Here is a 69,767-nt window from a genome sequence, read left to right as displayed (position 1 = left end):
TTGGCCAGAACTTAGTTACAAAGGAGAGACGACCCCATTTTTAAATGCAGAGACATCAGATTTCCATTCCCAAACCATAAAACAATAAAACTGGATTTTTCTAAATAAATGTATCTAATAAAACCGGATTTATCTAAAGTTTACCCTACTTACAGATAATGAAGAGTCTTTTCTTGGAGAGAGAGACATGTCTGTCTCCCGCAGTATCTGGAGAGAAACTCCCCAGGATATGTCTACACTGCCACCCTAGTTAGAACAAGGGTGGCTAATGTAGGCATTCGAACTTGTAAATGAAGCCCGGGTTTTAAATATCCCAGGCTTTATTTGCATGTTCCCGGGTGCTGCCATTTTTAAATGCCCCATAGTTTGAACTACCTGCCCGCGGCTACATGCGTCATGGACTAGGTAGTTCGAATTAAAGCTCCTAATTCGAACTACTGTTATTCCTCCTGCAAGGTGGATGGGGAAACGGAGCTCAGCTGGGCTGTGAGAGTGAAGAGGTGCGGGGTGCTGGGCTGAGCTGGGCTGGGCTGCGGCGGGGAGGTGTGGAGCTCAGAGCTCAGTTTGGCTGCAGGAGGAGGGAGGTGCCGGGAACCCGGGGCTAGACTCAAGGGGAGGAGGGGCAGGAAATCAGAGCTGGGCACAGCAGTTCTGTGGGGCTTTGGGGGGAGGTGCAGGGAAACGGGGCTCAGCTGTGCTGTGGGGAGGCATGCAGGGAACCAGTGCGGGGCTCAGCTGGGTGGAGGTGGATGGGGGAAGGCAGAGGGAGCAGATGGGCAGCTCAGCTGGGCTGTGAGGGGCTGCAGGGAACTGGTGCTGCACTGCCTTGGATTGTGGGGGATGGTTTTGGGGGAGGTGCAGGGAACCAGCAGGGGGTGGGCAGCTCAGTTGGGTTGCAGGGGAGGGAGGTTCAAAGAAGCCTAATGGGGAGGGGAGGAGCCAGGAGCCCTGAAATGACCTCCCCTGGTCCAAAAAATCCCTCATCTGGGACCAGTCAGGTCCAGAGGGTGCCAGACCAGGGAGGTCCAACTCCTACCCAAGTCCCTTCCTTGCACCCTCCCTCCTAGTCAGACACCCTACCCCCAGTCTGCTCCTGCTCCCTCCCCCTGGCCAGACACCCTACATCCAGCCTGCTTCTGCAGCCTACCTACCACCTAGACTTTGCCCCCTTCCGCCCCCCACCTCCCTCCCAGATCCTGCACCTCATCCCTATCCCGTTCATTGGCAGCCCTCTCACACACACTGAACCCCTTATTTTTGTCCCCACTTTAGAATCTAAGGGGTCCATAAAATTAATCAGAAAAGCAAATCCACAAGGAGTAACGGTAGTTCGGAATAGGAAGCCTAATCTGAACTACCTACTCCGTGCCGCGTGTAGCTGCGGGCACGGAGTCCGAACTAGCGGACATTTAAAAATGGTGGCGCCCGGCAATATGCAAATGAAGCCCGGGAAATTCAAATCCTGGGCTTCATTTGCAACTCCGGTTGCCTACATTAACCACCCTAGTTCGAACTAGAGTGTTAGTGTAGACATACCCCAAGAGACTGCTGCAGGGTCCCTGCTGTTCCACAAAAACCCACAGAGAGATCAGGTCTGTTACCATGGTGGTAAATCACCATGTTGCTCCAGTGTGGATGATGGACAGACTCTTTGTGAGTCTTCTTCATCCAAGCAGTCGGTTTAAACAGCATGGTAAGACGCCACATGAAAACATTTGGTGCGTCCATAGAGAGGCAGGACGTTTTGTCTCTCTCCAGAGAGAGTTGTCATGACTTGTGCCTCTGGGTGAACAAGACCCTTTGTGAGCTCTGTGAAGAGGTGAGATATTTTGACTTCCAGCTTCAAGGGATTTGTTCTTCTGTCTTTGGGCTGCACGTTGCTTTGACCTGAATGGAGTTAGCTGTGACAACGCATTTCTGTGTTATTCTGGCACATAAAGTGAAACCTGTGCCGAAGACCCCACATTCAGCTGCTGTCAGAAAAAGTACATTCAAAGTCTCTCCAATTTTCTTCAAAGATCACTTCTACCAGGCAGTGGGGCTTTTACTGATTGGTCCCTTATATGTTTGAAGGGTGACAATGTTATCTGGATCTTTTTGGGTCATATCAACAGATAAGAATATAAGAACATGAGAACGGCCGTACTGGGTCAGACCAAAGGTCCATCTAGCCCAGTAGCCTGTCTGCCGACAGTGGCTAGCACCAGGTGCCCCAGAGAGGGTGGTCCGAAGACAACGATCAAGCGATTTGTCTCTTGCCATCCTTCTCCAGCCTCTGACAAACAGAGGCCTGGGACACCATTTTGGGCTCAATCCTAGATTAAAATTTTAATTTTAATTAGGCCCTTTGTAAGCAGGTTAGGAAGTGGTCTCGTCTGGCAATTATTATTCGGTATTATTTACATAATATACACATTGCCATTCTGGTATTGACATATACAATTCTCAGTACTTTTACATATAAAATAGCCCAGCCCCATTGACCTGCATGGGCAGTGTACCTTGTAAGGAGTGATGGGGATACGATGAAGCTGTTTAAACAATTATGTTGCAATTGTAGAGAAAATGTTATGGGTCTGAAAACTGTAGGTACAGGGGGTACGTATACATTTTTTAAAAGGGATACTTTATTATAAAAAGGTTGAGAAACACTGCTCTAAGCCAATCCTTTTGGCCTCCCTGTTTCCTTTCTCCTTTGGCAAGTTGGGCAGGTAGCAGTTTTGGTAAAAATATATCAGACATGTGCACGCAGTGCCCGCTCTACCTCAGCTGGTGCTGGATAATCAGAGCCTCCATTCTAAAGGAGCTGTCACTACTGAAGTGATCGATCCCCCCACGTTTTGTTGTGGATTTTCCAAAGAAAATGCTGGTGTTTTCTACAGGTCACCCACATCTCCTAGTCATAGCAGAGACTTGGGATTAAACATGGCTTTCTCAACTAAAAGTCTTATACATGTTTGGACGTTGTGATTGTGAACACCGCGCGAGGCAGTCTGCCAAGGGCAAGGCTGGCCTTGAATCTTGATATCTATGGCTTCAGTTGAGTGGCTTGTGTGAAATTTGGAAGAGCAGCTCAGAGAGACCTTTCCCCTTTACTTAACGATGGAATCTCACAGCAGCCTGAAGGAAAAAGTCCTCGGGGCAGACTGAAAGCCTCACTTGCAGTGTATCCTCAGCCTTAGGCTACTTATAGCTTCAAGAAAGTGAGGGTGATTCTCATATTGTGTGTTAGTTTTATTTAAAAGTTTTTTCTGAGTGTTATTTTACCAGGTAAGTTAATCTGATGTAGCAAAGGAGGTGTGGGGGGTATTTGCCGTTCTGCTCTCCCTCTCATACCTCCACTCGCCTGCTCCTCCTCCATCCACCACCGCCTGCTGAAGCCACCTCCCTGCCTCTGCACCCCCAGCTCAACCTTCCTCCCTCTTCAACAGTGGGATAGTGCCCGCCCCAAACTGGAGGGGGTGGGGGAAGATGCAGGACTAGCGGCCCCACCTCCATTGGGCTCAGCTGTGCACCAGGTTCGGGGCCCTGTCACGTGGTGGCGGGGGATGGGGGGGGGGGGGAAATTTTGCTTTTGCACCCTCGCTATGCCTGTGCGGTGAGGTCTAGGTTGGACATTAGGAAAAACTATTTCCCTAGCAGGGTGGGAAGCACTAGAATAGGGTTCTCTAGGGAGGGGGTAGAATCTCCATCCCAAGAGGTTTCCCGGCTTGAGGAAGCCCTGGCTGGGTTGATCTTGTTGGGATTGGTCCCATTTTTACCAGGGGGTTGGACTTGATGATGTTCTGAGATCTCTGCCAACCCTAGATTTCAGTCCGGGTGCTATGGCCCACAAATGTCTAATCCAGCTCTGGCCACGAGTGGTCAGCCACGCATCTGCCTGACGTTGTCCCGTCAGTGTTGCAGTGGGTGGTCCAACTTCCTCAAGGCTTCAGACTCTGTCAATGGCAGGGTTGCCATGGCGTCAAGGGCCTTTTTTTTTTTTTTTTTGGCCACAGATGGCTCCAGAGTGCTTGGCCAAAGATGGGCGTATTTCAGTAGGAGTGTCACTCCAGCACCCGCTACCCACTCCTGGTCTTTCCTTCTCCATGGCTGGGCCACGAGCAAGCAAGCTACTACAGGTTGTAGCTGGAAGTGGGGAAGCAAACGGGGTTTTTGGAGGGAGGGCAAACAGGCTGGGCTGGACCTCTCTGGTTTTGGAGGCACCTTTTAGCAGGTGATAAAACAAGGACCAGAATCTTTGAGGGACCCCAAGTTTAACCTTGTTGAGCTACAGGGAGACCCTCCTCTTTGGCCTCTAGTATTAGCACGTTGGCCTTTGTGGAAATGTAGTTCCCACTTCAGTGGGTTTGGAACACAAGAGCCTGCAGCCCAGAACACTTCCGCTTGAGCTGGGAGCAGCGCTGGCAGCAGTAGTAAGGCTGCTATCTGTCACGTGGATGGGAAGGATTTGGACTGTGGACCTTCCCCATCAACATAGGACACTGTACACAAGCGGAATGGCTGCCACCACTTGGTGGCAGTGGTGGACAGGCTGTTACTGAGCAGGCTTTGAATGCAGGACGTCAGCACCACAGGGAAGGGCTGGTGGATCCGAAGGCAGCGTGCCCTTTGCAGCAGCAGTAGGGCTGTTATCCTCTAGGCGGGTGGGGAATGGGAATTTAGGAGGCATGACAGACTTTAGTCCCTGTGGGTCTGTTCCAGGTCTGGTCATAGAGCAGAGATCTCCTTCATGCAGCACCTTGCATCTCCTCCCTTCGCTGGTGGGTCTGGTGCCGCCCCGGAGCCGTGGCTTTAGCTACCTATAAGAACATAACATAAGAACATAAGAATGGTCATATTGGGTCAGGCCAACGGTCCATGTAGCCCAGTGTCCTGTCTGCCGATAGTGGCAAATACCAGCTGCCCCAGAGGGAGGGAACACAACAGGTAAAACTCACATGATCCCTCCCCTGTCACCCATTTCCAGACAAACAGAGGCTAAGGGACACCACCCCTCCCCATCCTGGCTAGTAGCCATCGATGGACCTAACCTCCAAGAATCTATCTAGCTCTTTTTTGAACCCTGTTAACGTCCTAGCCTGTTAAAATAAATTATTTGTTGTCCAACCAAGATTCGGTTTTATTATTCTTTTTATTCTTCACGGCTGGAGTGAGATTTAGTGGATTAGAATTGGGAGTTTGGGGTTGGGGAGCCAGGAATCCTGCCTTGTATCCCCGGCTCTGGGAGGGGAGTGGGACATTCAGGGATTGCCGGGAGCCAGCCAGATTCGGGGATGCTGGTAGCCAGTACACCTGGGTTCTATCCATGGGAGGGGAGCATGGCGAGGATGTGGGACACATGGATATTGTCACTGGTGACTTTTAATGAACTGCAGAACATGAGTGAGCAAATAGTATCACTGTGGGGGGCGGGGTATTAACCAGGGGCAGGGCCAGGGGATCTCCCATGGGTACATGGAGGCACCACCTGGTCGCAGGCCTTGAGATGTTGCCAGGGTCCTAACCTCCTCCCTCACCCCAGGGAGCTTCCTCAGAGCAGAAGCCCACCCCGCTAGGGCGGCCCACACTGTGCCTGTGAGAACAAGGAGCCCGGTGGCCTGTGAACACAAGCACATTCATCGGGGTATTGGGGAGTCAGCTGTCGTGAGCTCCCACTCATGGAAGCTTGTGCCCTAATGTCCCTAAGACACTTGTTAAGAGCCACCGGACGCCTTGTGGGTTTTGCTGAAAACACTAACACGGCGACTCCTCTGACATTGAATTGTGCAAAACCAAACACCCTGCCCTGCCTTTCCCCGCCCCTTCCTCAAGGCCCCGCCCCTTCCCAAGGCTCTGCCCTGCCCTTCTCCCAGGCCCCGCCCCCACTCACCATATCTCCTCTCCCTCCATCACCCACTCTCCCCCCATCACTCACTCACTCAGGCTGGGGTAGGGGACAGGGGTGCTGGAGGGGCTGAAGGCTCCAACAGGGTTTGTAGACTCTGGGGTGGGTCCAGAGAGGATGGGTCCAGGGTCCAGGAGGTGGTTTTGGGCTGGGGCTCAGGGCTTCAGTGTGTAGGTGGGACCCACGGTTGGGGTGCAGGTTGGGTTGCCGGTTTCTGGGGAGGTGGGTGGGTGCAGGATGGCTCCTGCTCCGAATGGGGCTGAGACCCAGCAAAGCTCAGTGCACAGCGAGCTCCCCACTGCAGCTGAAGGAGGTAAATAAACTCACAGAGTGAGGCGCAGACACGCACAGTGAGGGTCCCTTCCCGACACTGCGATGCAAGCAGATGAGAATATTGCTGAAACAGGGGCAGCGAATGAAGCCTCCTCACTCCCTTCCTCCCTCTCTCCCTGGGCTGTATCAGAGCCACGTGGAAGTAAGCTCCGCCCAGCCAGAGCCTGCCTCTGGCATCCCACCCCCTCTTTCCTCCCAACTACCTGCCCCGGACCACCTCCCAAATCCTCTGTATCCTCTCTCCCCACCTCCTCCAGGTCACAACTCCCTCTCAGACCCAGCACCCCCTCCTACAGCCCTCCCTCAGGCCAGAATCTTTTCCTGCACACCTACCCCGCCCTGACCCTGCACGCCACTCTCCTGCCCCAGATCATAACCCCCTCCTTCACTCAAACTCCCTCTCAGATCCAATATTCCCTCCTGCACCCCAGTCCTCTATCCCAAGCTCCTTCCTACTCCCCACTCACCATCCCAGCGACCCCCTCCACAGAAGTTCGGCCCTTGACCACCTACCAAAATCTTGGAGTGGTCCCCATTAAAAATTATTGCCCATCCCTGATTTAGGAGTTCCTCTCCATCCATCCAACACAGAACTGTCTTGAGCCCTCACCCACTTCTTCACCAGCACACACAGAGGTTGAGCATAGAGAACACACTTTTTAGAAAAGGGAGGGAAGTAACGTGGCATTAATTTGGGAGAGCCCACCGACTGGACTCATAAAATAAACCACGAGTCAGAGTCCCAGCCCAAGTAGGTCAGGCAATGTCCTTTTCTTTTCAGGTCCTTACGTCCAGCAATCTAAATGTCCCTTCACATGCCCAGCCCTTCTCTGCACCCCACTCCCAGCTACTGCCTTGGGCCAGGGCAGACCCAGAGTTCAGAGGTGCAGCCATTGAGATAACCTCCCAGCCTGAGTGGGGGCAGGTAAAGAGGCATCTCACTCCGCTGGTCACTCGCCACCTGCTCCGTTTTCTCTGGCGCCGCCCTGCAGGCCACTGATCACATCTCTCTGGCGCCGCCCTGCTGGCCACTGATCACATCTCTCTGGCGCCGCCCTGCTGGCCACTGATCACATCTCTCTGGCGCCGCCCTGCTGGCTGCTCATCACATCTCTCTGGTGCCGCCCTGCTGGCCGCTCATCACATCTCTCTGGCGCCGCCCTGCTGGCCACTGATCACATCTCTCTGGCGCCGCCCTGCTGGCTGCTCATCACATCTCTCTGGCGCCGCCCTGCTGGCTGCTCATTGCATCTCTCTGGTGCCGCCCTGCTGGCCACTCATCACATCTCTCTGGCGCCGCCCTGCTGGCTGCTCATTGCATCTCTCTGTTGCTGCCCTGCTGGCCACTGATCACATCTCTCTGGCGCCGCCCTGCTGGCCACTGATCACATCTCTCTGGTGCCGCCCTGCTGGCTGCTCATTGCATCTCTCTGGCGCCGCCCTGCTGGCCGCTCATCACATCTCTCTGGCGCCACCCTGCTGGCCGCTCATCACACCTCCTCTCTGCTGCTCTGCTGTCGCCATCTTCTGCTATTCTTTTGGCTGTGTTCTCTGCCCATCAGCTTCCAGTGGTTACAACTCTCAGCAGGCAGGGTAGAAAAAACACAGCTCCACCACAATCGCCATGAGAAAGAAGCTCCCGATGAAGGCTGTTTAGCTCTATTCTTTGACAGCCCCATGTGTGTGTGTGTGTGTGTGTGTGCGCGCGCGTGCACCGGGACAGAGGGTCTGGGTTACAAACATAGCCAGGGCTGGCTCACAAATTAAGTTGACTACAAAGAGCAACACAGCGCTCATCCTCTGAGTATCTAGCAAATCTAAGCAAAGCAGGAGCAAACCGTATTTGCATAGACACACCCAGGGTGTCTCCCCCTTCCTGCCAGCCGGGAGGGGACATTTTCCTTCAGATCCTGCTTGCACACAGAAGAACTAGGTAACTCCAGGCTTGTGGGGGGAGGGGCAGGAGGCGGGGAGTGAAAAGGGGAGGGAGAGGGTTCAAAAATGACCAGGGCTCCCACTGCTACTATGGCAGTGGCCGGACTGCTGGGCCCTTTAAATTGCTGCTGGAGCCCGGAAGCGGCGCGCTTTGGGCTGGCTCAGTGTGGGGGTAAGAGGGAGGGTGGAGGAGGGGGAGGGCCATGTGCACTGCTGAGGGCTGGCTGCCCAGGCCCGCCTTTTCTGTCTATGGCCCCACCCATTCCAGGACTGTGGAACTGGCCCCCCAGCTTGCCAGGGGCCCAGAAATTCTGTCAGCCCCCCTGGATAGCACAACCCCAGATATTTAACCCACTAGATCCCACTCTCCTCCCAGAGCTAGGGAGAGGCCCAGGAGCTCTGCCTGCCCCACTAAATCCCGTTGCCCCCCAGAGTTATAAAGAGAACCCAGGAGTTCTGGCTCCCCCTCTCACGAATGAGTCATCCTTGAGACTGAAGAGCAGCTGCTAGGTTTTCCAGGGCCAGACCATCCCAGTGGGGGACAATGGGCCACCACTCCCCTGGGGCTGTAGCCAGGAGCTAGAGGTCCCCAGGTCCATGGTTCTGTGGGGAAGGGACACTGGCATAGATGGGCCAGTAGTGGGGAACCAATGAGACATCCCAGGGCTTTGGGAGCTACTCAAAGCATTCTGGCTGGGTGGTGGGGGAGAGATTTGGGGTGGAGTATGAGAGGGGGTAGGAACTCGGCCTAATCCCCCCCCGTGAATTATTTTGGGAGGGAGGAATGAGCCCCCAGAATCCAGACCTCCTCCTGGTCTCTTACTGGACTCTGAGTTCCGTGGTGACTCCCCCTCTCCTGGTAGCTGCATCAAATCCTATTTGCATTGGCCTGATAGCATTGGTGCTGTGAAACAAACTGAAGTGCTGAGCACCTGCCATTGGAGTGTGGGCAGGGATGGATGGATGGACATTAATCCGGGCCTGCCAGGGGCTGACTCACCCGTCCTTCCAGAGGGGAGGTGGGTTTCAGACCGGGGCGTGTATCACTGCAGGGTACGCGCTTGGTATCTATGGGTCCCCCCTGAGCTCTTTGGCCAGTCCAGCCCATAGCCCAGCAATCCTGCTCCCAGGCCCTAACATACTGAGCTGTGGCTACTGGGCCGGTCTCCGGGCTCTGGGCAGGGATTTGATGGGTTACAGAGGAATACTGAGTTGGATTTGCTGGTTGATTTAATATCGCACTTTGGAGAGATGCTGCAGCCTGGGAGACCTAAGAAGCTGCCCTAAACCCAGTGCAGCATCTGCCCCAGCACCCTGGGATTGCACCACTAGGCTCCCTGCCCCTCCCAGAACAGGGGCTCCAGGCAGGTAGTGGTCCCTGTAAACTGGGTGCTTGTGCGGCCATTTAGGACAGATTCCGATGCCACCCAACTGAGTAGCAGAGCCCAGAGCTCTGTTTCTGTTTCTCCTGGTGGTGCACATCCGCATATGCCATGGCGCACATGGAGGGAAAGGATTAGTGGGAGCACTGGAGGCAGAGGTTCCAGCCCTAACCACTAGGCCCTCCCCTGCCCGACATGGGGATAGAAACTAGGAATCTGGGCTCTTAGCTTCCCTGCTCTAACCACTAGACCTCACTCCTCTCCCACAGCTGGGGAGACAACAAGAGTCCCCCACAGCAGTAACCAGGAGTGTCGGTGGGGAACACCAGACCTCATGAGGACATGCCAGCTGTCACCTTGCCATGAGTCACAAGGAAGTGTAGATTGTATCTCTCAGTCATTCTGGGTGGATCTGCAAGGAAAGGGGCCAGCAGGTTTTCCTGGGGCGCAGCCCCTGCCATAGCTTCACCAGCCAGCCGGGCTGCTGAAAGCTCCCTGCCCAGCCAGGGCATCGGAGACTAGCCCCTAGTTCCGCCCTGACACATCTCCTGAGGCTCCCACCTGAACTCCTGGGTTCCAGCCCCTCTGCAGGCTCTCAGTGCACTGGCTGCTGGGGGGAAGGTGAGGATGGACTCCAGCTGCCTGGCTCATGGGAGGCACGTGGTTAAGTAGATGGATGGTGAGCACCCAAGACTGGGCATGCAAATGCTTGTGTTCTAAGCCCAGCACTGGGAGGGGAGTGGGGATCAGTGGTTAGAGCAGGGATGGTGTCATGAATAGAAGCTGCCAAGGAGAGTCTAACTTACCTGAAGCATGAGAAAAGGGTTAAGCAACTCTGGAAATTCACCTGAGGGAGGGGGCTTCTGGCATTCAGCCAATGAAATGCAGATAGGAATTTCAAATGGCGAGAGAGGTTTTTTTCTCTCTTCTTTTGTTTGGAGATAACAGCAGTTCCCCCCCCTCCCCTCCCAGGTATCAAGGGAATCCAGCTCTCCCAGGAATGGGCTCCTTGAAATGTATAAGTAGGGAAAAGTTTAGATAGTCTGTCAAGTTTTCCTTGTTTGGGGGTTTGGAAATCATGTCTGAGCTGGTTAATTGTTTTTCTCTTTTATAACTAAGGATTATAGCCAAGGGATTTCCCGAGTCTATTTCACTCCGTGGCTTTTAACACCCAGTCATTTATTATGTTTGCAACCGTAGGTTTTTTTTTATAATAAAGGATTTTCCTTTTTGTTTTGATTAACCAGTATTGGTTGATTTTTGTGTCCTTAAGCCTATGTGCCTAACCCCGGAGGAGCAGGGCTGTATTTTTCTCTGTGGATTCCCTCTGTTTGTTTTCCCAACTCCAAGCAAAACAGAGGTTGGGACACACAGGAGAACTTTGTCTTAGAGAGGGGATTCCCAAATGATCTCTTCCCTGGAAAAGAGTTTATTTTATATATATTTTTTATTTCACTTGGGTGGTGGCAGTGAATTTCTTTTTTCAGATCTAGAGAAACTGAAACCAGACAAATTTGTCTCTGGGAGGTACATGATCTCCTGCATCCCAGGCCTCCCCCATCTCTCTGCTGCTGGTGCCCCCACACTTCACAGCATGGACTGCTGGCTAAACAGGAAACCAAACTAACTAAACACGGGAGCCGGCTACATAAATTCCAGCCATGTGTGTAGTGTCAGCCAGTGCACTGGGAACAGCTGTGGCTAAGGAGGGCTGGGAGCCAGGGCTCCTGGGTTCGATGCGCAGGGCTGGCAGGGTGTGACAGGGTCTCCAGGGTGTAACCTGGAACTCAGACACCACTGAGCCCTCTGTCCCACCTGTCTGAGCTCCCACTCACCCTGAGATGCTTTGACAAGCAATAGCCTGTGGCAGGTGCTGTAGCCAAGCATAGGCAGGGACACAGCCAGCTGTTCTTACAGAGTTTATTCTGCTAGCCGGCCCCCATATCTACACTCCAAGTGCCAGGCTGGGGAATTGAGCCGTGACAGATGGGCACCGGGATCCAGGACTTCTGGGTTGTAGCACTGGCCTGAGAAAGGGACTGCATTAAAGCAGGACTCCTTGGTTCTCTAATGCTTAGAGCTAGAGTCTTTCCCCAGCATGGCCAAATCCTTTCTCCATTGTGGCCCTTTGTTTTTCCTCCTGTGAAATGGGGGTGTAGGAAGGTCTGTGACCCACGGCTGAGAAGTGCTTGCCCAGCACCGAGCGATCAGAGCTGAGCCAGGCTGGCTGGGACTGGGGGTGGGGGGGATGGAAATGTGAGGGGAGCCAGTGGGGTGTATACAGGAGCACCCAGCACTGGGTCGGGGAGAAGACAGGTGGGATGTGGAGTGCCGTCATTACATGCCCCATGGAAAGAAATTACATCCCCCACTCAGAGAAAGAGACTGGAGGGGATGAGTCTCCTCGTTCCCCTAGGGGCACCTCCATTCCCAGGGGCCCAGCAATGATGGGCTGGGAAGGAAAGCGAGTTCCCTCTGTCGGGGGCAGCAGCAGGACGGACGGTTTCTCGCTGCAGGAGGCAGGACAAGGAGAGATGTGCTGGCAGGCATGTCCACCCTGCCCTGTCTTAGAGCCCAGGGGTCCTGGCTCCCAGCCCCCTGCTCTAACCCACTAGCCCCCCTCCCATCGAGATTGGTAGGGGAGCCACAGGCTGGCTGTGCCCAGTGAGGCTTATGAATTTCCCTTAAAGAGGCTATTTAACAATCGATCCCCAGCGCTGGGAGGCGGGAGATGAGCTGCCTGCACCCCAGGGAAGGAGGGGCCCATCACAGCTTGGGGTGAGGGCCCCCCAGCCTGTCCAGGGTGTGGGTGCCGGGTGCCCTGGCCCTGGGAATACTGGCGGGCTGCTCTTCAGAGTCACTGGGTTGGCTCAGTGCCTGGGGGAGGCAGGACTCCTGGGTTCTCACTGGCCTCTGGTAGGAAGTGTGGTCTAGTGGTTAGAGTGGGAGGGGGGGCACTGAGAGACAGGATTCCTGGGTTCTATTGCCAGGTCTGGGAGGGGAGTGTGGGCTAGCAGCTAGAGCAGTCAGAGTCAGGAAACCAGGACTCCTGTGTTCTCTCTCCAGCTGAGGGAGGGGGGTGGGGTCTAGTGCCTCAAATGGCGCTGAAATGTCGATTCCTGGGTTGCTTTACCTAGTTCTCCTGGGCACTGACTCCCCAGTCCCTATTTTAGCCCCTAAATCACCCTTCAAATCCAGGGAGAGAACCCAGGTGTCCTGCTCCCAACTCTCCCCCCCCCCCCCCCCGCCACTTAACCCCACTTCCTGCTGGCTTGGATGATAAGTATGAAAAATTTCTTTCTGAATAAAAATCACTTCCCTGTTGTCCAAGCTGCATGCTGAGCCCTCCCCTGAGCATGATCTCCTGCATCCCAGGCCTCCCCCATCTCTCTGCTGCTGGTGCCCCCACACTTCGCAGCATGGACTGCTGGCTAAACAGGAAACCGAACTAACTAAACACGGGAGCCGGCTACATAAATTCCAGCCATGTGTGTAGTGTCAGCCAGTGCACTGGGAACAGCTGTTGCTAAGGAGGGCTGGGAGCCAGGGCTCCTGGGTTCGATGCGCAGGGCTGGCAGGGTGTGACAGGGTCTCCAGGGTGTAACCTGGAACTCAGACACCACTGAGCCCTCTGTCCCACCTGTCTGAGCTAGCCAATTAGCCCGACATAAGATGGGATTTTCAGGTCTTCTCTCCTGAGCGCTCTCGCTCCGTGTCTCTCTCTCTCTCTCTCCTCCTACTGCCTACCCCCCTCTCTCTCAGCTCTCCTCTGCCTCCTGCCTCTCTCTCCATCTCTTTCTTTCTCTTCTCCCCCTCCTGCCTCTCACTCTCCCTTTCTCTTCTCCCCCTCCTGCCTCTCACTCTCCCTTTCTCTTCTCCTCCTCCTCCTGCCTCTCTCTCCCCTCCGTCTCTGCCCTTCCCCTTCCCCTTCCCCTTCCCTCCCACCGTGGGGCTTGGCTGAGTGCTGCCTGCTCAGCCAGGCTGCCACGAGGGAGGGGGGCGGGGCAGTGACATACACGGCCAGGGGGCGGGGCCGTGTACATCACCACCCTCCCTTCCCCTCCCACCCCGGGGGAGCCCAAACGGCCCCTTGTGCTGCTGGCTCCCCCGGCGGCCCGGCTGAGGGGCGCACCACTCAGCTGAATGCCGCAGCGGGAGGGGAAGGGGGGCGGGGTCGTGTACGTCACCACCCAGCCCCTTCCCCTCCCTCGGTGGAGGCTCGGCTGAGTGTTGCGCGCTCAGCCGGGCCGCCATGTGAGAGGAGGGGCGGGGTGGTGACGTACACGGCAAGGGGGCGGGGCTGTCTACGTCACCACCCCCCTTCCCCTCTCCCACGGTGGCCCGGCTGAGGGGCGCACCACTCAGTGCCACAGCGGGAGGAGGAAGGGGGGGCGGTGACATACACGGCCCCGCCCCCTGTCCATGTATGTCAGTACCCCACCCCCTCTTCCCGTCCCACTGGGGCTCAGCTGAGCAGCTCCCGCCGGGGCCCAGCTGAGTGGTGCAGCGTACAACGGAGGGAGGAGAAGGGGGGCAGAGCGCTGACATACACAGCCAGGGAGTGTGGTCACGTATGTCAGCGTTACAAATGCACAGACAACGGGCTACTGTTTTATCATTGAATTGTGAATCCTTTGGTTGCTACTAAGTCCCAGTGGGGCCGACAGACTTGCTGGGCCCCTGGCCAGTCTGGGAGGGACTGTCTCTGAGCTCCCAGAAGGAGCAACCCCTTGGGCGGAAGGGATGGAGCTGAAAGAGCCAGAGCGAGCTGTGTGGCACTCTGGCAGTGATTAAAAGAGCCTGGGACTCCGCGTCTCCCACCCCCACTGGTGGCTTTGCTAACTACCTAGCTGATGGCTGACCAGTGCATGCCCAAGGGACAGGAAGTGTCACAGGTGACCCAGAGGGCTGACACGGCCACCGCCACTCGACTTCTCACTCTCTGGGGCTTCTCACCACTTGGTCCTGTTGGGACAGCTCCTCTGATCTCCTCCAACCAAGGCACCGATCTGAGGTCACAGTACCCCCTCCTTCCCCCCAAGGAGCAGCACAGACACTGAACCTCTTCAGGTCCAAGGAGAGTGCAGTTTTGGGCCCAGCTTCCTGGGATACCCCTCCCCAAATGGGATCAAAACCCCCAATGAATTATGTGGGCAAGCCCCCTTTAGCAATGAAAGGGGGAATGTGCACACTGGTTGCTCCCCCAGGTAACAATTATTTATACAAGGCTTGGCAGTAAGAAAAAGTGATTTTATTTAGTACAAGCAGTAGGATTTAAGTGATTAGAAGTGAGAACAGGCCGCGCAAAGTAGATTCCAAATTAAAAATAACAGAAAATGTTTCGCTAACGCTACGACTAAATCCTCAGTAGGAACTTGTTACAAACCCACCCTAAAAGTGTTTCTGTTCCAGCTGTACTTTCAAACCAGGGACATCTCCCTTCCCCTGCAGTCTCTGGTTCACTCTCCTGGGTGTGCCAGCCAAAGACAAAAGACTCCTACTTTTCCATTGTTTTTAAAACAAAAAACAGGACTATGTAGCACTTTAAAGACTAACAAGATGGTTTATTAGATGATGAGCTTTCATAATGGGTAAGATAATTAGAATCTTTATTCAAACTTAAGTGTAAAGTGTCAAATTTACCTGCACCATGCTTCAAAGGCCTTTTAAGACTACACTTGAAAGAGAATCCTCTGAACTGTCATGCATGCTTAAATTTGACACTTTACACTTAAGTTTGAATAAAGACTCTAATTATCTTACCCATTACAAAGATAGCTTCCCCAGTTATCACCTCTAATATCATTAGCTCGCAGACATTTACCTCCCCCACCCATTCCCCTTCTGTTCTGAAATGTGATTTGTCCTTTTCATATGTGTTCATTTTTTTAATTGTATCCTTTGGTATATATGGTTGTGACAATTTTCTTCCACTATTTGATCTGAGGAAGTGGGTCTGGCCCACGAAAGCTCATCATCTAATAAACCATCTTGTTAGTCTTTAAAGTGCTACATAGTCCTGCATTTTGCTTCAACTACCCCAGACTAACACGGCTACATTTCTATCACTATTGTTTTTAAAGATTCCCTTATTTCATGGGGAGTCACCTGGCCTATCCCTATTAACCCCTGCTAAGACTTAAAGACAAAAGGCTATTTGCATACAATTGCACAGACACTGAGGCCTCCCTTGATGACTTTCAGTCACAGATTTAAAACCCATGAAGTATTCCCTGCTCCATAGGTCTCATGTTACACACTAGAAAGAGAAATGGATTCAGTGGATTATGACATGAGGGTTGATACGTTACATGAAGTAATTTGCTCAAAGCAACTTTGAGTTATGTACATTTAGGTCCATAAGTCCATTTCGTAAAGCATGGGGGGCGGTGAACTGTCACAGGCACCAACTTTGCAGGAAGTACTCTCAAACTTACAGCATATTCCAGAGACTACTGCACAGCAACATCTTATCACCTCATGCCCACTAATGATGCATGGACAGGCTGTTGGGTTTCCAAAGATCCCCTTCCATAGGTTCTCTTGCCTGGCAGGTTTTCCTCTGAAACATACAACAGTGATCTGACATTGGTGAAGATGGGGTTTGTGGGTGTTGCTTTGGGGGTACTGATGGCAACAGAGGGGAGAGGGATGAAGTGGTTTGTAGTATGGGGGATTGGAGACAGGACTCCTGAGTCCCTGCTGCAGCTGACAAGCCCATTGCTTTTCTAGGAGCCAAGAAAATGTGCATGGACATTTCCATCCCGCTGGTTCTCACCGTCTACATCTTCACCTTCGTGATCGGCCTCCCGTCCAACCTCCTGGCCTTCTACACCTTCCTGGTGAAGGTCCGCCAGAAACCCACCCCTGTCGACATCCTTCTGCTCAACCTCACCGTCTCCGACATCTTGCTCCTCATCTTCCTCCCTTTCAAGATGGTGGAGGCCGCCTCCGGCATGGAGTGGCACTTGCCCAAGTTCCTCTGCCCACTCAGTGGCTTCATCTACTACAGCAGCATCTACATCAGCTCCCTCTTCCTCATGGCCGTCAGCGTTGAGCGCTACATGGGGGTGGCCTTTCCCATCAAGTACAAGCTCCGGCGCCGGCCAGCCTATGCCATCGCCGCCTCTGTGTTTTTTTGGGTTGTGGCCTGCAGCCACTGCAGCATCGTCTACATTGTCCAGTACAAAGACAACTCAAGCTCCTCCAACGGGACGACATCCCCCTTTGAGAAGTCCCACTGCTATGAAAATTTCACCCCTATGCAGCTCCAAATCCTCCTTCCTGTCCGTCTGGAGCTCTTCATCGTCCTCTTCTGCCTCCCCTTCACTATCACTGTCTTCTGCTACGTCAACTTTGTCCGCATCCTCCTGGCCTTGCCCCAAATCCGGGCCCAGCGGAAGCATCGAGCTCTAGGCCTGGCTGTGGCCACCTTGGTCAACTTCATAGTCAGTTTTGCCCCCTACAATGTGTCCCATGTGGTGGGCTTTGTCCAGAACGAGAGCCCCTGCTGGAGGGTTTACGCTCTTCTCCTCACCACCCTCAATGCCTCCTTGGACCCCGTCGTCTTCTACTTCTCCTCCACTGCTGTCCAGCAGGCCTTTGCCAAATGCCTGGCCAGCCTGAGGCACAAACTCAGCGCCCTCACGGCCCGGTGCCATCTCCCCTGGTTGACTCGCTTTGAGGAAGGGATCAGCGAGGTGGAGGTGGCCAGTGGGGACAAGGCTGAGGAATCGATGGTGTGAGCAGACCACCCCTCTGCTTCCTCTCCAGAGCATTGCTTGTCCCAGGCTCTGCAGCGGCAAGCGATCCTGCACTTGTGCTAGGGTCGCATCTTCCCTTCTTCCTTGTGCCTCACGAGAGGGCCGTGGGCTTTGCTGAGACACTAGCATGCAGCGGGGCTTGGAGCTGGTACCCAGCTGCCACTGGGCGTTGGCCTACACGAGCTTCAGGGTCACTGGCTGGGAGTTTGACCAATGTGAAGTTGGTGATGTCAAGGGCCTTCCTTTGCTGCTGCCAAGGCACCAGGCACCCAACACCAGGCACATGGCTCCGGCCCATCTGCTCCATTCCCCGCCCCCCTCAATCTCTTATCTGCTAACCCCATGTAATCCTCAGTGTCCTCCCATATTCTCCCCCATGTTTCTCTCTTTCCCCCATCCACCCTTGCTCAAACCTCTCTTCCCCTTCCAGCCCACTTATGACACTAAACAAGGGGAAGAGGTAGATACGTTGGAGGGCAGGGTTAGGGTCCAGAGTCACCCAGAGAAATTGAACGTTTGGGCCGAAAGAAATCTGAGGAGGTTCAACAAGGTCAAGTGCAGAGACTTGCCCTTGGGACAGAAGAATGCCAAGCGCTGGTACAGGCCGGGGACCTACTTGGCTGAGCTGCAAGTCTGCAGGAAAAGACCTGGGGGTTACGGTGGACAAGAATCTGGATATGAGCCAACAGGGTGACCTTGTAGCCAAGAAGACTAACAGCATATTGGCGTGCACTAGAAGGAGTATTGCCAGCAGATCTAGGGAAGAATTGTTCCCATTTATGTTGCATTGGTGAGGCAACATATGGAATATTGTGTCCAATTCTGGGCCCTCTATTTCAGAAAGGATGTGGGCACGCTGGAGAGAGTCCAGTGGAGGGCAACAAGAATGATTTAGGCAGCAGGAGCACGTGACTTATGAGGAGCAGCTGAGGGATTTGGGCTTGTTTAGTCTGCAGACTGAGGGGGGATTTGAGAGCAGCCATTAACTCACTAAACGGGGGTTCCAAAGAGGCTGGAGAGAGGCTGTTCTCAGTGGTGACAGGTGACAGAATGAGGAGCAATGGTCTCAGGTTGCAGTGGGGGAGGTCTAGGTTGGATATTAGGAAAAACTATTTCCCTAGGAGAGTGGGGAAGCGCTGGGCTGGGTTCCCTAGGGAGGTGGTGGAATCTCCATCCCTAGACACTCTTTAGTTTTGGCTTGACAAAGCCCTGAATGGGATGATTTAGTTGGGATTAGGGTTGCCAGATATCCACATTTTGCCTGGACAGTCCGGCATTTGCATCTTCTGTCAGGTAAAAAACCCCAGAAAATACCAGACAAGGTTGTGGCGGGAGTGGGGGAAGCGAGGAGCGCGTGAATTTAAAGGCACAGCGACCTTTTTTTTTTTGCTCAACAAATTTGGTATCCTTTTGTTTTTTCTTTTTTTTTTGCTCAACCAATTCCCCCCCTCCCCCCCCCCCATGTTCAGGATTTTTTGTGAAGGGATCTGGCAACCCTAGTTGGGATTGGTCCAGCTTTTAGCAGTGGGATGAACTAGATGAAGACCTGAGGTCTTGTCCAATCCTAGGATTCAGTTGGGGTGCTGTGGCCCACAAAAATTAATCCAGCTCCAGCCATGAGTAGTCAGCCAAGCACCCACCAGACTTTGTCCGCATTCAGCGTTGCAGTGGGTGGCCCAACTTCCTCGATGATACAGCCTCTGTCAGTGGCAGGGTTGCCATGGTGTCACAGCTGGTTCCCGAATGACCAATGAAACATCAGCCTATTTCTGTAGGAATGTCCCTTCAGCACGCTCCAACCACTCCTGGACTTTCTTCCTCCATGTCTGGGCCCACGAGCAAGCTGGAAGGGGGAACAAAGAGGAGTTTTTGGAGGGAGGGCAAACAGGCTGGGCTGGGCCTCTCTGGTTTTGGAGGCGCCTTTTAGTGGGAGATAAAACAAGGGCCAGAATCTTTGAGGGGCCCCAAATTTAATCTCATTGAGCTACGGAGAACCCCTCCTCAGCCGCTAGTATTAGCACGTGTTGGCCTCTGTGGAAATGTAGTTCCCACCTCGGTGGGATTGGAACGCAAGAGCCTGCAGCCCAGAACACTTCCGCTTGAGCTGGGAGCAGCGCTGGCAGCAGTAGTAAGGCTGCTATCTGTCGTGTGGATGGGAAGGATTTGAACTGTGGACCTTCCCCATCAACATAGGACACTGTACACAAGCAGAATTGCTGGCACCACTTGGTGGCAGTAGTGGGCAGACTGTTACTGAGCAGGCTTTGAATGCAGGACTTCAGCACCACAGGGAAGGGCTGGTGGGATCCAAAGGCAGCATGCCCTTTCCAGCGTCAGTAGGGCTGTTATCCTGCAGGAGGGTGGATTTAGCAGCCTCACCTACAACAGACAGTGGTCCCTGTGGGTCTGTTCCAGGTCTGTTCCAGGCTCTCATGACCTCCTGTGTTTTTTGGGCCATTCAACACCTAATGTCTGCAAACAAAAGTCTGAAGCCTGAGCTGCTTCCACTAAGGCCCCTCGGTGGCACAGTGGCGATGCCAAAGGGACGCTGGATCATCATGTGGTGGGGGGGTGCACGGTGCATGGGTGTGCGTCTCCAGAGCTGAGATCTCCGTGCAACATGCTGCACCTCCTGACGTCACTAGTGGGTCTGGTGCCCCCCAGGGGCAGTGACTGTTGCTACATGTTAAATACAGAAATTATTTCTTGTCCAATCAAGATTTTTTTTCCTTTGGGGCTGGAGTGAGATCTAGTGGGTTAGAGTCGGGTTGGGTTGGAAGGGTTGGGAGAAAGGAGTCCTGACTTGTGTCCCCAGCTCTGGGAAGGGAGTTGGGATTCAGGAAGGGGTGAAGGCTCCGGCTGGGGGTGTGGGCTCCAGGTAGAAGCTCCGGGATAGAGCAAAGGGGTACGGAGGCTGGGAGGGGACTCAGGGCTGGGGCAGGGAATTGGGGCATGAGGAGCTCCAACTGGGGGTGTGGACTTAGGTGTGGGGCTGAAAATGAGGGGAGCAGAGTGCAGGACGAGGATCAGGCATGGAGCAGGGGTTGGGTCAGGAATGGCCTGGCTCCATGCACCTTTTCCCTACCAGCCCGGGTTCTGGTTTTCATAACCCCGGGGAGATCTCCGTGTTGTGGTTTCTCAGAGAACTCAGAAGCTTGCATTTCTCAATCCACATGAGTAGCAGTTGTTGGCTCTGTGGTCACACAGTGGCATCCGTCTGCACTTGTCTGGTTCTCACCACTAGGCCCCACTGCCCCAGGGACACGTCACTAGACACACACAGAGAGCTGGGTGCCTCTGCACGTTGCTCTTTGTCTGAAAGGGACATTACTTGGGAACAGGTGCAGATACTCCCAGATCCCCTCCTGTTTTAACTACTAGATGCCACTGCCCTCACAGACCTGGGAATAGCAGGTAACCAGAAGCCCCTAGAGGCAACATATGTGAGGGGGAACTCCTGGCGCGCCTGCCAGACCGTGGTGGGGAGAGGCACCAGGATGCAGGGCTGGGTGGATTTATAGCGGCTCAAAACACTAACAGTTTTGCTCTAGGTTGGGAACTACATAAACACTGTTGAGTGCTGGAGCGGAGCTGGAAGGTGGGGTCACGATGGATTGAGGCGCCGTGGGGTGCTGGGCCCAGGGGCCGGCTGCCTCAGCTAAAGAGTGATCCATGAACAACGGGCCGGACCCAAGCAGGGGCTCCTGCCTCAAGCCTGCTCAGTGTGGGACTAGATGACCATAACAGTCCCTTGGAATCTGTGGGTCCCCTCCCCCACATGCGATAAAAGCCTCGGGGGGCAGAGAAAGTGTTTTATTTCCCCACTTTCCCTCCCTGTTTTAATTTAGTTCTGTGAGTCTATAAAGTGCTCCCAGACCAATGTTTGTTTTTTAAGATTATCCTCTACAGACTAACTCGGCTACCCCCTGAAGCATCTGTTTTCCTTTTCACACCCTCTTTTTTGGGGGATGCGACCGCGTCGCGGGGTGCGATCACCCCCTTCCTCCCGGAGGGGGGGCTTAGCGGACCCCATCGTCGTATTCTGGGCTGTTGGTCCCGGAGTCTAATCCGGATTCGCGTCTTTGGGTGCGATCACCCCACTCAGCCGAGTCTGGGGGATCTGCGAACCCGGGCCGCCAGCCCCTTTGTGCGGGTTTTCCCCCCCGCAGTCTTTGCTGGAGGTTTCTGCCCACCGGCGCTGGAGCACCTCTCAACTCCCTACAGTGGCAGGAGGGAAGGGGGACCTGGGCCCACCCTCTCCCCCGGGTCCCAGCCCGGGGCCCTAAGCACAGGGGTCTGCTTGCTCCCTGTGCGGTAGACGTGGGGTATCCCCCCGAAACACGTCCATCCACGGCTGCCAGAGGGGCTCCGCCCCGGGCTGCTTCCTCCCCCCCGCGTATCCTTCTACCTATCCTGTGAGGTCCCCGCCGCTTACCGTGCCTCGGTCGTTCGGCGTAGGATGCGCCTGCTCTCTGCATCGGTATCCAGGGCTGTCGGTAGCCCATGGCTGTGGAGGTCCTCAGCCTCCCATCTCCGGCGGTCTGTGTCGGGCCTCCAGGCTTCCTGGGGGTGCCGTTGCCCCGAATTCGGCCCCAAGCCCTTTGGGATTCGGCCTCAGCGACTGCCCCCTTCCTCGCTGCCGGCGGGCCCTTTTCAAATGGCCCACCAGAGATGCCGCGTTGCTGGCGCGCCGGCCCTCCGCTGTCCGCGTGTGCGCTCCCACCTCGTCCGGCCCGCCAACCCCCGTGACTGCCCTCGGTGGGCACACGCTGGGCGCCGGGCTGTCCACGGCTCGGCTTCTCAGCTGCAGGGGAAGTTCCCGCGGCCGGTATCTGCCGCGCGCCGGCTTTCCACCGCCAGACGCCATGGCCGGGGGTGCTGTCTCTCCCAGCCCCCCCCCCCCCCGCGCTCCTCTGTGCGGGCCACCTCCAGCCCGTCACAGGGGAGGATGAGTGAGAGAATAAAAAGCAGGAGGGAGGAAACTGAGATAAAATGTGGAGGTTTTTGGATTTTGTAACACCTCTCCTGCACCCCCCCCTCCCGGGGCAATTCTTGGGAAAAACTTTCAAAACTGTGCTTCAGAGAACAAAGTCTCAAGGGCGAGGAGGGGGGTGAGTGCTCTGAAACCTTTCCTACCACGTGGAATTATTAGTAATATTCTTATCTGTCCTGTGGTAGGTTCAAGGGGCCCCAGGCCTGCCCACACCCCTTGGGCTAGGCACTGTTTGTTATTAGTGCCATTCATCGTGTACATTATGGGGGTGCCCAGGATCCCTAATTGTGGACCCAGACCCCATTGTGTCAGGTGCTGCATGCTCTTACTGCTGTGCATTATGGGAGCACCCTGGCATCCCAGCCCTGGCTAGGGTTGCCAGGTGTCCGGTTTTCTACTGGACAATCCGGTATTTGTGCTCTCAATCCGGTAGAAAAATTCAGAAAATACTGGATATGTGCCATGTCCGGTATTTTCTGAATTTCCCGAGGCTCCCGCCGCCAATCGCGGCCCCGCCTCCCACCTGGGAGCCTCTGTTTGCGTGCAGAAGCCGGACGTGGAGAGTGGTCCCAACCACACCCCCCGCCCCCGCCCGGCTTCTACTAGCAACTAGAGGGAGTGCCTGCCGGGGGCGCGGACTGTTGGACTCCTGCTGCGGCCAGTGGCTGCACCCCCCCCGCCAGCTCTGCTTCCTGCCCCCCTTCCTCTGGCCCCCCCCCTCCCGTCCAGCCCCCCGGCCCCCGATCGCTCTAAGCTCTACTTCCCATCTTCTCTTTCCTCCCGGCCAGTCCTACGGCCCCTGAATCCCCCCCGCCCCGCCAGCCCCGCCCTCCTCCCGGCCGGTCCCCTTCCCCTCACCCCCAATCAAGCATGTCCAGTTTTTTGTGGGGGGTCTACCTGGTAACCCAGCCCTGGCCCAGGGCCCCTTGTGCTAGGCTCTGTACCCCATTATTGCTATATAGTGGGTGTGTCACGCTATCACCCAGAGCCCCAGTTCTGACCCAGGACTCCAGGGTGCCAGGCGCTGTACGTTATTAGTGCTACGTAAAGGGGTTACAGTCTCACCCAGCTGCCCCCAGGCCCCGCTGTGCGAAGAGCTGCACAGACAAAGGGCTGCCCCGGTCACAGGGAGTTTGTCTACAGACTGATCTTGAAGGAGACTCATTAACGCCCCCGTCTCTCTCTTTACAGTGAATGACCGTGGCTGGGACCCCGTCTCTAGCCCCACCCCATGGCCTAGTAGGTTCCTGGTGGTGAGCTACTGGCAGCCTGGCCCCCCGTCCGGCCAAAGGCAACCAGCCCTACCTCCATCCCTGTCCCAACGCCTAGTGTGTGCACGGTTCTTATAAGCAACCCAGCCCTACCTCCATCCTTGTCCTTAGGCCTATTGTGTGCCCCGTTTCTATTACAGCCACTCCCCGAGTTACGACCGTTCACACTCACAACCAAAGCTCCCATGGAGCAATCGTAAAGGCGGTCCCCGAGTTACGAATGCGACCTGTGCTTACGAACAGCGCGGTCGCATGTAACTCAATGGGGTCCGACTTACGAACGGATCGAGTTACGGCCAAGTGTTTGGTCCGCAACTCGTTCGTAACTTGGAGACAGGCTGTAGCAACCTAGCCCTACTTCCATCCATCATCTAAAGACTGGTGGCTCCCTCATTACTACTGGAAACCTAGATCCATCCCCATCTCAAGGCCTAGTGGCTCCCTCATTGGTATTGGTGACCCTAACCCACTCCTATTCCCATCTCAAGCCTTAGTGTGTGCTCTGTTGCTATTGGCAACCCAGTCCTAACTCTATCCTTGGCCCAAGGCCTGGTGGGTCCCTGTTGCAGGCCCAGATTAATGTCTGTCCATCCTTCCCTGCCTTCTCCTCCACAGCAGGTGCCTACAACCTCAGCTTTGTTTTAAAGCACGGATGTAGTGGGCATTGTATTCATTCTTGTAGTCACTGTATTCACTGTGGTTGCTTTGTTGTGTTGTATGTGATTCTACAGTCCTGTGCTCTTCTGTAGTAACTGTGTGTGCGTGCCTCAGTTTCCCTGGGCACTGCAACATTATCTGGATGAGGAGGGGAATGCTGGGCATGACTCACTGCGGATTTATGTTCGGTCTCTCACATCCTGAGGACTAGGTGACAGCAGATAACACCTTGCCCGATTCTGAACAAAGTAGGGGGTGGGGCTGCCGACAGGTCTGGTACCAGTTGCTGGGGGTACGTCTACACTACAACGTTAATTCAAACTAACTTAGTTCGAATTACTTAATTTGAACTAAGCTAATTCGAACTAACGGATCCAGACTAAAAAACTAGTTCGAATTAGCGTTTTGCTAATTCGAACTAGCATGTCCACATTAAGTGGACCCTGAACCGGGCTTAAGGATGGCCAGAAGCAGTGCCGGCAGGGCATCAGAGGAGGACTTAGAGCGTGGAGATGCTGTCTCAGGCTAGCCGAGGGCTGTGCTTAAAGGGTCCTGACCCCCACCCAGGACAGACAGTTCTCAGGGTTCCCCGCTTGCAAAGCAGTCCTGGCTTGGAGTGCCCGGAGTACCCACACTGGGCACATCACAGCACTCGGCCATCAGACCGGCTGCACTTGCCGCAGGCTGCCATACGGGGGGCTGCAGGAGAGCTTCCACCCCAAAAGCCTGCAGAGCCACCCCAGTCCTCCCCATCGGGGGCTCGTACCCCATTCCTCCCTCACCTCCTTCCACTTACCCTTCCCTAGCCCCTTTTCTTGATGTACAAAATAAAGGACAATTGTGTTCAAAAATGGAATTTGTCTTTATTGAACAAAACTGGGGGAGACTGGGAAAAGGAGGTGGGAGAGGGGAAGAGAGAGGCTGGTAGAGGGGAGCGCAACTACAATGATCAGGGGTTGGGAACAGGTCCCATATGAAGAGAGGCTAAAGAGACTGGGACTTCTTAGCTTAGAAAAGAGGAGACTGAGGGGGGATAGGATAGAGGTCTCTAAAAGCATGAGTGGGGTGGAGAGGGTGCATACAGAAAAGTTCTTCATTAGTTCCCATAAAGAAGGACTAGAGGACACCAAAGGAAAGGAATGGGAAACAGGCTTCAAACTAGTAACAGAAAGTTGTTCTTCACAAAGCACAGAGTCAACCTGTAGAACTCCTTGCTGCAGGAGGCTGTGAAGGCTAGAACTAGAAGGGTATGTCTACACTACCCCCTAGTTCGAACTAGGGGGGTAATGTATGCATACCGAACTTGCTAATGAAGCCCGGGATTTGAATTTCCCGGGCTTCATTAGCATAAAGCCGGCGCCGCCATTTTTAAAAGCCGGCTAGTGCGAACCCCGTGCCGCACAGCTACACACGGCACGGACTAGATAGTTCGGATTAGGCTTCCTACACGTTCCACGAGGAGTACAGCTAGTTCAGATTAGGCTTCTAATCCGAACTAGCTGTACTCCTCGTGGAACGTGTAGGAAGCCTAATCCGAACTATCTAGTCCGTGCCGTGTGTAGCTGTGCGGCACGGGGTTCGCACTAGCCGGCTTTTAAAAATGGCGGCGCCGGCTTTATGCTAATGAAGCCCGGGAAATTCAAATCCCGGGCTTCATTAGCAAGTTCAGTATGCATACATTACCCCCCTAGTTCGAACTAGGGGGGGTAGTGTAGACATACCCGAACAGAGTTTAAAGGGAAGTGAGATCAAGTCATGGAGGTTGGGTCCATGGAGTGCTATTAGCCAGGGGGTAGGAGTGGTGTCCCTGCCCAAGGTTTGTGGAAAGCTGGAGAGGGATGGCATGAGACAAATGGCTTGGTCACTGTCTTCGGTCCATCCCCTCCAGGTTCCCTAGGGTTGGACGCTGTCGGCAGACAGGCTACTGGGCTAGATGGACCTTTGGTCTGACCCAGGACGGCCATTGTAAGCTCAGGGCTCAGGGTCGGGGGTCTCAGTGGACCACCTTGATTTTCATACACTCCTGCTCCTGGGTGGCCAGGCTGGCAGCTCTCCTGCCCTAGCTGGCCACGTTCCTGTGCCTAGTGCGGAGATCGTGGATGAGGTCCACGATGTCCACACTAGCCCAGGCGGGTGCCCGCCTCTTGTGGTCCCGGGCAAGCTCCCGGGAGCCGCCAGCCTGGTCCCGGGAAGAGGGGGAGGGCTGGGGGGCAGCGGGTGGATGGCTCGAGCCGTGCCAGGTGCAGGGTCTGCTGGCTGGGTGCTGGCAGGCTTGCACCTGGCATGGGCACCGTAGCCAGCCCGTGCCCCTTTAAGGAGTCCGGGGCCGGGAGGGGGCAGACGAGTTTCCCTGGTGTTGGCCAGGGTGGCCACCAGAGAAACCTGGGGAGGGCTAGCCTCCCACTAGTTCGAATTAAGGGGCTACACAGCCCTTAATTCGAACTAGTAAATTCGAACTAGGCTTAATCCTCGTGGAATGAGGTTTACCTAGTTCGAACTAAGCGCTAGAAAATTAAATTCGAACTAACGGAGCGCTAGTGTAGGAATTGATGCAGCTGCCCCAGGGGCAGCGGAGGGAGGGAGTTGCAGCGAGACCCAGAGTCCTGCAAGAGACCTGGCTGGCGAGGAGGGACAGTTTGCATTCTGGGGGCTCATTCCTCCCTCCCCAACATAAGGCCCTGTGTGGTTGTTTGTGTGGAGGGAAGAGGCCGAGTTTTCATCCCTTCTCCCCAGCTGTTCCCACCTCAGAACTCTGGGATGATTCATTGGCTTCGTAGCACGGGCTGGTCAGTGTCCCCACCCTATGGCACTACCCCAGAATGGAGATGGGGACCCGGCGCCTCTGGCTCCTGGCTCCGGGGAAACCGTGGCCAGTTGTCTCCGACTGGGATCTGGCCTGTTGCCTTTGTTGTTAGCCCTCAGGCAGGATTCCCGGCCACTGCTCTCTCCCACTGAGCCGCACTTCTCCCTCTGAGCTGGGCACAGAGCCCAGGAGTCTGGCTCCGGCAAGGTGCAGCAGCCCGCTGGGGGCACACCAGGCCCAATTTTGGACATGCTGGCTCACACCTGGCGCGAGGCAGGAGGAAGTGATGATTGCGTCCCACACTTTCTGTGTAAATTTCTGAGGAGACGGATCCGGGGGAGGTTTCCTGGGTTGCAGCCACAGACACAACATAACCAGCCAGCTGGACTGTAGAGGATTCACTGCCCAGCCGGCTCGCAAAAGAGCAGCTCTTCCCTGATACATCCCAGGCCGGGCTCCTGGGTTCCAACCTCGCTGCAGGATCCCTGTGTGCTGGCTGCGGGGAGAAGGTGAGGATGGGCTCTCTGGCTGCCTGGACCATGGGTCATATGGAGGGTAGTGGGGTTAGAGGGCAAGACAAAGCATAGCAGTGCGGGGTTTGCTCCCCAGCTTGGGAAAGGAGTGTGGTCTATACGTTGAAATGGGGAGTCGATTCTGTGTTCTCTCACTGGCCCATGGAAGCAGGACAGGCTGGGCTGCTTTATCCTCGCATAGAGGTAAACGGGGCCTCCTGGTTCAATCCAGGAGTCCTGGGTTCTGTTCCCAGCACTGTTGGGTGCGTGTTTGCCGTTACCAATCATGCCCAGGGCTTTGTGCAAAGCACAATTCTGCTTCTACACAACTAAAAGACACCAAAGCAAAAGGGTTATTCATGCATCATCAGACATGGGATTCCAGCTCCACATGTGGGAAATGAGTGGAGTTCAGTGGTTAAACAGTGGGGCTGGGATTCAGGATTCTCCCACCTCTGGCAGGGCTGTGAAGTCTAGTGGTCAGTGCAGGGAGTTGGGGTTGTTCCTGCTTTGGTCAGAGGGCTGGACTTGATGACTCTGGAGGTCTCTTCCCACCCAAAGGCTTTTATGGTTCTAGGATGTCCCTGTTCTGACCCTCGGTTCCTTCCCTGGAGAAATAGGGGGGAAGGTGCATGACCAATGTTTGAGAAGCATTTGGCCAGCACAAAGAGCTCAGGGCTAAGCCAGGCTGGCGGAGGCAGCTGGAGCTTTTAGGATGGGACCTGTCCCAGTTCCATGTCCTGCCGCCGGGCCCAGCAGTGACGGGCTGGGAGGGAAATCGGGTTCCCTCTGTGGGGGGTAGCGGCGGAACGGGTGGTTTATCACTGCAGGAGGCAGCATAAGGAGAGATGTGCTGGTAGGCGCGTCCACCCCGCTCTGTCCTAGAGCTCAGGAGTCCTGGTTCCCAGCCCCCTTCTCTGACCCACTGCCCCCCCCCCCCCAACCAGGATTGGTAGGGGAGCCAGTGAGGCTTATGAACTTCTCTTTATAGAAGTAATTTAACGATTTATCCCCAGCGCTGGGAGGCGGGAGATGAGCTGCCTGCACCCCAGGGAAGGGGGGCCCATCACAGCTTGGGGTGAGGGCCCCCTGCTTCCCTGGGTGCGGGCGCTGGGTGCACTGGCCCTGGGAATCCTGCTGGTCTGCTCTTCACAGCCACTCGGTTGGCTCAGTGTCTGGGGAAAGGCAGAACTCCTGGGTTCTCACTGGCCTCTGTGAGCGGAGTGGGGTCTAGTGGTTACAACATGGGGTAAGGGACTGAGGGCAGATTCTTGGGTTCTCTCTCCCAGCTCTGGGAGGGGAGTGGGGTCTAGTGACTCAAGTGGAGCTGAAATGTCGATTCCTGGGTTGTTACCTAGTTCTCCTGTGAATTGACTCCTCTGTCTTTATTTTGACCCCCAAATCACCCCTCAGAGCCAGGGAGAGAACCCAGGTGTCCTGGCTCCTCCCTCTCCACCCTCCAGCCCCTTGATTCCACTTCCTTCCACTTTTAATGATATTTACAAAATTTTTCTTCTCAATAAGAACCACTTCCCTGTTGTCCAAGCTCCCTGCTTGACCCTGCTCCCTGCACCGCAGCTGCACCCTCCCGCCGCCTTCACATACTGCTGGATAGACAGGAAACCAAGCTGAAGAAATACAGGAGCTGACTACATACACTCCAGCCACATAGTGTCAGCTAATGCACCGGCAGCCCTGAGCTTGCTCTGGTGCAGGGTTGGGCAATAATTTTTCAGGGGGGGGGATACTCCAAGATATTGGAAAGTGGTCAGGGGCCTCACTCTTCCATGATATTAATGGAGGAGGTGTGCGGTGTGGAACAGAGGTTGAGTGCAGAAGGAAGCTTAGGCTAAGGGATTGGGGTGTAGGAGAGGGGGAGGGTTTGGGAGAAGTAGGTGGTTGTGACCTGGTGCACTGGACTGGGGTGCAAGGGTTTGGATGTGACCTATGACAGGGGTGTAGGGTGCAGGGGTTTGGGTTATGACCTTAGGCAGGATATTGGGGGCAGGATCCGGGAGGGGATATGGGTATTGGAGGGAGACAGAGGGTTTGGCTTATGTCGGGTAGAGGGGCAGGAGTGGGAGGGGCAGAGGGTTGGGAGGAGGGAGGAGCTTGGGTGCCAGGAGCAGGCTCTGGCTGGCAGACTTACCTGGGTGACTCCTGGCCAGCAGCCCAGCAGGGTTCTCAGGCACCCTCCCTGGCTACCCCATCCACACATAGGCTGCAGGGACCATGTGCATTGGTGAATAAGAGCCCGAGAGGTGGTGGGGGAGGGTGGTGCTTTGTGCTCAGCCTGTTCTTCAAACAGGCAGGAGATAAGAGGGAACGCTTTTTATCTGGCTGGGTACCGGGGGTGGCGGCAGCGGGGGAAGGGGGGGTAGGCAGGGTATTAACCTGATCAGGGCTCTACTTACTCTAAATACTCCACTTTTCCCCATGGACGTTACAGAATATAATACCCAGATTTCTCTTTCCAAACCTAGGTCAGTCTCATCCGTTGAAGAATTGTCTAGGGATGTAATAGTGTAGTTGATTAACCGATAAGAAAAGCTTATAGGTTAATACTATAGACTGCACACATCCTCTCCTTTGCCCCCCACATGCTAGTACATTTTTTAGCAGGCTGGCCAGTATCCGAGTTCAGTCCTGGCTCATGCTGGGTCGGGGATCTACCCCTGCTGTGGCTCTGCATTTAAAGTGTATTAGGAGTCAGGCAGGCAGACAGCTCAGCTCAGTTCTGGCTCTTGCCAGGTCCAGGAACTTAAAACACCCCCTACACAAGGGCTGCTGCCACCCTGCACTGCTGTCTCTTCATCAGCGGCAACAGCACAGAGTGACAGGTTTTTAAACTGGTTCCCCTTGCATACCAGCTCCTGCCTGGCACCCTGCACTGCTGCCTCTGATACAGAGGCAGCAGCACGGTGTGGCAGGGGACTCCTTGGGAGTGAGGCACACTGGCTGCTGGCTCCGCCCCCAGGGACTCTAGAATAGTTGACTAACTGATGAGAATTCATGAGCTTACTCGACTATTCAATTAATGGACATTTAACATCCCTGGCTCTGTCCTCTGTGTCCTTGTAGCTTGCAGTGTAGGTGAGGGAGAGGGAAAGGCCAAGACATGCGGCCTCTGTCCCCCTCTTGATACCCTTAGCCCGTGTGTTTTGGGGACACTTGCCCAGACGCATCCCGATGGGCTTTGCTGGGTCAGGGGATCCATTGTGACGGGGAGGGACCTGCCACTGAATTGTGAATCCCTTGACTGCAACTACGCCTCCTGCTGACGACTGGCCGGCGAACGCCCCTGTGGCCGTGGGAAGGACTCACGTCAGTCTCCCTGACAACCTCACAGCAAATCTTTTCCCCGGTGCCCAGGAAGGATGCAGGGACAGAACGACGGGTTTGCGCCGAGCATCCCCTCCCACAGGCTCTCTGACCCGGCAGGTTTGCTATGGCACATAATACAGTGAAGTAGCAGTAGGGAAGACGTGTGACCGGGTGTTACTCTGGGATATCCAGGGCCACAGAGGGAAGAGGGATGGAGTGGTTTGCAGTATGGGGGATTGGAGCCAGGACTCCTGAGTCCCTGCAGCAGCTGACAAGCCCATTGCTTTTCTAGGAGACAAGAAAATGTGCATGGACATTTCCATCCCGCTGGTTCTCACCGTCTACATCTTCACCTTCGTGATCGGCCTCCCGTCCAACCTCCTGGCCTTCTACACCTTCCTGGTGAAGGTCCGCCAGAAACCCGCCCCTGTCGACATCATTCTGCTCAACCTCACCATCTCCGACATCTTGCTCCTCGTCTTCCTCCCCTTCAAGATGGTGGAGGCTGCCTCTGGCATGGAGTGGCACTTGCCCAAGTTCCTCTGCCCACTCAGCAGCTTCATCTTCTACAGCACCATCTACATCAGTTCCCTCTTCCTCATGGCCATCAGCGTTGAGCGCTACTTGAGGGTGGCCTTCCCCATCAAGTACAAGCTACGGCACCGGCCAGCCTATGCCATCGCCGCCTCCGTGTTTTTTTGGGTTGTGGCCTGCAGCCACTGCAGCATCGTCTATATTGCCCAGTACAAAGACAACTCGAGCTCTTCATCCAATGGGAAGTTCTACTGCTATGACAATTTCACCAACATACAGGAGAAGGTCGTCCTCCCTTTCCGGCTGGAGCTCTTCATCGTCCTCTTCTGCCTCCCCTTCACTATCACCGTCTTCTGCTACGTCAACTTTGTCCGCATCCTGCTGGCCTTGTCCAACATCCCTGCCCGGAGGAAGCACCGTGCTGTGGGCCTGGCTGTGGCCACCTTGGTTAACTTCATAGTCTGCTTCGCCCCCTACAACCTGTCCCATGTCGTGGGCTTTGTGCAGCACAAGAGCCCCTGCTGGAGAGTTTACGCTCTTCTCTTCAGCACCCTCAATGCCTCGTTAGACCCTGTCATCTTCTACTTCTCCTCCACCACTGTCCAGCGGGCCTTCGCCAAATGCCTGGCCAGCCTGAGGCACAAACTCAGCGCCTTGACTTGCTGCAGGGAAGTGGACAGCAAGGGGGACATGGACAATGAGGACAAGACTGAGGAATCAACAACATGATTCCACATATGTGACCGTCCCTCTGCTTCCCCCGCAGAGTGTTGCTTGTCGAAGCCTCTGCAGCAGCAAGCGATCCTGCACTTGTGCCGGGGTCACATCTTCTGTCCTTTCCTGTACCTCACCAGAGGGCCGTGGTCCTTGCTGAGATCCCAGCTCAGGTGGGGCTTGGAGCTAGGGTTACCAGCTGATCTTCCCAAAAATACTGGATACCCGGTATTTTTTGGTCAAGCAAAAAAAAAAAGAACGCACAGGCTGGGAGGCGAAGTCACAATCGGTGCTGGGAGCCTGTGATTGCGCAGAAGCCTTGCAGGTCAGACTCCCAGCCACTCCCCCCGCCCTGGCCAGGCCCCAGAGTGGCAATCGCAGCCCTGCCTCCCAGCTGGGACTTTTAGGCTGGGAGGCGGGGCTGCCATCGGCGCTGGGAGCCCTGCATTCCAGCCACTCCCCCCACCCACGCCAGGCTTCCGTCCAGTGCGCAGCCGGAAAAATCAGAGAATACCGGACATTGCACATCATTCTCTGATTTTTTTTATTGGACAAAAAGCGCAAATACCAGACTGTCCGGTAGAACATCGGACACCTGGCAACCCTACTTGGTGCTGACACACAACTGCCACAGGGCTTTGGCCTACATGAGCTGCAGGGTCACTGGCCAGGAGTTTGACCAACATGAAGTTGGAGTCGCCAGGATGTCAAAGACCTTCCTTTGCTACTGCCAAGCCAAAACAAATACCTGATTTCTAACAGTTTCACTTGGCTGGGCCCGCACTCAATAGAGGCCCAGGCACTAAGAACATGGGTCTGCCCCCTCCGCTCCATCCCCCGCTCAGCTGCTTCTCTGCTTCCCCCATTTTGTCCTCTCTTTCCCCCATCCCCTCCCTCATGCTGGAGAGAGGCTGCAGGGTGGGGATGGGGTCTAGAGTCACCTTGACAAATTAGATGTTTGGGCCAAAAGAAATCTGAGGAGGTTCAACAAGGACAAGTGCAGAGTCCTACTCCTGGGACGGAAGAATCCCAAACACAGTTACTGGCTGGGGACCGACTGGCTAAGCAGCAGTTCTACAGCAGAAGACCCGGGGATTATGGAGGATGAGAAGCTGGATATGAATCAACGCTGTAGCCAAGAAGGTTAACGGCGTAGCAGGGTGCATTATTAGGAGCATTGCCAGCCGATCAGGAGAAGTGATTATTCCCCTTTATTCAGCACTAGTGAGGCCACATCTGGGCTGTGTCTAGACTGCAACCCTTTTCCGTAAAAGGGATGCAAATTAGACACATCACAATTGCAAATGAAGCGGGGATTTAAATCCCCCCCGCTTCATTTGCATAAACATGGCTGCCGTTTTTTTCCGGCTCGGAGCTTTGCCGGAAAAAAGTGCCAGTCTAGACATGGATCTTTCGGAAAATAAAGCTTTTTCTGAAAGATCCCTTATTCCTTATTTTAAGAGGAATGAGGGATCTTTTGGAAAAGACTTTATTTTCCGAAAGATCCGCGTCTAGACTGGCGCTTTTTTCCAGCAAAGCTCCGAGCCAGAAAAAAGCGGCAGCCATGTTTATGCAAATGAAGCGGGGGGGGGGGGGATTTAAATCCCCGCTTCATTTGCAATTGCGATGTGTCTAATTTGCATCCCTTTTACGGAAAAGGGATACAGTCTAGACACAGCCCTGGAGTATTGTGTCCTGTTCTGAGCCCCCCACTACAGAAAGGATGTGGACGCAATGGAGAGAGTCCAGTGGAGGACAAGAAAAATGATTAGCGGGATGGAGCACGTGATTTATTAAGAGAGAATGAGGGATTTAGGCTTGTTTAGTCTGCAGAGTGAGGGGGGATTTGGTAGCAGCCTTTAACTACCAGAAGGGAGGTTCCAAAGAGGATGGAGAGAGGCTGTTCTCTGGGGTGGCAGGTGGCAGAACAAGGAGGCAGTGGGGGTGGTCTAGGTTGGATATTATGAAAAGCAATTTCCCTACAAGGGTTGTGAATAACGGGGCTGGGTTCCCTAGGGAGGTGGTGGAACCTCCATCCCTAGAGATTTTTAAGTCTCAGTTTGACAGAGCCCTGGGCGGAATGATTTGGTTGGGATTGGTCCTGCTTTTAGCAGGGGATTGAACTCACTGACTCCTGAGGTCTCTTCCTACCTTAAGATTCAGTCCGGGTACTGGGGCTAACCAAAGTCTAATCCAGCTCCTGCCGCCATTGGTCAGCCAAGCATCTACCAGAGTTTGTCCCTTCAGCGTTGTAGTGGGTGGCCCAACGTCCTCGATTGTCCAGCCTCTCTCAACGGCAGGGTTGCAGGGTGTCAAGGGCCCTTCTTTACCACAGATGGGTCTGGAGTGGTTGTTCAAACAAGGGCACCGTCCACCCACTCCTGGTCTTTCCTCCTCTATGGCTGGGCCCAGTGTAGTCCTCACTGTAGTGGGGACCCCATACCCTCCCCCATCTTTCTCTCCTTCCCCCATCCATCCTTGCTCACACCTCTTCAGGAGCAGACTGGCAATCAAAATAGGCCTGGGAATGGCCCTCCCCATGACGTCACCCCTGCATGCCCCTCAAGCCCCACCCTCTTTCCTTGTGAGATGTCCGGCACGCAGCACAAGTGGTGGGTCAGGCTCTGTGCACTGCATACAGCATGGACACAGAGACGCTCGGACCATGGGGCAACAGTGGCCCGTCACAGGTGGATACGATGGTCCTCCAGGAAATTCCCGGTATCCCGATGGGCCAGTCCGCCCCTGCACCTCTCTTCCCCTTCCAACCCACTTACGACACTAAACAAGGGGGAGAGGTAGATACATTGGAGGGCAGGGTTAGGGTCCAGAGTCACCTAGAGAAATTGGAGGTTTGGGCCAAAAGAAATTTGAGGAGGTTCAACAAGGTCAAGTGCAGAGAAGAATCCCAAGAAGAATGCCAAGCGCTGTTACAGGCCGGGGAACCTACTTGGCTGAGCTGCAAGTCTGCAGAAAGAGACCTGAGGGTTACGGTGGACAAGAATCTGGATATGAGCCAACAGGGTGACCTTGTAGCCAAGAAGACTAACAGCATATTGGCGTGCACTAGAAGGAGTATTGCCAGCAGATCTAGGGAAGAATTGTTTCCATTTCTGTGGCATTGGTGAGGCAACATATGGAGTATTGTGTCCAATTCTGGGCTCCCTATTACAGAAAGGATGTGGGCACGCTGGAGAGAGTCCAGTGGAGGGCAACAAGAATGATTTAAGGGGCAGAAGCATGTGACTTATGAGGAGTGGCTGAGGGATTTGGGTTGTTTAGTCTGCAGAGTGAGGTGGGATTTGAGAGCAGCCTGCAACAAGGGGGGTTCCAAAGAGGATGGAGAGAGGCTGTTCTCAGTGGTGACAGGTGACAGAATGAGGAGCAATGGTCTCAGGTTGCAGTGGGGGAGGTCTAGGTTGGATATTAGGAAAAACTATTTCCCTAGGAGAGTGGGGAAGCACTGGGATGGGTTCCCTAGGGAGGGGGTGGAATCTCCATGCCTAGACACTCTTTAGTTTTTGCTTGACAAAGCCCTGAATGGGATGATTCAGTTGGGATTAGGGTTGCCAGATATCCAGTTTTTGCCAGGACAGTCGGTATTTTCATCTTCTGTCCAGTAAAAAAATCCAGAAAATTCCGGACATGTAAAATGTCTGGTATTTTCTGTTTTTCAAGGACGTTTTCCCCATGCCGTGTCTGGCGGTGGTGGAGGGGAGCAGGGAGTGTGGGAATTTAAAAGTGCAGCAACCTTTTTTTTTTGCTCAACAAGTTTGGTATCCGTTTCTTTTTGCTCAACAAATTTTTTCCCCTCCATGTTTGGGATTTTTTGGGAAGGGATCTGGCAACCCTAGTTGGGATTGGTCCAGCTTTTAGCAGGGGGATGAACTTGATGAGGTCCTGAGGTCTCATCCAATCCTAGGATTCAGTTGGGGTGCTGCAGCCTGCAAAGGTTAATCCAGCTCCAGCCACGAGCAGTCAGCCAAGCACCCATCAGACTTTGTCCACATTCAGCGTTGCAGTGGGTGTCCCAACTTTCTCAATGATAGAGCCTCTGTCAATGGCAGGGTTGCCACCGTGTCAAGCGCCTTTCTTTGCCACAGTTGGCTCCTGAATGACCAATGAAACATCAGCCTATTTCTGTAGGAAAGTCCCTCCAGCACCCTCCACCCATTCCTGATCTTTCTTCCTCCATGTCTGGGCCCATGAGCAAGCTAGCTACTATGGATTGCAGCTGGAAGGGGGAACAAAGAGGAGTTTTTGGAGGGAGGGCAAACAGGCTGGGCTGGGCCTCTCTGGTTTTTGAGGCGCCTTTTAGTGGGAGATAAAACAAGGGCCAGAATCTTTGAGGGGCCCCAAGTTTAATCTCATTGAGCTACAGAGAACCCCTTCTCCTTGGCTGCTAGTATTAGCGCATGTTGGCCTCTGTGGAAATGTAGTTCCCGCCTCGGTGGGATTGGAACGCAAGAGCCTGCAGCCCAGAACACTTCCGCCTGAGCTGGGAGCAGCGCTGGCAGCAGTAGTAAGGCTGCTATCTGTCATGTGGATGGGAAGGATTTGAACTGTGGACCTTCCCCATCAACATAGGACACTGTACACAAGTGGAATTGCTGGCACCACTTGGTGGCAGTAGTGGGCAGACTGTTACTGAGCAGGCTTGGAATGCAGGACTTTAGCACCACAGGGAAGGGCTGGTGGGATCCACAGGCAGCATGCCCTTTGCAGCGTCAGTAGGGCTGTTATCCTGCAGGAGGGTGGATTTAGCAGCCTCACCTACAACAGACATTGGTCCCTGTGGGTCTGTTCCAGGCTCTCATGACCTCCTGTGTTTTTTGGGCCACTCAACACCTAATGTCTGCAAACAAAAGTCTGAAGCCTGAGCTGCTTCCACGGTGGCACAGTGGCAATGCCAAGGGGACGCTGGATCATCATGTGGTGGGGGGGTGCACGGTGCATGGGTGTGTGTCTCCAGAGCTGAGATCTCCATGCAACATCCTGCACCTCCTGCCTGCACTAGTGGGTCTGGTGCCCCCTAGGGGCAGTGACTGTTGCTACATGTTAAATACAGAAATTATTTCTTGTCCAATCAAGATTTGTTTTTCTTCGGGGCTGGAGTGAGATCTAGTGGGTTAGAGTCGGGTTGGGGGGGAAGGGCTGGGAGAAAGGAGTCCTGACTTGTGTCACCAGCTCTGGGAAGGGACTGGGGACTAGGTTAGATTCGGGGATGCCGGGAGCCAGCACCCCACAGCTGTAGGAGGTAAATAAACCTGCAAGGCGAGACGCAGACACTCACTGTGTCCCAACAGTGACATAAACACACCCCGCCACACAGGGGCACCAGGCCACTCACACATGGGCAGCAGGGAGGGGAGCCTTGGGGGAGTTCTCAGGAGGTCTGTGATAGCCAAGGGCTGCAGAAGGGCAGTGAGGGGCATCAGCTGCAGACCTGGGGTGGGGGAGAAAGTCCAGGGCTTGGCTAGCAGGGTCTGGGAGGTGGGAGTGCCGGGAACGGGCAGAGCTGGGGGAGTGTCAGGCTGACCAGGAGAATTTACAGATTAGGGACTGTCTCTCCCTTGGCCTCCTGTTCAGAGGCATAGAGAGGGTGTTACACACCCGGGGGCAAAGGCCCCCGCCGCCAGGGTGCACAGCTGAGCCCAGCCCTGGGAGGAGGGCGGGAAGATAGTACCATGTTTTCCCCTGCCCCATCCAGTTTGGAGCCAGGCCCCTGCACGCACTAACCCACCAGTGGAGATGGAGGAGGGTCGGGCTGGCGACAGAGAGGTGGGGAGGAAGCTGCTGCCAGTGGCGGCGGGCGAAGAAGGGGCAGGCGAGCCGAGGGATGGGAGTTGAAAGGGACTAAATTGGTACTACCCTAGCATGGCACCAGGGGTAACTGCTTTCCTCACTACGCCACTGCGCCTGTATCCATCCTGGCACTCAGGGGATGAGGGTTGTGGTGCAGGGGGTTGTGCTGTGAGTGTGTGTGTTAGGTTTGCCAACTTCCTACTCATGGAAACTGAACACCCTTGCCCCGCCCCTCCCCTACCCCTCCTCGGAGGCGACCCCCCTTCTCTAAGGCCCTGCCTCTGCTCACTGCATCCCCCTCCCTCTGTCACTTGATCTCCCCTTACGTCCTTTTTACCAGGTGGGCTCAGGGAGTTGGGGTGCAGGAAGGGATGAAGGCTCCGGCTGGAGGTGTGGGCTCCAGGATGGGGCCAGAACTGTGGAGTTCAGGGTGTGGGAGAAGCTGGCTGCAGGTTGGGGCAGGGAGCTGGGATGCAAGAGAGGATGAAGGTTCTGGCTGGGGTGAGGCGACCTCTGATGTGGGACTGGCTATGAGGGGTCTGGGCTCCAGGTGGTGGCTCCGGGATAGAGCAAAGGGGTGCAGAGACTGGGAGGGGACTCAGGGCTGGGGCAGGGAATTGGGGCATGAGGAGCTCCAACTGGGGGTGTGGGCTCAGGTGCGGGGCTGAAGATGGGGGGTGCAGAGTGCAGGACAGGGCTCAGGCCTGGAGCAAGGGTTGGTTCAGGAATGGGCTGGCTACGTGCACCTTCTCCCTACCAGCCAGGGTTCTGGTTTTCACAACCCCGGGGAGATCTCCGTGTTGTGGTTTCTCAGAGAACTGAGAAGCTTGCATTTCTCAATCCATGTGAGTAGCAGTTGTTGGCTCTGTGGTCACACAGTGGCATCTGTCTGCACTTGTCTGGTTCTCACCACTAGGCCCCACTGCCCCAGAGATACGTCACTAGACACACACAGAGAGCTGGGTGCCTCTGCACGTTGCTCTTTGTCTGAAAGGGACATTACTTGGGAACAGGTGCAGATACTCCCAGATCCCCTCCTGCTTTAACTACTAGACCCCACTCCCCTCACAGACCTTGGAATAGCAGGTAACCAGAAGCCCCAGAGGCAAGACATGTGAGTGGGAACACATGGCGCTCCTGCCGGACCGTGGTGGGGAGAGGCACAAGGCTGCAGGACTGGGTGGATTTATAACGGCTCTTAGGGTACACGAACAGTTTTGCTCTAGGTTGGGAACTACATAAACACTGTTGAGAGCAGGAGCGGAGCTGGAAGGTGGGGTCACGATGGATTGAGGCGCCGTGGGGTGCTGGGCCAAGGGGCCGGCTGCCTCAGCTAAAGAGTGATCCATGACCAGTGGCCAGACTCCAGCAGGGGCTCCTGCCTCAGGCCTGCTCAGTGTGGGACTAGATGACCATAACAGTCCCTTGGAATCTGTGATCCCCTCCCCCACATGAGATAAAAGCCTCGGGGGGCAGAGAAAGTGTTTTATTTCCCCACTTTCCCTCCCTGTTTTAATTTAGTTCTGTGAGTCTATAAAGTGCTCCCAGACCAATGTTTGTTTTTTAAGATTATCCTCTACAGACTAACTCGGCTACCCCCTGAAGCATCTGTTTTCCTTTTCACACCCTCTTTTTTTTGGGAGGAGGAACGAGAGAATAAAAAGCTGAAGGGAGGAAACTGAGAAGAAGTGTGGGGGTGTTTTGGATTTCCTAACACCTCTCCCGCCCCGCCCCCTCCTGGGGCAATTCTAGGAAAAAACTTTCAAAACAGTCCTTCAGAGAACAAAGTTTCAAGGGCGAGGAGGGGGGGTGAGTGCTCTGGAAACTTTCCTACCACGTGGAATTATTAGTAATATTCTTATCTGTCCTGTGGTAGGTTCAAGGGGCCCCAGGCCTGCCCACACCCCTTGGGCTAGGCGCTGTTTGTTATTAGTGCCATTCATTGGGTGTATTATGGGGGTGCCCAGGAGCCCTAATTGTGGATCCAGACCCCATTGGGTCAGGTGCTGCATGCTCTGAGTGCTGTGCATTATGGGAGCACCCTGGCACCCCAGCCCTGGACCAGGGCCCCTAGCGCTAGGCGCTGTACCCCATTATTGCTATATAGTTGGTGTGTCACGCTATCACCCAGAGCCCCAGTTCTGACCCAGGACTCCAGGGTGCCAGGCGCTGTACATTATTAGTGCTACTTAGAAGGGTTACAGTCTCACCCAGCTGCCCCCAAGCCCCGCTGTGCGAAGAGCTGCACAGACAAAGGGCTGCCCCGGTCACAGGGAGTTTGTCTACAGACTGATCTTGAAGGAGACTCATTAACGCCCCCGTCTCTCTCTTTACAGTGAATGACCCTGGCTGGGACCCTGTCTCTAGCCCCACCCCAAGGCCTAGTAGGTTCCTGGTGGTGAGCTACTGGCAGCCTGACCCCCCGTCTGGCCAAAGACGTAGTGTGAGCACCGTTGCTAATAGCAACCAGCCCTACCTCCATTCATCCAAAGACTGGTGGCTCCCCTGTTACTATTGGAAACCTAGATCCATCCCCATCTCAAGGCCTAGTGGCTCCCTCGTTGGTATTGGTGACCCTAACCCACTCCTATTCCCATCTCAAGCCTTAGTGTGTGCTCTGTTGCTATTGGCAACCCAGTCCTAACTCCATCCTTGGTCCAAGGCCTGGTGGGTCCCAGTTGCAGGCCCAGATTAATGTCTGTCCATCCATCCCTGCCTCCTCGCCAACAGCAGGTGTCTATAACCTCAGCTTTGTTTTAAAGCACGGATGCTACCAGACCCATGTGTGATGTAGTGGGCATTGTATTCATTCTTGTAGTCACTGTATTCACTGTGGTTGCTTTGTTGTGTTGTATGTGATTCTACAGTCCTGTGCTCTTCTGTAGTAACTGTGTGTGCGTGCCTCAGCTTCCCTGGGCACTGCAACATTACCTGGTTGAGGAGGGGAATGCTGGGCATGACTCACTGCGGACTTATGTTCGGTCTCTCACATCCTGAGGACTAGGTGACAGCGGATAACACCTTGCCTGATTCTGAACAAAGTAGGGGATGGGGCTGCCGACAGGTCTGGGACCAGTTGCTGGGTGAGTGAGTTAGTTTTTCGACTGGCTCAGGCAGAAGGGAGTCTAGCTGGCTTAGGGGGCAGGCAGGGGATTATACTGACTGCTCCTGGTTCCTGTAACGAGTCTGTGCTACACTGTGTCCCTGTGAACCAAGAAACCTTCTGTACTACTTGCTGACTGAGTCACATCTGGCAGCAGATGGAGGGGCAGGGCCCGGTGACTCCCCCACTCTGGGTGACACTGTGCAAATAGGAATTGATACAACTGCCCCAGGGGGAGCGGAGGGAGGGTGTTGCAGTGAGACCCAGAGTCCTGCAACTCCCTCCCTGGGAGGGTGGTGTGAAAGTAAAAAGAATTTTACTGTAAGAGAAAGATGAATTATGCTGTAATAATTGAATAAATTGAAGGAATACTGTTTGTCTCTGAACAGGAAGAAGAAAAGTATGTTAATGTTGTTTGTGGGTATGCAGATCAGAGTGCTAGCCAGGTGGCCTGAGTTAATAGGAGAAGGAACATCAGGTGTTAGGGAGAAAGCAATTGAGATAACCAGGGAGATATGGACAGGAGATTGCTGTGTGCTTGATGTGGAAATGAAGATACTTGACTAGCTTCACACTAATCATGTGAAGTTTTGCCCCCCTTTTAATCCTGTTACCTTGGCTTTCTTTTTACTGTATAAATCAAGGAGTTTGAACCTTGTGGGGTGCTCACGTTTTCTGGGTGCATTTAGCAGAGCGGCTTTGCTAATAAACAGAGCGGTCTGACAAATCTGTGAGTCCTGTCTGACTTTGACAATTTGGAGGTTCCACTGAGATGGCAACCGTCTTCGCTGAAGCTCTGTGATCCCTGACCGTCTTGCAGGATGACCGTGGCAGCCGGCACCTGGGCATTTGGCCCAAGCGGTCCTCTGCCAGAATGGAAAGGTGCACAACCACAGCGAAGTCTACGCCATCGAACCTGTTGGTTCCTGCTCTGTTCTGGTAGGGATCCCGGGATCTAACATCAGGACTCTGGTCAGGTAATTATTTCTATGTTTTGTCCGGACTGAGGACTGTCTTGTGCCTGTGTCTATCTGTCTTCCCTGTGGTGTGAGTGAGTCTGGGAGCCATCCCTGTCCGGGGACTGTCTGACCAAGAGGCTCCTGTCCCCACAGTCTGTGTGACTGGAATCTGCACAATCGCAGCCGCACCACACCTTGGATAAAATCCTTGGAGTGAACGCAAGGGCGATTGAGGCAGTAGCCTGTGGGCTTCTTTTATGTGTTGCACTGGGCACCGCTCTGACGAACCCGAATTTCCTCCTTGTGTGATTGGTGTATGAAGTCCTCCTATATTGGTAACTAAACGTCTAAGCAGGGCAGTTCCCTAAAGGGACCCCGGCTCAGTTTATATATTTTAGAAAGGGTCCAGACCCCTGTAACTTTCTGGAAAAATGATCTAGATTGACTCTGGGGGGGGGGTCCCAAAACTCAGTGGCCACTGTTAGGATCTTGGAACAAAGACCGAGTGGACGTCTTAAAAGACAAACTTGGCCTTCCCAAAACTAAATTGGCTAGAGGAGAGGTAGATTGCTTCATGCAGTGGTGGGACGAGGCAAATCTTAGATGGACTGAATCGAAGCTCGCCTCCCTTAAAAATTCTAATTACAAGTAAAAAGCTTTATTGGAAACCTCCTCTCCCACCACCAGAACGAGTGCTTCCCTTTACCCCGTCCTCCAAGAAGACTCAGACTGGTCCCACTTGGAGCTATAAATCCTGGACTCACACGGAGCTCCACTCAATTGTAAAAGGTTTTCCAAAGCCCCAGGAAAACCCTACGAAGTTTGCAGAGGAATTTTTGCTAGTGTGCAATGCCTATGAACCCTCTGAAGCAGACCTCCTGCAACTGTGTAAGCTACTTATAACCCCTAGCGAGCAAGAAAAAAAAATGGCTCCTGATAGCAAATTGGCCCACCACTGAGCATCCTTCTAATTTGCCAGACACTGGTCCTGATGCTGCTTACTGGAACAAATGTAAGAATCAAGCTAAGTGCCTGCATGAGGCCATTCCCCAAGTATGGACTCCAAAAACCAGCTGGACGTCCATACATTGCTGTAAACAGCAACAGAGAGAAAACCCAGGCAACTATCACACCCGACTGACTGATGTGTTTTTTTTCTGCAACATTCTGGTATACAGTGACTGGGTGAAAATGGACAAGGCGCCCTGGAGCATGCATTTGTTAATGGCCTCCTACCTTCTATTAGCAGTATGTTAAAGCAAATAAGTGTTGGAAGGGAGGCCAAGACCATGGACAAATTGCAAGCAGTGGCAGGGCATTGCCACCGCACTCTAAAAGGGAAAGAGGAGCAGTCCTCACAAAAGTTAATGGCTCTGCAAATACAGCATTATTCAGGGCAGGGCAGACAGTACCGGGAACGGGGAGGGTACCAAGAACGGGGATGAGGTCGGAGAAGGGGTCGTGGGACTGGGTTTTTGGGATTTAGAGGTTTCAGCTCCGGTCATGTCCATCCTGCGGGAACAAGGCATTATGTCCTGTGTTCCAGAGCCGTAACACCCCTATCCTCCCAGTTTGAAAGGCTGATGGGAAATCATGGCTGTTTGTTTAGGATCCTTGAGCCATTAACCACATTGTGGTACCCACCTTTCCTGTAGTCCCTAACCCAGCAACTATTCTGGCTTCTATCCCGCTTTAGGGTTACCTAACTACTCATGGCCTTTTACTCTTTTCTGCCACGAGCTATCTGGTTGTGCACTTGGGTTTCTTACTCAGGAGCATGGTGACAAAAATCGTCCAGTGGCTTATTTCTCTGCCACCTTGGATCCAGTTGCCCAAGGTCTACCCCCCTGCCTGCGTGCTGTGGCTGCTGCGGCACGTCTAGTCGAAATGTCTGAGTCCCTTGTCCTCCGCTCTCCTTTTTCTCTCATGGTTCCTCACTCTGTAGAAACTCTCCTGCCACAACGTAATACAGCTCACCTTTCCTCCGCCCGCCTCACTAGGTACGAACTTTTACTGCTTTCGGCTTCGCATATCACCATAAAGCGCTGTTCTCAGTTGAACCCTGCCACTCTCCTTCCTCTGTCCGATGACGGCGAACCCCACGACTGCCTAGCAACTGTCTCTGCTGTCACCTTCCCGCGCCCTGACCTTTCTGATGTCCCTCTCTCTAACTCTGACCTAGTGTTATTCACTCACTCAGGACCACGCAGAGTCAATTTTGACTCCAGAAGAAGACGTAGAGGAACAGCCTGCAATACCTTACAACCTACATTTGCGTAAGGGTTGCCTGAAGCAGATGATGACCACAAGGAAGGCCCAAGAAGAAGCAGTAGTGAGCCTAGCGCCTGCTGCCTAGTGGACATAAAACCGTGACTGCGGTTCCCTCAGCTGAGGTTGTCAGAACCAAAAGGGTCTTGACTCCAACATGTGCCTCTGGTGGGGCCTGTTCCTCGGCCACTGGTGTCTTAAGTCTGGGGAATCCACAATGACAATGACAATTCTTTTATCCACCAGCAAGTATGGATCGCTCAGACCCTTAATATCTCTCATTGCTGGGTCTGCAGCCACATCCCAGCCCACTCACAAGCTGGTTCCTGTCTTGGCAATCCCACTTAATTCCCCAGGCCTCACTGGAGGACCTCATCCGTTTAGCAAGACATGGAACAGTAATGACACTTGGGAAGCAGTGGGAATAAATGTATCTAAATGGATAAGTGTGGAGGAGGGAAAAGGTCACTGGTGTTGGGTGTGTAATGGGACGGGGCTGAATCTGGGGAGGAGCAGTTGTCTCCAGCGTATTGTAACCAATGGTGTATGGGATTATTCAGACAAGATTGGAGAATGGCAGACTGGGTATGGGGATATGAATTTTTTTCTCAACCTGGGATCAAACAGGGAAATCACTCTCATGCTCCCCCTACAGCCACCCTAGTGAGAACAGTACAATCTTTCAATGCCATGCAAATAACACCACTCCCCGTAAGGAGAATCACCGTGTGCCCTTCGGGGGATATTACTCCTCCTTTGTAGACACCTATATGGCAAAGGGGGTGCAACTGACCCTTCCCGGCTTTGATAGGGCATCATTGGGTCTGCGGGACAAAAGCCTATACTGCATTACCAGTTAACTGGTCAGGTATCTGTTATCCCGCCCAACTCTTCCCACAATTCCGAGTGTTAGAGTCCTTCCCACGAGAACTCCTCCGTAATTTTAGGCGAAAAAGAAGGGACTTGTCAGATGCCCAATGGTATGTGAATCACATAATCCCCTTAACTTGGGAAGAGGCTATTGGTGGTTCCTTTATCCCATTTGGGGAAGTAATACATCATGCAAAAAGGCTTCTGAGGTTACAAGCAGTAGTTGAAATCCTGGCAAATGAAACTGGTGAAAGTTTAAGGGCCCTGGCCAAAGAAACAGGAGCGATCCGACAGATGGCCCTCCAAAACCGTCAGGCATTGGATATAGTTCTGGCAGCAAAATGAGGGACCTGAGCTCTCATTGGCAAAGAATGTTGTGTATATATACCTGACAACACCAATGATGTAATAGATTGCGCTAGCCACTTGGAACAGATTGCATACCTTCCCCACGAAGAGCCAAATTCCCTGTGGAAATGGCTAAGTAACTTGTCCAATTTCTCTGGCATAGGAAACTGGTTGTTTCAGCGAGCCCTGACTATCCTATTTGGGATCTTAATGATTTTTGTATGTTTTCAGTTAATCTCCTGTTGGATCCAAAACTGTGCAAGACATGTCACACAGCTAGCTACCCCTCACCAGAGTGCTAATCTGATGATTTTAAATATCACTGATGAACAGAGAGACAAAGAACGGTTAATGTGTGGAACCCAGTAATTGTTGGTCATAGGCGTGGCTTGACCAAAAGGAGGGATTGTGAAAGTAAAAAGAATTTTACTGTAAGAGAAAGATGAATTATGCTGTAATAATTGAATAAATTGAAGGAATACTGTTTGTCTCTGAACAGAAAGAAGAAAAGTATGTTAATGTTGTTTGTGGGTATGCAGATCAGAGTGCTAGCCAAGCGGGCCTGAGTTAATAGGAGAAGGAACATCCGGTGTTAGGGAGAAAGCAATTGAGATAACTAGGGAGATATGGACAGGAGATTGCTGTGTGCTTGATGTGAAAATGAAGATACTTGACTAGCCTCACACTAATCATGTGAAGTTTTGCCCCTCTTTTAATCCTGTTAACTTGGCTTTCTTTTTACTGTATAAATGAGTGTTTCCGAATTTTATTTGGCCATGGAACCCCTAGAGTTGCCTTTAAAAAAAAAGAGGTGCCTGCCACATTTTGTTGAGCAAAAAAAAAGCCCTTGCCAAGGCTTTGTCTCTTTAACAGGGGGTGGGGGAGTGCCGGCTCTTCACGGAACCCTTGCTTTCGCTTTGCGGATCCCCAGGGTTCCCCGGAGCACCAATTGGGAAACACTGGCTAAATCAAGGAGTTTGAACCTTGCGGGGTGCTCACATTTTCTGGGTGCATTTAGCAGAGCGGCTTTGCTAATAAACAGAGTGGTCTGACAAATCTGTGAGTCCTGTCTGACTTTGACAGTGGGGAGGGAGGGACAGTTTGTGTTCTGGGGGCTCATTCCTCCCTCCTCAACATAAGGCCTTGTGTGGTTGTTTGTGTGGAGGGAGGGAAGAGGCCAGATTCTCATCCCTTCTCCCTGGCTGCTCCCACCACAGAACTCTGGGATGTTTAATTGGTTTCCTAGCATGGGCTGGTCAGTATCCCCTCCCCAAGGCACCACCCCAGAATGGAGATGGGGACCCGGAGCCTCTGGCTCCTGGCTATGGCTCCGGGGAAGCTGTGGCCAGTTGTTTCCGACCGGGATCTGGCTGGTTGCCTCTGTTGTTAGCCCTCAGGCAGGATTCCCGGCCACTGAGCTGTTGCTATTGGGCAGGGATTTGATGCGTCCCCAAGCCTGAGCTAAGGAATATGGACTCGGATTTGCTGGTTGATTTCATATCACACTTCGGAGAGATGCTGCAGACTGGGAGACCAAAGAAACTGCCCTAAACCCAGCGCAGCATCTTTCCCAGCACCCTGAGGTTTCACCTCTACATCTTCCCCTTCCAGAAGAGGGGCTGCAGGTCGTAGTCCCGGCTCTGAGCCCCCCTGCTCTTTCCCACTGGGCCGCACTTCTCTCTCAGAGCTGGGCACAGAACCCAGGAGTCCTGGCTCCGGCAAGGTGCAGCAGCCCGCTGGGGACACACCAGGCCTTATTTTGGACATGCTGGCTGACACCTTGCGCGAGGCAGGAGGAAGTGATGATTGCGTCCCTCAGTCTCTGTGTAAATTTCCAAGGAGACGGACCGGGGGTTTCCTGAGTTGCAACCGCAGACACAACATAACCAGCCAGCTGGGCTGCAGAGCGTTCACTGCCCAGCTGGCTCGCAAGAGAGCAGCTCTTCCCTGATACATCCCAGGCTGGGCTCCTGAGTTCCAGCCCCACTGCAGGATCCCTGTGTGCTGGCTGCGGGGAGAAGGTGAGGATGGACTCTTTGGCTGCCTGGACCATGGGTCATATGGATGGCAGAGGGGTTAGAGGGCAGAACAAAGCATAGCAGTGTGGGGTTTGATCCCCAGCTTGGGAAAGGAGTATGGTCTATAAGTTGGAGTGGGGAGTCGATTCTGAGTTGTCTCACTTGTGCATGGAGGCAGGACAGGCTGGTCTCTTTCATCCTCATGTAGAGGTAAACGGTGCCTTCTGGTTTAAGCCAGGAGTCCTGGGTTCTGTTCCCAGCACCGTTGGGCGCGTGTTTGCCGTTACCAATCATGCCCTGGCCTTCATGAAAAGCACAATTCTGCTTATACACAACTCAAAGACAAAGAAGCAACAAAGCAAAAGGGTTATTCATGCATCATCAGACATGGGATTCCAGCTCCACATGTGGGAAATGAGTGGAGTTCAGTGGTTAAACCATGGGGCTGGGATTCAGGATTCTGTGATTCTAGCCAACCTCTGGGAGGGCTGTGAGGTCTAGTGGTCAGTTCAGGGAGTCAGGCGTCCTCCCCAGCATAGCCATCCCATTTGAAAATGATTTGGGGGTCGAGCACATGACTTATGAGGAGCAGCTGAGAGATTTGGGCTTGTTTAGTCTGCAGAAGAATGAGGGGGGATTTGATAGCAGCCCTCAATGACCGTAAGAAAGATTCCATAGAGGCTGGAGAGAGGCTGTTCTCAGTAGGGCCGGATGGCAGAATGAGGAGCAATGGTCTCAAGTTGCAGTGGGAGGAGGTTTGACTTGGATATTAGGACAAACTATTTCCCTAGGAGGGCGAGAAAGCACTGGGATGGGCTCCGTAGGGACATGATGGAGTCTCGATCCATAGAGGTGTTTACATCCCAACTTGACAAAGCCCTGGCTGGGATGATTGAGTTGGGTTGTTCCTGCTTTGGTCAGGGGGCTGGACTCGATGACTCTGGAGGTCTCTTCCCGCCCAAAGATTCTATGGTTCTAGGATGTCCCTGTTCTGACCCTTGGTTCCTTCCCTGGAGAAATAGGGGGGAAGGTGCATGACCAACGTTGGAGAAGCATTTGCCCAGCACAAAGAGCTCAAGGCTGAGCCAGGCTGGCGGAGGCAGCTGGAGCTTTTAGGATGGGTCCTGTCCCAGTTCCATGTTTTGCCGCTGGGCCCAGCAGTGACGGGCTGGGAGGGAAAGCGGGTTCCCTCTGTCGGGGGCAGTGGCAGGACGGATGGTTTGTCACTGCAGGAGGCAGGACAAGGAGGACGTGCTGGTAGGTGCATCCACCCTACCTTGTCCTAGAGCTCATATGTCCTGGCTCCCAGCCCCCTGCTGTGACTCACTGCCTCCTCCACTGCGATTGGTAGGGGAGCCCGGGGCTGGCTGTGCCCAGTGAGCCTTATGAACTTCCCTTAAACAGGCTATTTATCAATTGATCCCCAGAGCTGAGAGGTGGGAGATGAGCTGCCTGCACCCCGGGGAAGGAGGGGACCTTCGCAGCTTGGGGTGAGGGCCCCCAGCCTGTCCGAGGTGCGGGTGCCAGGTGCCCTGGCCTTCGGAATCCAGCTAGGCTGCTCTTCACAGTCACTGGGTTGGCTCAGTGCCTGGGGAAAGGCAGGATTCTTGGGTTCTCACAGGCCTCCAGAAGGGAGGTGTGGTCTAGTGGTTACAGCATGGGGGCAGGAGACTGAGAGGACAGATAGTTGGGTTCTCTCTCCCAGCTCTGGGAGGAGGGTGGGGTCTAGTGACTCGAGTGAAGCTGAAATGTCGATTCCTGGGTGGGGTTACCTAGTTCTCATGGGAATTAACACCTCCATCCCTATTTTGACCCCCAAATCACCACTTAGAGCCAAGGAGAGAACCCAGGCATCCTGGCTCCCCCACTCCCCACCCCCACCCTCCAGCCCCTTGACTCCACTTCCTTCCACTTTTGATATTTACAAAACATTTTCTTTTAAATAAAAACCACTTCCCTGTTGTCTGAGCTTCCTGCTTGACCCTGCTCCTCCCACCACAATTACACCCTCCTGTCGCCTTCACGTACTGCTGGATAAACAGGAAACCCAGTTGAAGAAATACAGGAGCTAACTACATAAACTCCAGCCACATAGTGTCAGCTAACGCACCAGGAGCCCCAAGCTTGCTCTGGTGCAGGGTTGGGCAATAATTTTTGGTGGGGGGAGACTCCAAGATTTTGGAAAGTGGTCAGGGGCCTCACTCTTCCATGATATTAGTGGAGGTGTGCGGTGTGGAACAGAGGTTGAGTGCAGAAGGAAGCTTAGGCTAAGGGATTGGGGTGTAGGAGAGGGGGAGAGTTTGGGAGAAGTAGGCGGTTGTGACCTGGTGCACTGGACTGGGGTGCAAGGGTTTGGATGTGACCTAGGACAGGGATGTAGGATGCAGGGGTTTGGGTTATGACCTTAGGCAGGATATTGGGGGCAGGATCTGGGAGGGGATATGGGTACTGGAGGGGGACAGAGGGTTTGGCTTATGTGGGGTAGAGGGGCAGGAGTGGGAGGGGCAGAGGGTTGGGAGGAGGGAGGGGCTTGTGTGCCAGGAACAGGCTCTGGCCGGCAGACGTACCTGGGTGACTCCTGGCCAGCAGCCCAGCAGGGTTCTCAGGCACCCTCCCTGCCTACCGCTCCCATACACAGGCTGCAGGGGCCACGTGCATTGGTGAATAAGAGCATGAGAGAAGGTGGAGGAGAGTGGTGCTTTGTGCTCAGCCTGTTCTTCAAACAGGCAGCTCCCATTGGCCAGGAATTGGCCAATGGGATTGTGCTGGGGACGGGAGCAGTGCGTTTAGCACCGTTCTGGCCTCCTCAGGCTCACAGCTGAGAAAGAGAAAAGGATGCAGCAGCCCCGTTTCTGAGCGGGGTGCAGTGGCGGGGCAGGCAGGGTGTCTGATACAGAGGCAGCAGCACGGTGTGGCAGGGGACTCTTTGGGAGTGAGGCACACTGGCTGCTGGCTCCGCCCCCAGGGACTCTAGAATAGTCGACTAACTGATGAGAATTCATGAGCTTACTCGACTATTCAATTAATGGACATTTAACATCCCTGGATCTGTCCTCTGTGTCCTTGTAGCTTGCAGAGTAGGTGAGGGAGAGGGAAAGGCCAAGCCATGCGGCCTCTGTCCCCTTCTTGATACCCTTAGCCCGTGTGTTTTGGGGACACTTGCCCAGACGCATCCCGATGGGCTTTGCTGGGTTAGAGGATCCATTGTGACGGGGAGGGACCTGCCACTGAATTGTGAATCCCTTGACTGCAACTACGCCTCCTGCTGACGACTGGTCGGCGAACGCCCCTGTAGCCGTGGGAAGGACTCACGTCAGTCTCCCTGACAACCGCACAGCAAATCATATCCCCGGTTTCCCAGAAGGGATGCAGGGACAGAACGACGGGTTTGCGCCGAGCATCCCCTCCCACAGGCTCTCTGACCCGGTAGATTTTCTATGACACGTAACACAGTGAGGTGACAGTGGGGAACACAGGTGCCAGGGTGTTGCTCTGGGATATCAAGGGCCACAGAGGGATGAAGTGGTTTGGAGCAGGAGTACTGGAGCCTGGACTCCAGAGTTCCTGCAGCAGCTGACAAGCCCATTGCTTTTCTAGGAACCAAGAAAATGTGCATGGACATTTCCATCCCGCTGGTTCTCACCGTCTACATCTTCACCTTCGTGATCGGCCTCCCGTCCAACCTCCTGGCCTTCTACACCTTCCTGGTAAAGGTCCGACAGAAACCCACCCCTGTCGACATCCTTCTGCTCAACCTCACCATCTCCGACATCTTGCTCCTCATCTTCCTCCCTTTCAAGATGGTGGAGGCTGCCTCTGGCATGGAGTGGCACTTGCCCAAGTTCCTCTGCCCACTCAGCAGCTTCATCTTCTACAGCACCATCTACATCAGTTCCCTCTTCCTCATGGCCATCAGCGTTGAGCGCTACTTGAGGGTGGCCTTCCCCATCAAGTACAAGCTACGGCACCGGCCAGCCTATGCCATCGCCGCCTCCGTGTTTTTTTGGGTTGTGGCCTGCAGCCACTGCAGCATCGTCTACATTGCCCAGTACAAAGACAACTCAAGGTCTTCATCCAATGGGAAGTTCTACTGCTATGACAATTTCACCAACATACAGGAGAAGGTCGTCCTCCCTTTCCGGCTGGAGCTCTTCATCGTCCTCTTCTGCCTCCCCTTCACTATCACCGTCTTCTGCTACATCAACTTTGTCCGCATCCTCCTGACCTTGCCCAACATCCCAGCCCAGAGGAAGCACCGTGCTGTGGGCCTGGCTGTGGCCACCTTGGTCAACTTCATAGTCTGCTTCGCCCCCTACAACCTGTCCCATGTCGTGGGCTTTGTGCAGCACAAGAGCCCCTGCTGGAGAGTTTACGCTCTTCTCTTCAGCACCCTCAATGCCTCGTTAGACCCTGTCATCTTCTACTTCTCCTCCACCACTGTCCAGCGGGCCTTCATCAAATTCCTGGCCAGCCTGAGGCACAAACTCAGCGCCTTGACTTGCTGCAGGGAAGTGGACAGCAAGGGGGACATGGCCAGTGAGGACAAGGTTGAGGAATCAATGACATGATTCCCCATTTGTGACCGCCCCTCTGCTTCCCCCGCAGAGTGTTTCTTGTCCCAGCCTCTGCATCCGGAAGTGATCCTGCCCTTGTGCTGGGATTGCATCTTCTGTCCTTCTCTGCACCTCACGAGAGGGCCGCGGGTCTTGCTGAGACACCAGGATGTGGTGGGGCTTGGAGCTGGTACCCAACTGCCACAGGGCTTAGGCCTACGTGAGCCGCAGGGTCACTGGCCAGGAGTTTGACCAAGGTGAAGTTGGGGTCGCCATGGTGTCAAGGCCCTTCCTTTGCTGCTGCCAAGCCAGCACACATACCTGATTTCTAACAGCTTGACTGGGCTGGGCCCACACTCAAGTTTAAGCTACAGGGAACCCCTCCTTGTTGGCCTTTGTGGAAATGTAGTTCCCACCTCAGTGGGATTGGAACACAAGAGCCTTCGGCCCAGAACACTTCCACCTGAGCTGGGAGCAGTGCTGGCAGCAGTAGTAAGGCTGCTATCTGTCACGTGGACGGGAAGGATTTGGACTGTGGACCTTCCCCATACTGCACTGTACACAAGCAGAATTGCTGGCACCACTTGGTGGCAGTGGTGAGCAGGCTGTTACTGAGCAGGCTCTGAATGCAGAAGGTCAGCGCCACAGCGAAGGACTTGTGGGACCTAAGAGCAGTGTGCCCAGCGGCAGTAGGGCTGTTTCCCTTCAGGAGGGTGGGGATGGACATTTCGCGGCCTCACCAACAGACACTGGTCTCTGTGGGTCTGTTCCAGGTCTGGCTGTAGAATGGGGATATCCTGCATCTCCTCCCTTCGCTGGTGGGTCTGGTGCCACCTCGGGGCCGTGGCTTTAGCAACCCCTTAAAATACATTATTTGGTGTCCAAGATTATTTTTATATTATTCTTCAGGGCTGGAGTGAGATCTGGTGGATTAGAGTTTGGGGGGCAGGGAGCCGGGAACCCTACTTTGTATCCCCAGCTCTGGGAGGGGAGAGTGTTGCTGATGCCGGGAGCCAGCACGTCTGGGTTCTATCCATGGGAGGTGAGCAGTAGTGTCTCTGTGGGTTTGGCATTAACCAGGGGCAGGGCCTGGCGAAGCCAGGGCATCTCCCAAGGGTATGTGGAGGCACCACCTGGTTGTGGGCCATGAGATGCTGCCAGGGTCCTAACCTTCTTCCCCAGCTGGGGAGCTTCCTCAGAGCAGAAGCCCACCCCGCTAGGGCGGCCCACACTCTGCCTGTGAGAACAAGGAGCCCTGTGGCCTGTGAACACAAGCACATTCATCAGGGCAATGGTCCCCAACCTTTCCGTGGCCAATAGCACATGCATGTTGTCAGAGGAGTGTGGCAGGAGCCAACAATTTGTCAAGGCTTATTTTGTATTTGTACATTAAATAATACAAAAAACATCATATTTAATATTACATAATATATGAATCCATAAGCTAAAAAGGTAATTTTACATGTAAAAGGTATTCACTAAATTATTCTGCAATTACTCTTTCACCTTACCACGTGAATTTGCTCTTTTTTATCTACCTGTAAGAAAAATTAAGGAGTTTTTACAAAATAAATATCATAAACAGTTTTCATCTTATTTCTTTTAAAAAAGCAAAACATTGTTGAACTGCTAGTCCAAATATATTTATTATTTTTACTTTAACATAGCTAGCTAGCTATGGTTCATTAAACATATTCTTTGTATTGTTACTTGTATCTGGATTTCAATAAACAAACAAACAAATATGGAAAAAAGTTAAACACAAGTTAATGATACACGCTCACCAGCACTGAATGGAAAACAGATATCATTCATTTATGTGGTTTTTCTAATCGTGGGATTTTTGGCACTGCATTTTTTCAGCCAATTTTTCGTAGTTGGGGGAGTAGTTCCCGTGCTGTGCCCGCCTCCACCAGCTCTTCTCTCCCCCCTGTGCCCACTCCTCCAGTAGCCCCACTCTGATCATGTGAGCTACCCCTCCTCATCCCTTCTCCTAACACCTCCCTCTTCACACCTGCCCTGCCTCTCTCCTCTGGTGCTGGTCCTTCCCCTGCAGGTGTCTGCCCTTCTGCTTCACCCCCAGAATCCCCTGGCATCTGCATCTTCCCTTAGCCCTGCACCCTCCTGGTGCCTCCCTCTTCCCTCACTGCCTCTGCCCCCTTTGCCCTCTTTTTCCCTAATGCCCACCCCCTCACCACCCTCTGCCCCCCATTCCCCTCCTGCCCCCTGTGCCCTCACACATGAGTTGCTTCATCCCTGCCATCTTCATGCCCACCCCTTCTTTCAAACTTTCTCCCAGCACCTCCCCCCTCTAGTCCCCAATGCCCTTCCCCTCTCCTCTCCCAGCATCACCGTGTCCTCCCTCCCACTGACACCTCCCCTCCTGCCCTTTTCCTCATTGTCTCCACTTGCTCCTTCCCCCGGCATTTATCTCTCCTCCACCCTATCCCTTGGCGCCTTCCCCTTCTTCTCCTGACCTGCCCTCCTCTCATCAGCACAAGCCCCTTCCTCTCCCACCCTTTCCCCCTATTCTTCCCCTCCCCTCCTCTACCTTCTGCCTTTCAGTTTGCAGGGCTGGAATCTGCTGCGGTCAGGCCCCGGAAGTCCCCACAGCCCGGGCTACAGACCACGCACTGGACCTGGGGCTGGGCCACTCGGCGTTCACAGCCCTGGCCCATCACAACACGACTGCCCCTCCAGGTGCGCTCACCACTACACCCCGCTCGGCACATCTCCTTCTTCCTCCTTCTCTGATCCGCAGCTGGCCGTTTTAAAAAATGGTGCCGCAACACCACCCCAATGTGGCACCACCCCCTCCAGCGCGCCACGCATGACCCCACCCCTGGCACAGCCCCGGTTGATGGTGCATGCTCACGCCTCTCGTGGTTGTGCCCGCTTTCCCTTCCCCCAGCCCGGTACCTTCCCCGGCGGGGATCAGCTTGCCGGCCTCCTCGTTGGAGTCCCTCAGCCTAGTGGGGTCTTCTGGCAGAGCCGTAAGTACTGGCAGTGCCCCTACTGGCTCCGGTGCAGGAGTGCGGAGCCTGGTGGCTCCATCGCACCGGGCCAGTCCGCCCCTGCGTCAGAGTGTGCCTAATGCAGACTAGGTGGGGGCACATAAATGCCCCGGTGGGCACCATGCTGGGGACCATGGCATTAGGGTATTGGGGTGTCAGCTGTCGTGAGCTCCACCTCATGGAAGCTTGTGCCCTAATGTCCTAAGATACTTGTTCAGAACCACCAGCGACTCCTCTGAAATCCAACTGTGAACCAAACATCTTGCCCTGCCCTTCCCCACCCCTTCCCCATGGTCTCACCCTGTGCTGTCCCTTCTCCCAGTCCCTGCCCCCGCTCACTACATCTCCTCTCACTCTGTCCCCATCACTCACTCGCTCATTTTCAGTGGGCTGGGGTGGGCAGTTGGATGCTAAAGGGAGTGAAGGCTCTGGCAGGGGGTACAGGATTTGTGGTGGGTCCAGGGAGCAGGGGGCTGGGTACAGGAGGTGGTTCTGGACTGGGGCCGAGGGGTTCGGTGTGTAGGAGGGACTCAGGATTGGGGCAGGGGTTAGGGTGCAGGTGGGTTGCCTGCTCCAAGAGAGTTTGGGTGGGGGAGGGGAAGCCCGGGCAGAGGTGCCAACCAGAGCCAGCAGGGTCCCTGTTCGACCGGGCGCTCCGGTCAAATCCCAGATACCTGGCGACCCTCCCACCCACCTGCAGCCCCCTGATCACATCTGCAGCCCTGTCTCCTGGCTCAGGCACCATGGTCTGTCCAGCTCCTGGGGAGATGGGTGTGTGCAGGTTGGCTCTGCTCTGAATGGGGCTGAGACCCAGCAAAGCTCAGTGCACAGCGAGCTCCCCACTGCAGCTGTGGGAGGTAAATAAACTCACAGAACGAGGTGCAGACACGCACAGTGAGGGTCCCTTCCCAACATTGCGACACAAACAGGCCCCCAGCCCCTCACACATGGGTAGCAGGGAGGGGAGCCGGGGGGGAGGGAGGAGAGGGAGGATCTCAGGGGTGTTGTGATATCAAGGGTCTGCAAGAGGACAGTGAGGGAGAGAGTCCAGGGCTGGGCTACCAGCGGGACAGTCCAGTGATTCCCAAACTTTTCGACATCACGTTGAGAAACCCTCAAGCCGCAACCCCCCTCTGCCTCCCACCCCAGCAGCAAAACTTGTTGAGCAAAAAAAAAAGGAACTGACCAGGGAGTTGACAAGGGGGGGCTGGGTCACCTTGCAGCCCCCCTGGAATTTCTTCATGTCCCCCCCCAGTTCGGGACCCCATGGTCTAGTCAGCCCTGCTAGGCGGGAACGCCAGGATCCCTGTTCAACTAGCTGCGCTGGTCAAGAACTGGACACCTGTGTGTGTGTGTGTGTGCGTGCGTGTGTGTGTGTGTGTGTGTACACACATGTGTAGGGATTGGTGGGGCCAGTGGATTTAGGAGGGGAAAGAGGTATGGGATGATTGGGAGGCAGGTGTGTCTGTTTATACACATAGGCTATGTCTACACTCGCGGCTTCTTGCGCGAGTAACATGCAAATGAAGCTAAGCGTGGAATATCGCTGAGCCTCATTTGCATACTTAATGAGCCCCATTTTTTTCAGAAGAGGCTCTTGCGCAAGAAGGAGCATCTACACTGCCCCTTCTTGTGAAAGAAAAACTCTCTTGCACAACGCGGTTACACCTATAACTTTTCAGGAAGAACGGCATTTTGCAAGAGGGTTTTTCTTGCACAAGAAGGGGCAGTGTAGACGCTCCTTCTTGCGCAAGAGCTTCTTCTGAAAAAAAATGGGGGCTCATTAGGTATGCAAATGAGGCTTGGCGATATTCCACGCTTAGCCTCATTTGCATATTACTTGCTCAAGAAGCCGTGAATGTAGACGTAGCCATACAGTACAGGGCTCATCCTCTCCAGCAGGGAGCACAGATGCACACACACACATACACACATTTCTTCCAGCAGGACACACACACACACACACACACACACAGAGTTCTACCAGTAGGGGGCATAGACTCACACACACACACACACACACACACACACACACTCATTCTTCCAGCAGGGAGCATACACACACACACACACTTCTTCCATCAGGGGGCATAGCCACACACACTCATTTCCTCCATCAGGGGGCATACACACACACATACGCAACCCTGCCCAAATGCTCATCACGTTAACACACGCTTCGGACATTCAACATCACAACAGTGTGTGCACTCATTGCTGACCCCAGAGAGGCACTGGGGGCACTGGCTGGAGTGGGGGTTCTCCCTTAGCAGTAAGGCCTGACCCCAGACAGCATTAGGGGGTGCTGGAACCCCTCAATCTTGACCCACAGCGCACTCCTAGCTCAGCCCAGGGCTTCCCCACAGCCCTGGTGATGCTGACTGTATTTAGAGTGTGTGGTTACAGGGGGCTGTGGGGTGGATACACCTCCATGGCAGCATCCCATGGCCTAGGATCAGTTGATTCTTCCAGCTGCCCATGTGAGCTCCCCTGGCTGCCCCAGCCCTGCCCAGTTATCCATTAACCCCAGTGAATACCAGCCCCTGGGGGTTGCTGTTTGCTCACCTGCAGTGCCAGAGTCACACTCTGCAGTTAATTAAAAGTCACCAGCCAGGAAACGTGTGTGTCCTGCCTGCTAGAAGAACCCAGGAGCAGTGGGTCCCAGCATCCCTGACTCTAGGAGCAGTGGGTCCCAGCATCCCTGACTCTATCCCACTAGACCCCACTTCAGTCCTAAAGAATAATACAAAAATAATCACGAATGCATAATAAAAAAGTTATTTTTGTGAGGTGTATCTAATGCCAGAGCCCCCAGGGGGCACCGGACCCACCAGTGAAGGGAGGAGGTGCAGGCCGTTGTGTGAGGCAAATCTCAGCTCCTCATCCAGACCTGGATCAGACCCGCTAATTGCCCAGTCCCCACCCACCTGGGAGGATACCAGCCCTACTACTGCTGCAAAGGGCATGCCGACTTTGGATCCCACACGCCCTTCCCAGTGGTGCTAGGAGTCCTGCCTTCAAATCCGGCCCAGTAGCAGCCTTCCTACCACTGCCACCCAGCAGCATTGGCCCTTCAGTGGAGTGTTGCCGGCTGGGAGAAGATGGCAGGGCGGGGCACAGTAGAGCAGAGTAGGCTGCTGGTTTTCTCTGGCTCCCACTGCCATGGTGAGTGCTAGGGGTGAAATGACCCTGGTTGCTGCCCCATGCAAGACCCCCAGGTAACCACTGTCCTGGTCCTCTCCATCGGATGGTGGTGGCAGTCACTGCAAGGGCCCCTAAAGCACAGGTTCTGGGGTAGCTGCCCCAAACCCTCCAATGGACTCTGCTTGGGTTCTATCCCTGGCCTTGAGGGGACGATTTTGTGGCTAAAATAGGGAATAAGGAGTCAATGCACATATAACCCTTCTGCCAGATGGAGCCAACAGCAGCCAGGGCCGGGTCCAATATCTAGGGGTTCCTCTCCACCCACCCAACACGGACTGACCCAAATTCCCACCCAGTAACCTGGGAAATTCACAAGCCACCCTGGATTCCTGAGAGAGGCAATGCTTCTTCAGAGTCTGAGCATAGAGAACACACTTTTAAGAAAAGGGAGGGAAGTAACATGGCATTAATTTGGGAGAATCCACCGACTGGGTTCATAACACACACAGAGTCCCAGCCCAAGTAGGTCGGGCAATGTCCTTTTCTTCTCAGGTCCTTATGTCCAGCAGTGGAAATGTCCCTTCACATGCCCAGCCCTTCTCTGCACCCCACTCCCAGCCACTACCCTGGGCCAGGGCAGACCCAGAATTCAAAGGTGCAGCCATTGAGATCACCTCCCAGCCTGAGCGGGGGGCAGATAAAGAGGCATCTCACTCCGCTGGTCACTCGCCACCTGTTCCCTCACTACTCTCTGGCGCCGCCCTGCTGGCTGCTCATTGCATCTCTCTGTCGCTGTCCTGCTGGCTACTCATCACATCTCTCTGGCGCCGCCCTGCTGGCTACTCATAACATCTCTCTGTCGCCGCCCTGCTGGCTACTCATCACATCTCTCTGTTGCCGCCCTGCTGGCCACTCATCACATCTCTCTGGCGCCGCCCTGCTGGCTACTCATCACATCTCTCTGTTGCCGCCCTGCTGGCCACTCATCACATCTCTCTGGCGCCGCCCTGCTGGCTGCTCATCACATCTCTCTGGCGCCGCCCTGCTGGCTGCTCATCACATCTCTCTTGCGCCGCCCTGCTGGCTGCTCATCACATCTCTCTGTCGCCGCCCTGCTGGCAGCTCATGTTGCTGCTCCTCTGCTGCTCTGCTGGCTGTCACCATCCACTGCAGTCCACCTTTTGGCTGTGACCTCTGCCCATCAGTCTCCAGTGGCTACAACTCTCAGCAGGCAGGGTAGAAAAAACACAGCTCCACCACAATCGCCATGAGAAAGAAGGTCCTGATGAAGCCTGTTTAGCTCTATTCTTTGACAGCCCCATGTATATGTGTGTGCGTGCGTGTGTGTGTGTGTGTGTGTGTGTGTGTGTGTGTGTGTGTGTAACTAAATTCAGGACTATGTAGCACTTTAAAGACTAACGAGATGGTTTATTAGATGATGAGCTTTCGTGGGCCAGACCCACTTCCTCAGATCCTCAGTGTGTGTAACTGTGAGCCTTTCACTTTGGCACATATGTAGCACAGCCCTCCTTTCCTGTATTATTACAAAAATTGCAAACATTGGTAATCATGTTTCCCTCTCCCTGCATTTAATACAAACATAGCTAGGGCTGGCTCACAAATTAAGTTGATTACAAAGAGCAACACAGCGCTCATCCTCTGAGTATCTAGCAAATCTAAGCAAAGCAGGAGCAAATTGTATTTGCATAGACACACCCAGGGTCTCTCCCCCTTCCAGCCAGCCGGGAGGGGACGTTTTCCCTCAGATCCTGCTTGCACACAGAAGAACTAGGTAACTCAAGGCTTGCGGGGGTGGAGGGTGGGGGTGGAAGAGGGAAACTGCCCTGGGGTTTGGTGATTGAAAAAATGCCCAGGGCTTCTGCTGCTACTATGGCAGTGACGGAACCCTGGTCCTTTAAATCACTGCCGGAGTTCTGGGGTGGTGCACTCTGCGCTGGCTGCGGGTGGGGGGCACGGTGTGGCATGGTACGAGCAGCATGGAGGGCTGGCTACCCAGGCCCACCCCTTCTGCTTGAGGCTTCACCCATTCCAGGAGTGTGGAACTAACCCCCCAGCTTGCCATGGGGCCCAACAATTCTGTCACCCCCACCGGGTAACCCCGGGATTTTCAGCCCACTGGACTCCACTCCATTCCCAGAGCTCGGGAGAGACCCAGAACCCCTGCCCCCCCCCCAAAACCCATTCCCTTCCCAGAGTTATAAAGAGAACCCAGGATACCTGGCTCCCCATCTAGCGCATGAGCCATCCCAGTGACTCTGAAGAGCAGCTGCCAGGTTTCCCAGAGCCAGAGCATCCCAGTGGGGGACAATCACCCACTCTCCCCTGGAGATGTAACCAGCAGCCAGAGGCGAGGGATCCCCAGGTCCGTTCTGGGGCGGTGTTGCAGGAGAGGGGACACTGGTATTGATGGACCAGTGCTTGGAAACCAATGAGATATTCCAGGGCTTTGCGAGCTACCCCAAAGCATTCTGGTGGGGCAGGAGGAAATGAAGGGATGGGAATCCAGCCTCCATGCCCTTGGTCTTGTTTTGGGGTGTAAGGAATGAACCCCCAGAATGCAGACAGCCCCCTCCTGACCCAGTCTCTAGCAGGACTCCGGGTTTTGTGACGACTCCTTCTTCCCTCCCTCGTAAGTGCATCAAATCCTATTTGCATAGGCCCGATAGTGTCAGTGCTGTGTAACAAAGCCGAGGTGCCGGGCACTTGCCATTGGAGTGTGGGCAGGGACGGACGGATGGACATTAATCCGGGCTGCCAGGGGCTGGCTCACCCCTCCTTCCAGAGGGGAGGTGGGTTTCTGGCCAGGGTGTGTATCACTACAGGGTACGGGCGTGGCATCTATGGACCCCCTTACGCTCTTTGCCCATGCTGGCCCTTAGCCCAGCAGTCCTGCTCTCCCACTAGGCCCCACTTGCAGCAGAACTCCAGAATCTGGCCTCTCATCTCTCAGGGTATGTCTACACTACCCTGCTAGTTCGAACTAGCGGGGTAATGTATGCATACCGCACTTGCTAATGAAGCCCGGGATTTGAATTTCCCGGGCTTCATTAGCATAAGCGGGGAGCCGCCATTTTTAAATCCCCGCTGCTTCGAACCCCGTGTAGCGCGGCTACACGGGGCTCGAACTAGGTAGTTCGGACTAGGGTCCTAATCCGAACTACCGGTACTCCTCGTGAAACGAGGTGTACCGGTAGTTCGGAATAGGCACCCTAGTCCGAACTACCTAGTTCGAGCCCCGTGTAGCCGCGCTACACGGGGTTCGAAGCAGCGGGGATTTAAAAATGGCGGCTCCCCGCTTATGCTAATGAAGCCCGGGAAATTCAAATCCCGGGCTTCATTAGCAAGTGCGGTATGCATACATTACCCCGCTAGTTCGAACTAGCGGGGTAGTGTAGACATACCCCCTGTCTTCCACCGTGACATGGCGGGGGATGGGACGCCCCCTGCCCCCAGTGGCCGGCTGCTGGCTGGGCATTGGAGGAGAGGCAGCCCCATGCATGAGAAGCACAAACTCTCTGTGCCTCTCAGCGCGAAGGGGACAGAGCCAGGCCCCTCACCCTGGACTCTGCTCAGGTGTAGCCTGAAGAGACAATGCCTCTGCAGCCTCTGGTAACATCCCAGGGGCCACTGGCTGGGATCTGGCCCATTGCCTCTCTCTTCGGTCCTCAGGCAGGATTCCCGGACACTCACTGTGGTCACTGGGCTCTGGGCAGGGATGTGATGCACCCCCAAGGCCGAGCTAAGGAATACGGACTCGGATTTGCTGGTTGATTTAATATCGCACTTTGGAGAAATGCTGCAGCCTGGGAGACCAAAGAAACTGCCCTAAACCCAGCGCAGCGTCTGTCCCAGCACCTTAGCCACCTGAACAGGGGCTCCAGGCAGGCAGTGGTCCCTGTAAGCCGGGCGCTTGTGCGGCCATTCAGGAGAGATGCTGATGCCACCTGGCTGAGGAGCAGAGCCCAAAGCTGGGTTTGTGTTCCTACCACTGGTGCACATCTGCACCTGCCTTGGTGGGAACTGGCTCCAGGTCCTAACCACTAGGCCCCCCATCCTCTGCCTGACATAGGGATAGAAACTAGGACTCTGGGCTCTTAGCTTCCCTGCTCTAACCACTAGACCTCACTCCTCCCCCACAGCTGGGGACACAACACAGAGTCCCCCGCAGCAGTAACCAGGAGTGTGGGTGTGGGACACCATATGTCATGAGGACGTGCCGGCTGTCACCATGCCTGAGTCAAGAGGAAGTGCAGATTGTATCTCTCAGCCATTCTGCGTGGATCTGCGAGGAGAGAAGCTGGGGTGCAGCCCCTGCTATCGCTTTACCAGCCAGCTCAACCCTGACACATCTCCTGGGGCTCCCACCTGGACTCCTGGGTTCCAGCCCCTCTGCAGGTTCCCAGTGCACTGGCTGCTGGGAAGGAGGTGAGGATGGGCTCGAGCTGCCTGGACCATGGCTAGAACCCAGGAATGGCCATGCAGCTGCTTGTGGTCTAAGCCCAGCTCCGGGAGGGGAGTGGGGACTAATGGTTAGAGCAGGGCTGGGAGCCAGGAGTCCTGGGTTCTAGCACTGGCATGAGATGGGGACTGGGTTAGAGCAGGACTGGAGACAAACAGGACTGCAGGGTCCTCCTGTGCTGTGGAGGGCAATGGTCTCTACCAGTTAAAGCTGGGGTTTGGGACACCTGAGTTCTGTTCCCAAGCCTGGCCAGGGTGGATTTGCATTGCCCTGCCCTGCCCAGGCCTTAACTATAAGGGCCATTGCTGGCTCATTCTAGCCCCACCTGGTAGGCAGTGGGGCCTAGTGCTTAGAGCAGGGAGCGAGGACTCCGTGGTTTTCTAATGGTTAGAGCAGGGGGCTGAGAGGAGCCAGGACTCCTGGGTTCTTTCCCCGGCATGGCCATCTCCTTTCCCTGCTCTGACCCTCTGTTCTTCCACCAGTGAAAGGGGAGTGCTGGAAGGTCTGTGACCCACGTTTGCGAAGCGCTTCCCAGCACCGAGCAATCAGAGCTGAGCCAGGCTGGCTGGGGCCCCGGGGGGTGGAAATGTGTCTAGCTCAGCTGAGTGAGTTTGTGTATGTGTGTGGGGGGGGAGCCCCAAGACAGGAGAGCCAGGGGAGAGCCAGGGGAGCCAGTGGTCTGTATACAGGGGGGCACCAGCACTGGGATGGGGAGAAACCAGGCACAATGTGGGGTGGGGTCATTAAGTCCCCCACAGAATGGATCCCCCTGTTAGAGAGAGACTGGAGGGGCCATTCCTCCCCCCTTGGGGCACCTCCATTACCAGGGGTTCTGAGAGCCCAGCTAGCGGGTCTGATCCTGTCCCGGTTCCATGTCCTGCCGCCGGGCCCAGCCGTGACGGGCTGGGAGGGAAAGCGGGTTCCCTCCGTCGGGGGCAGCGGCGGGATGGATGGTTTGTCAGTGCAGGAGGCAGGACAAGGAGAGATGTGCTGGCGTCTACCCCACCCTGTCCTAGAGCCCAGGGATCCTGGTTCCCAGCCCCCTGATCTGACCCACCAGCCCCCCTGCCCCAGATTGGTAGGGGAGCCACGGGCTGGCTGTGCCCAGTGAGCCTTATGAACTTCTCCTTAAAGAGGCTTCTCTGCACCCCGGAGAAGGAAGGGCCCATTGCAGCTTGGGGAGAGGGCCCCCCAGCCTGTCCAGGGTACGGATGTTGGGCGCCCTGGCCCTGGGAATCCTGGCAGGCTGCTCTTCACAGGCTCAGTGCCTGGGGGAGGCAGGACTCCTGGCTTCTGCCAGGTTCCTGGTGTGATGTGGTGCGGTCACAGAATTCCCCTTGGGGCTGCTTCCCAGGGTGCTGGCAAAGCCACTGACACTCGGCTCTTTGCTTTCTGCGGCTTCTCACCACCCTGGGTCAGCTCCCCTGGTCTCCCCCAGCCACGGCACGGAGCTGAGATCACCTCCTCCCCGCAGAGCAGGATGTGAAATATCGGTTCATTGAATAGTCGGGTAACCTCATGAATTCTTATTGGTTATTCTAGGGTCCCTGGGGGTGGGGCCAGCAGCCAGTGCACTCCGGCCCCACTGCAGGGTGCCCCCTGACACTCCACACTGCTGCCTCTGTATCAGCGGCGTGGGGTGCCAGGCAGGAGCTGGTCCGCGAGGGAAGCCAGTTTAAAAACCAGCTCCCCTCACAGACCTGCTGCCTGGCGCCCCATGTGGCTGCCTCTGATACAAGGGTGGCAGCAGCCCCTGCCCATGGTGGGGGTCTGAGCTCCTAGACCCCGCATGAGCTGGAACTATGCTGGGCTGCCTACCTGCCTACCTTCTAATAACATTTTAAATGCAGAGGGGGAGTAGGTCCCAGACCCGGCACAAGCCAGGACTGAGACAGGTGACTGGCCAGCCTGCTAAAAACATTACTGGTGTGTGTGTGGGGAGAGGCATGCAGTCTATAGCATTCACCTATAAGCTTTTGCTTATCGGTTAATTAGTTAATCGACTACACTATTACATCGCTAGCACGGACACCGAATCCCTTCAGGTCCTAGGAAAATGCAGTTTGGGTCCCAGCTTCCTGGGATACCAGTCCCCAGATGGGACCAGAACCCCAAAGAATTATTTAGGTAAGCCCCGATTAATGATAAAAAGGGGATGCACTCACAGGTATTTATACTGGGCTTGATAGTAAATCCTATTGCTTGTTCTTAATAGCATCACATTTATTTAAGTCGTCATAAGTGAGAACAGGTAGAGCAAAGTAGATGACAAATTTAAAAGAACAAAAACCGCAAAGCTGACACATATCACAAACGTATATCAAATTCACCCTAAAACGGTTCTTACTCCAGTTAAGCCTCCAAGCCAGGGAAAATCTTTCTCTCTGGAGCCCCTGGTTCATTCTCTTGGGAGTGACGTGGCAGCCAAAGACCAAGAACTGAAAAACTTTGTAGCTAAAATAGTCCCCCTTTCAGGCGGGAATTCTCAGTTTTACAGTCTCCCCTTCCATGGAAAATTACCTGCTCAGCCCCTACCAGTTAGGGAGGTCACATGACTTCCTAAGACCAACTGCTGCTAAGAGTTAAAGGACAGAAGGGGTTGTCACAGGTTATTGAGGGAAACGCCCTTGATGGCTTTCATTTTCATGTATAAAACCATCAACCATTCCCTACCCCGTAGCTCTGCCTCTACCTACAGATATACAGACCCAGCAGATTGAAACATTGAGATTGGTAGGTTACATGAGAAAATTTGTCCCAAGCATCTTTGAGTTCTGCATCTTTGTGTCCATGAGTCCATTTCACAGAGCATGGGGAGGGTGCCCTGTCACGCCAGGAGGGGAGTGGGGTCTAGTGGTTAATGCGGGAGGGAGGTGTTGAAGGGCCGGATTCCTGGGTTCTATCGCCAGGTCTGGGAGGGGAGTGTGGGCTAGCAGCTAGAGCAGTCAGAGGCAGGAAACCAGGACTCCTGGGTTCTCTCTCTAGTTCTGGAGGTGGGGTGGAGTCTAGTGGCTCAAGTCGAGTTGAAATATCGATTCCTGGGTCGCGTTACCTAGTTCTCCTGGGCACTGACTCCTCAGTCCCTATTTTAACCCCAAATCACCCCTCGGAGCCAGGGAGGGAACCCAGGTGTCCTCTAACCACTTAACCCCACTTCCTTCCAGCTTGGATGATATTTATGAAAATTTCCTTTTGAATAGAAACCACTTCCCTGTTGTTGGAGCTGCACACTGACCCCTCTTCCCATAGCTGCAGCCACAGCCGATCTCTGGGTGTTTGCTCACATGATCTCCCCCATCTCTCTGCCACTGGGGCTCCTACACCCAGCTGCTGGCTAAGCAGGAAACCAAACTGCCTAAACTACCTACATTCCAGCCACGTGTGTAGTGTCAGCAAACGCCGCAGGCTGTGGCTGTGGCTAAGGAAGGCTGGGAGCCAGGGCTCCTGGGTTCTATCCACATGGGTATGAGGAGAGTGGGGTCTATGGGTTAGAGCAGGGGGGCTAGGTGTGAGTTCTCCTGCTACTCTGCCAGCTATAGCATGGAAGTGGATTAGGGTAGCAGGTAGGGATATAACATCCCATTTCATTGGTTAACAGATTAAAGGGCAGGTGTGTGTGTGTGTGGGAGAAGGGGAGCACCGCATCCATTCACATCCCTAGTTAGGGGGCTAGACCGGGACTCCTGGGTTCTATGCACAGGACTAGCAGGGTGTGACAGGGTCTCCAGGATGTACCTGAAACTCAGATACTACTGAGACCTCTCTCCCACTTGTCCGAACTCCCAATCGCCTTGTTATTCTGTGACAAGGTACAGCTGCTGGCAGGTCCTGCAGGGAGAGACACAGCCGGCCGTTACAGGAATGCTGCTCTCAGCCACTCATGAGCCAACATCAGAGAAAGGCTCCAGGTAGTTTCCTCAGCTCTCCAGCCCAGGACCCTGAGCTGTACCATCCTGACCAGTGTAAGCCCCTCCCTCAATGTGGAGAAGACATGCACCAGCCTTGTGTTAACTGAGCTCAGGTTTCCAGGCACGGGGTAAAGTATAACACAGTGGCTGTGTCTACACTGGCATCCCTTTCTGGAAAAGGGATGCTAATGAGACGAGTCGCAATTGCAAATCCGCGGGGGATTTAAATATCCCCCGCGACATTTGCATTTACATGGCTGCCGCTTTTTTCCGGCTAGGGGATAAGCCGGAGAAAAGAGCCAGTCTAGACATGATTCTCTGGAAAATAAGCCCTTTTCCAGAGGATCTCTTATTCCTGCTTGAAAGTAGGATTCCATATGTAACTTGAAAGTAGGAATAAGAGATCCTCCAGAAAAGGGCTTATTTTCCGGAGAATCACGTCTAGACTGGCGCTTTTCTCCGGCTTATCCCCAAGCCGGAAAAGAGCGGCAGCCATGTAAATGCAAATGCCACGGGGGATATTTAAATCCCCTGCGGAATTTGCAATTCCGAAGTCTACATTAGCATCCCTTTTCCGGAAAGGGGTGCCAATGTAGACACAGCCAGATTGATTAACTCCCGGCAGACAGTGTGTCCGTGATCTTAAGTGATCGGCATAAAAATCCGAGACAATTACCAAAGAAGAGGATGTGCACACTTTAAATCTTCAGCCTCGAAGACACCAGGCCATATTTAGATCTAGCAGCATTCTCCCCCCTCTGGGTGTTACAGGTCACAGCAAACAGGTTTCTCCCTTGCGTCCTCTGTTGTAGTTCTCTCCTCAGCATCCTTGTTGCTTGCAGCGCAGGTGGGGGAGGGGGAAAAGCCAAGCCATGTGGCCTCTGTCCCTTATGTTATGTCCTTAGTCCGTGTGCTTAGGAGACACTTGCCCAGACACGTCCAGTCCAGGAGGGTTTTGCTGAGCCAAGGGGATCCACGAACCCATACTTGTGTGGTGCTTGGGCACCTGTCCTTGACTTGTGCATCCCTTGGTTGTTGCTAATTCTCAGTGGGGCAAACAGACTTACCAGGCCCTTGGGCAAGGTGTGTTTGTGGCTTCTGGAAGGGGCAGGACTTTGGGCAAATGGAATGGGGGTGGGACAGCCAGTCCTCAGTGCCACGTGGTGCTCCAGCGGTGCTGTAAAGGGCATGGGACTCCGCCTGCCACCTCTACTCCCATGGGCGGGCCTCAACTCCCCTCGGGTGACTGGCCGGTGAACACTGATGTGGCTGTACGAAGGACTCTCAGACTTACAACTGATTCCATATGTAACCCACACACCTAGGCTACGTCTAGATTGCATCCTTTTTTCGGAAAAGGGATGCAAATTAGACGTATCGCAATTGCTAATGAAGCGGGGATTTAAATCTCCCCCGCTTCATTAGCATAAAAATGGCTGCCGCTTTTTTTCGGCTCGGAGCTTTGCCGGAAAAAAGCGCCAGTCTAGATGCGGATCTTTTGGAAAATAAAGCCTTTTCCGAAAGATCCCTTATCCCTCTTAAAAGCGTCTAGATGGTCGCTTTTCTCCGGCAAAGCTCTGTGCTGAAAAAAAAAATAAATGGCAGCCATTTTTATGCTAATGAAGCGGGGGAGATTTAAATCCCCACTTCATTAGCAATTGCGATACGTCTAATTTGCATCCCTTTTCCGAAAAAAGGATGCAATCTAGACGTAGCTCTAGTGTGGTTCACTGCCCCATGCCATGGCACTTAGACGACAGCAGCAGATAACACTAAGAGACCTCTATAGCAGGGGCTCAGCACTAGCTGGTTTCTAGCTCAGAGGGTAGAAGCTCCTATACTGAACTCCAGAGGTCACAGGTTCAAATCCACACAGTGGCAGTTACGCACAGACAGCAAAATCTTATCCCTTTATGCCCGCTACTGATGCATGATGGGTTTCCAAAGATCACCTTCTATAGGCTCTCTGACTTGGCAGGTTTTCTATGAGATGTGACATTGGGGAGTACAGATTTCTAGGTGTTGCTTTGGGATACTGAGGACCAGAGAGGGATGAAGTGGTTTGGAGCTGGGGGGATTGGACTCCTGTGTTCCTGCAGCAGCTGACAAGCCCGTTCCTTTTGTAGGAGCCAAGAAGATGAATTTGAACATTTCCATCCCCGTGGTACTCACCATCTATATTTTCACCTTCGTGATTGGCCTCCCATCCAACCTCCTGGCCTTCTACGCTCTCCTGGTGAAGGTCCGCCACAAACCCACCCCTATCGACATCCTTCTGCTCAACCTCACTATCTCCGACATCTTGCTCCTCATCTTCCTCCCCTTCAAGATGGTGGAGGCCGCATCCGGCATGCAGTGGCCCTTGCCTAAGTTTCTCTGCCCACTCACCAGCTTCATCTACTTCGGTAGCATCTACATCAGCTCCCTCTTCCTCATGGCCATCAGTGTTGAGCGCTACTTGGGGGTGGCCTTTCCCATCACATATAAGCTCCGGCGCTCACAAGCCTATGCCACCGCTGTCTCCGTGTTTTTTTGGGTTGTGGCCTGCAGCCACTGCACCATCACCTTCATTGTCCAGTATAAAGAAGACTCAGGTTTCTCTTGCGGGACCACGTCATCTCCTCAGATATTCTACTGCTATGAAAATTTCACTGATACGCAGCTCCGGGTCCTCCTCCCTGTCCGGCTGGAGGTATTCATCGTCCTCTTCTGTGTCCCCTTCATTGTCACCGTCTTCTGCTACATCAACTTCGTCCGCATCTTGATGGCCTTGCCCAACATCCCAGTCCAGAAGAAGCAGCGCGCCGTGGGACTAGCTGTGGCCACCTTGGTCAACTTCATAGTCAGTTTTGCCCCCTACAATGTGTCCCATGTGGTGGGCTTTGTACAGCATGACAGCCCCCCCTGGAGGGTTTACGCTCTTCTCCTCACCACCCTCAATGCCTCCTTGGACCCCATCGTCTTCTATTTCTCCTCCAGTGCTGTCCAACAGGCCTTTGCCAAATGCCTGGCTGGCCTGAGGCACCAACTCAGCGCCATCACGGCCAAGTGCCATCTCGGTTGCTTGACTCATTGTGAGGAAGGGGGCAGCGTGCCGGAGGCGGCCAGTGGGGACAAGGCTGAGGAACTGACATCATGACTCCCTGGATGGGACCACCCCTCTGCTTCCCCCACGGAGCTTTCCTTGTC

General features: G+C 54.2%; 4 protein-coding genes across 4 annotated transcripts in view; all 4 read left to right on the top strand.

Moving 5' to 3' along the window:
- The first annotated feature begins 15,295 nt into the window (after window positions 1–15,295).
- On the top strand, window positions 15,296–17,282 carry LOC102455539 (free fatty acid receptor 2-like). Its single transcript, XM_006118125.3, has one exon. The coding sequence runs from the start codon at window positions 16,281–16,283 to the stop codon at window positions 17,280–17,282; it is 1,002 nt and encodes a 333-aa protein (XP_006118187.2). The 5' UTR covers window positions 15,296–16,280.
- Window positions 17,283–27,435: 10,153 nt separating this feature from the next.
- Window positions 27,436–32,223, top strand: LOC102455787 (free fatty acid receptor 2-like). The gene is made up of 2 exons (XM_006118126.2): window positions 27,436–27,533; window positions 31,153–32,223. The coding sequence occupies exon 2, from the start codon at window positions 31,164–31,166 to the stop codon at window positions 32,121–32,123; it is 960 nt and encodes a 319-aa protein (XP_006118188.2). The 5' UTR covers window positions 27,436–27,533; window positions 31,153–31,163; the 3' UTR covers window positions 32,124–32,223.
- A 15,141-nt stretch (window positions 32,224–47,364) lies between these two features.
- LOC102456027 (free fatty acid receptor 2-like) lies at window positions 47,365–53,611 on the top strand. Its single transcript, XM_025182145.2, has 2 exons — window positions 47,365–47,482; window positions 51,077–53,611. Exon 2 carries the CDS (start codon window positions 51,088–51,090, stop codon window positions 52,045–52,047), a length of 960 nt encoding a protein of 319 aa, XP_025037930.2. The 5' UTR covers window positions 47,365–47,482; window positions 51,077–51,087; the 3' UTR covers window positions 52,048–53,611.
- Window positions 53,612–68,706: 15,095 nt separating this feature from the next.
- LOC142819596 (free fatty acid receptor 2-like) overlaps window positions 68,707–69,767 on the top strand; it is a 1,455-nt gene continuing 394 nt past the window's right edge. Inside the window, exon 1 of the mRNA XM_075907755.1 lies at window positions 68,707–69,767. This exon is cut by the window's right edge and continues 394 nt beyond it. Coding sequence (XP_075763870.1) covers window positions 68,716–69,717 — 1,002 coding nt within the window. The 5' untranslated portion in view covers window positions 68,707–68,715 and the 3' untranslated portion in view covers window positions 69,718–69,767.

Source organism: Pelodiscus sinensis, chromosome 24 (genome assembly GCF_049634645.1).
Source record: "Pelodiscus sinensis isolate JC-2024 chromosome 24, ASM4963464v1, whole genome shotgun sequence".
NCBI classification, from domain to species: domain Eukaryota; kingdom Metazoa; phylum Chordata; order Testudines; family Trionychidae; genus Pelodiscus; species Pelodiscus sinensis.
The sequence above is the reverse complement of the archived record's forward strand: the minus strand, read 5'-3'. Positions and strand labels throughout refer to the sequence as shown.

Bases quoted from the DNA above. Each gene is read 5' to 3' on its own strand.
- LOC102456027 (XM_025182145.2), top strand. From the start codon at position 51,088: ATGTGCATGGACATTTCCATCCCGCTGGTTCTCACCGTCTACATCTTC.
- LOC102455539 (XM_006118125.3), top strand. From the start codon at position 16,281: ATGTGCATGGACATTTCCATCCCGCTGGTTCTCACCGTCTACATCTTC.
- LOC102455787 (XM_006118126.2), top strand. From the start codon at position 31,164: ATGTGCATGGACATTTCCATCCCGCTGGTTCTCACCGTCTACATCTTC.